The 72,089-nt window shown below is 35.3% G+C and overlaps 3 protein-coding genes across 10 annotated transcripts; 1 reads left to right on the top strand and 2 right to left on the bottom strand.

The window, feature by feature from the left end:
• Positions 1-4,573: 4,573 nt before the first annotated feature.
• LOC18423604 (uncharacterized) lies at positions 4,574-21,133 on the top strand. 8 transcript variants are annotated; one of them, XR_016061229.1, is made up of 18 exons: positions 4,574-4,942; positions 6,303-6,372; positions 6,472-7,080; positions 7,241-7,426; positions 7,615-7,728; positions 8,377-8,435; positions 8,536-8,602; positions 8,799-8,850; positions 8,966-9,063; positions 10,134-10,217; positions 10,395-10,816; positions 11,917-11,978; positions 14,125-14,194; positions 16,769-16,849; positions 16,949-17,050; positions 17,257-17,390; positions 17,705-17,825; positions 20,581-21,133. XR_016061229.1 is itself a non-coding variant. In XM_006828204.4 (18 exons), the coding sequence occupies exons 1-18, from the start codon at positions 4,899-4,901 to the stop codon at positions 20,677-20,679; spliced, it is 2,469 nt and encodes an 822-aa protein (XP_006828267.1). In that variant the 5' UTR covers positions 4,574-4,898; the 3' UTR covers positions 20,680-21,133. The 8 variants fall into 8 exon arrangements, 7 of the variants coding, with proteins under 7 accessions (XP_006828267.1, XP_088730598.1, XP_088730600.1 ...); XM_006828204.4 differs by having other exon boundaries at positions 8,966-9,058; XM_088874472.1 differs by lacking the exons at positions 4,574-4,942; positions 6,303-6,372 and having other exon boundaries at positions 6,504-7,080.
• Positions 21,134-24,139: 3,006 nt separating this feature from the next.
• On the bottom strand, positions 24,140-32,033 carry LOC18423603 (large ribosomal subunit protein uL4). The gene is made up of 2 exons (XM_006828203.4): positions 30,853-32,033; positions 24,140-24,540 (listed from the first exon to the last, which is right to left on the bottom strand). The coding sequence occupies exons 1-2, from the start codon at positions 31,960-31,962 to the stop codon at positions 24,427-24,429; spliced, it is 1,224 nt and encodes a 407-aa protein (XP_006828266.1). The 5' UTR covers positions 31,963-32,033; the 3' UTR covers positions 24,140-24,426.
• Positions 32,034-43,945: 11,912 nt separating this feature from the next.
• CDL1 (Protein kinase superfamily protein) lies at positions 43,946-51,460 on the bottom strand. Its single transcript, XM_006828202.4, has 5 exons — positions 51,344-51,460; positions 50,023-50,213; positions 48,982-49,171; positions 48,479-48,870; positions 43,946-44,700 (listed from the first exon to the last, which is right to left on the bottom strand). The coding sequence occupies exons 1-5, from the start codon at positions 51,429-51,431 to the stop codon at positions 44,353-44,355; spliced, it is 1,209 nt and encodes a 402-aa protein (XP_006828265.1). The 5' UTR covers positions 51,432-51,460; the 3' UTR covers positions 43,946-44,352.
• Between the last annotated feature and the right edge of the window lie 20,629 nt (positions 51,461-72,089).

Here is a 72,089-nt window from a genome sequence, read left to right on the forward strand (position 1 = left end):
GCTGTAATTGACCAGATTATGTAAAATTGAAAATTTTAAATCATACTAGACACAATAAAGATTAAAAACCCTAATTATTGAACTCATTATGTTCAAAATATGCCGTGAAATAAATCAAATGGCGGAAAAAAAAAAAACCCAAAGTTCTTACCTGTTTTTGTGAATCGAAGCCTTCAATCTCCAAAAAACTCTGTTTTTCTCAACGATTATCACAAATTAGTAACAAAAGGTTTTGATTCACAGCTTTAAGATCAAAATGCCCCACAAATTTTGAAAGATTCATGCCCTATTTGGCATGAAATTTCAGAAAAGGCGGAAACCCTAAACCCCGAAGTTTTCGTGATAAAAAAACAACCAATTTTTCCACCATTTAATCCTTGAAAAAGCTGAATAAAGCTGAGTACAGCCTGCAAATCAGATCACATGCCAAAAAAAACAAGAAAAATGATCAAAAAATGACAAATTTCAAAGAATCCCGTGAAGAACACTGTGCAACCCGTGTTCTTTACGGACTCGCCGATTCCGCACAGTGAATCGGCAAGTCACTGTGCGGAATCGTCCGGTTCTCTCTAGAACCGGACGATTTCCAATTTTTAAAACGATCCGGTCCCTTTTTGCGAATTTCGAGTCGAACCGGGAGAGTCCGGTTCGACTCGGCGATTTTTAAAACGCTAGTTTCAACATTGAAAATCTTTGTGATAGCCTTAAAATATATTTTTATCTTTATTTATAAATTTTAAAGTTTTAAAAATAGTGTAGATCGACATATCTATAAAAAGTTGAAAATCTTGAAAAGTGACTGTCCATGTATCTTGATGTTGAGATAATCAATTTGAGGATATTTGAACATCAAAACAATCTCTTCTAGTGAAATTTTTGAAGTAGGCTCTAATTTGATTATTTAGAGCCTCGGCTCTCTATAAACTTTTCCCATTTGTAATCCACAAATTTCATCAAATCAGGCCTTCTATTTGGAGTGCCCTTTTCTTGAAAAGCAATGTACAATTAAGACCGTCAAGAAGAGCCAACCAAGCTTCAATAAAAATGTTGGTGTTATTCCCAAATTAGTTCGGAAAATATTAGTGTTAGTCTTCAATAAATGCTCCCTCCAAACACGCCTTAGATAGCAATAAATGCTCTTTCAACTAGGGGTGTCGATTGGGTTGGGTAGAATGCTGGCTGTCGGATCTGACGTGGTTCAAAGTTTGGACCTTCATGCTGGACCAACCTGGATCGAACCTGGGTCGAGTCCAAATCTAGGCCTACTATGGACCTTATTTTACGTCAACATATAAATGCACACAAAGACATGCGACCTGGTGGCTGAGTCTAATTGACTTGACCTGATCCAAGTCTAGGTCCAATTCTAGCCTAGTAGCTAGGATCCAATCACGACCTTTTGGATAACGGGTCCGGCGACCCGTTTGCAACCCTTATTTTGGCTAGGGCTGACAATGGGCTGGGCGACACAACCCAGCTAGCCCAGCCCTAACAAAGATAGGATCTAGGCTATAAACTATCTCTAGAGGACCAGACTAGAGTCGGTGCGGCGCCCAAACCCGGCCTGTTGCCACCCTCAGTTTTGAGTCTTTTGACCATCCTCAATCAATAGTACTTTTATTATATTTCTTATTCAGATAAATTGGAGTTCTATTTTTCTATTATAGAAAAAGGGCAAGGCCGTAGGTTAAGGTCACTCTGCTCCCCGCTGTCGACCTTTTTACACTTTGATGATGCTTTAAAAAGCGAGCATTTACAATACTAGACGCCCTAAATGACCGTCTTACCCCTCAATCTTCCAAATTTTATTACCCAACTTTTCAGTCTAGGCCTTTCACCAAAACACCTTTCTCACCTCCTACCCAAGAAATGCCCGTTTTACCCTGCACTTAATCCAAAGCCATGGGCACGTTCTAGCTCATTTAGATACGATTCCGGTAATTTTTGGATCGGATTAGTGTATGAATCGTCACCAACATTATCATTTATCATTTATCATTTGAGTCTTATTTTAGTTATTTTGGATCAGATTAATGTATATATATAATGAAAATTTAAAGTTTTAAAAACCTAGGGAATAGAGCAATTTTGAGTTTCTCTACGACCTGATTGCCTGATCCCACTTTTATCGGGCTATTCTAATATCAAAACCAAGATGGGTGAAGTAGATCGTCCACTCAACATATTTATGTAGGATCGCCAATCTAGATCGATCCGGCTAGGCGATTAGGAAAATATAAAAAATGAAAAATAAAAGGGAAGAATTAAGGGGAAGACGGAAAAAAAAATTGATAAGGTTTAGAAATTCAAAAATATTAAAAAGAAAGGCCTAGGGGATCAAGGCCAGTACCGATACCTTCCAAAAAGCGTTTTTATTTGGGTCAATTCTCATTATGGATAAGTGACTTTGGATCCCGATTATAGGTTTTAAAACACTTGGTCTAAAACACAGACGCCACAATCACAATGAATTATCAATGCCTCTCCCTTTTCCTCAAAAGCCTCGAATTTTTTATCCAAAAACTATTCAAGTCTCGATCCAACCGGACCCCACCTGTACCCAACTCGTACCCGTAGTTATAGGGTATATGATGCCAATTATGTGTCTTTAGGCATGTGTTAAGTGTTTGTATTGTCACAATATTAGCAACAATACATAATTATTGAAGGAAAAAAAAAACTCATAGTCATAAAGTATATGATGGTAAAAAAAAAGGCAAAAAAAAGAAGAAAAAAGCTCATAATCATAGATTGGTATTGGATCCGACCAGACCCGAGACTCGACGAGCTTGATAGGTATCCAAATTTTAGATCTGAATACTATCCAGGTTCCGATCCAACTGGACCCGACCTGATGCCACCCCTAGGTAGGAGTACCTATTCACTCGTGTTCCAAAAGATTTAAACGACACGGGCTGCGGAAATTACGTGGTTCGAATACTAAATTAGTGGGCATATCACACTTTCTATTGGATTCGCTCTCATCGAGTGACAAAAGATCTATTATGTTACTTTTATCCCATTAAATGTTACAAGAGGTTCCAATTTTTTAAGTTATGACGAATGTTGATATCATTTGTTATCTTATACTAATAGTCATTTTTTTTATCTTTTTTGTTAACAAAAAAATCCCTCCAAGTATTTAGCGAACGGGGTTGATTTAGTCCCCTTAAATGATGTCCAGCTCTAAATACATATTCATCATATCTTTCCACTAATGTTTCAAAAATTGGATTGGGGTGAATCGTTTGCCTCATATATTATTGTCGGGTTGCTAGATTGATGATTTATATTAGCTTAGATCAGTTCGAATTGGCAATCACAAAAAAAAATTAAAAAAACATAAAACTTAACATTCATAAGAAAACACTAAACACGATTAAAAAATAAAAATAAAAGAAAAAAAGGGAGTGGATGGGGGCGTTTAGGGAGGAATTGAGCCCAGACGGATACCTTCATGTAACTAACTCAGTGTTGGCTGATTCTCACTCCAAATCTATGATTCTCGATCGAGATTGTTGGGTTTTAAAACACTGGTTTCAATAAGTTGTAAAGCACTAGTTTCAACTTTAAGATAATACGAGTTCGTAGCACTCTATTTAAAATGCACAAATAGTATCCATAGTTTTTCGTGTGTCGATTACTGATGCACAACATTTGTGTGATTGCCAACAATCTAAACCCTTATGCATTTGTGGATGAAATCTCATTACTGCTTAATGCCGCCTAATATTTCACATCTATAAATGCGTACACGCCCTATTTCAAAAATTAATTTTGATATTAATATTCATAAAACTTGGACTCACATTTCCATGTCTAGGTGATACAGTGTATCATGATATGACACGATATTTCATAGTTGATTACTAGTAGGCATAGTCGTAGGGCTGGTAGCAGGTTTATGATAGATAGTTGAGCTTAGTTTCAAGCTAGGTTTAGAGAGGCCTATGCCTAGTAGGCAAGAAAAATTTTCAGGCCAGACCCAAACTAACACTCGCCGAACCTGAAAATTTTAGAAATATTTATTACATATATGAAATATTTTGTTTCATACCTATATAAGTCCCAACCGAGGGGCACCTAATTTTTTTAGTTCAGGCTAAGTTTCGGCCTCGTTATTATAATAAATTCAGGCCAAGATTAGGTTAGACCCGACAACTCAATATTTAGTCCAAACTAAGTTGGGGCCTATTTTACACTACCTAGGCAGGAAGGCTCTGGCCAAGCCTGGCCGTGGCCGAGGCCAACCTGGCCCGATCCATCCCTAATCACTATTCCGTAATCACTACTCTCCCCAATTTTTAGTCCAAACTAAGTTGGGGCCAATTTTACACTACCTAGGCAGGAAGGCTCTGGCCCTGTGCCGAGGCCGACCTGGACCGACCCGATCCATCCCTAATCACTAATCGTAATCACTACTCTCCCTTGCATTAGCATAGCATGACGCCGGTCTACTAGTGCATGTCATAAATACAAGGGTAACATTTGGAAAATTTCAAATGAAGGAGGGCACTTCTTAAAGCGCATTGGCCCATGCTCCTTTTCTCTCTCTCCAAGTGCTATGATGCATACCCCCATGCCTCGATTCTCGTGAGGGTCCCCCAAAATCAGTATATTTCCTTCACTCTCACTCTCTCTCTCTCTCTAAAACCTTAGACTAGCATGTGATTTCACTCTCTCTCTCTCTCTCTCAAATTCCTTTTACTCGCAAGTAAACGTCGGATCTCTCTCTCTCTCCCTGCTAAAAGCTGCTTGCTCTCTCTAAACACTAGGATCTGGTGCCCTCAAATCCATCAAAGACTGGAGTTGCAGAGGAGAGCACGCCATGGATCGCCATGAAATGTGGTGATTATAACTGAAAATCTGGTGCTTCTTTGATGCCATAACCACTGGACATGAAGACCAAGGGTCTCCCTCTTGTCACACTCGAACACAAACGGTAAATCTAAAGCTAAAACTCTAAAGTTTATGTGCATTCATTTTAGATTACATCTGAGCCCAATTTTTGCTCTTGATCTGATATGCTAGAATCTTGTTTTTGAATGGTTCAAAATGGACCCCGATTTTCTCTCTCTACTGAAAAAGCCCGAAATTTGCCGTTGCTTCACAGTTTTATCGCGAAATGGCTTTCGATCCTGACGCGTGTTCCGTTGGAGACTTCATTTTTCGGAAGATCAGATTAATTTCCTCAAATTAGGGGTTTCCATGGATTTTTCTTGCCTGAATTCGCCTCTTTTTAGTACTTCTTTGATAAACATATAAATGATGGTGAAATGGAGAATTGTTCAGAGTAAATTTATTGTTTTTATTGGACTAGAAGCACAATGTGGTGTCTAGGGTTTACCTGCGTTCAATCCGGCACTAGTTGGGTTTCTAACATCTTTATTAGCCACCGGGGCTTCTTTTTTATCCATTTTCGAGATTTAGGGTTTTCACATGGTTTATTGATCGCGATTTTACTTGTTAATTTTGGATTGCTAAGGCTCATTCATGTCTTGGACCTCCGTTACGACAGAGGAATTCTCAAGTAGTTGATCCATCGACCTTGTTGCATGAAACAATCAATCTATTGATAATTGGGTTTTGTGATTGACTTTTTGTTTCAACATAGATGCTCTGCTGAGCATTTTAGTACCGAGAGTATGTTGAACAATTTAAGGCGTACTGGATTCCGGTTTTGCTTGGGTTTGTGGGTCCTTTGTGATACTTCGTAATGAGGGATTGTCTGGATTGTGTTTTACTCTGATCGAGTATGGAGGCAATCTATTGTCATGGAAGAATTGGTTTGCTTATTCTTGGATGGTGTCTCCTTTGTGATTCATTCTCATTGAAATAGATTTCTGATGGAAACCGGATGCAAGTATGAGTAATGATCGGTATGCTTTTTTTACTGTCTCATCTTATTTATGAAATTATGGTTTGCGAATTTTTTGTTAAACAATAAGGAAGAAATTGGGGTTTGAAGTTGCAGAATCTTGATATGATTCTGGATTTTGACGCTCTTGTTATAGTTATATGACTTTCATTGTGGATACTCATTTGTTGGTTCCATATGCCCAGTAATATTATATGATTGCAAAAAACTTCCAGATGAATGAGAGACAGTAATTTATACAATTTCTAAACATTTACAGATGAATAAAACACTTCTGGTCATTGTTCATTCCTTGCTTGTTTCATTTGCCAACCTGTTTGGAAATTAAATAACTTTCCATTGTAGAAGTGATTTAATGTGTGTGGGTTTACCAAAGAGCTATCTTTTTCTCACCTTTGAAAGATGTGGTCTGCAATGTTAACAGGGATGCATATGGGTTCACCGTGCGGCCACAACACTTGCAGAGATATCGTGAGTATGCAAACATTTACAAGGTATGCTTCTTGGTCCCCCATTTTTAGCCACCGAAACACCTCGTGAATTCTCTTTGTTTCTTTTGTGTGTTTTTGGCTAAACCTGATTTATGACTCTAGGAAGAAGAGGAAGAAAGGTCAGAAAGATGGAAGGACTTTCTAGAAACACATACACACTCTTCTCACAACCTAGTTAATGAATCTTCACCTAAGGACGATTCAAGGGTTCCCAATCAAGTAGTGGAGCAGGAGTCAGGAAGTGCTCAGGTTGAAGAAGATGAATCCAGTGTTAATTTTGCCAAAAATGTTGATGAAAGAGAGGCTGTAACAAAGGAAATAAGAACCCATAAGGCCCAAATATGGACTGATATAAGACCTTCACTTGGGGCCATCGAACATATGTTGAGTTTTCGTGTTAAGAAGCGAAAATCCCTGTCTAGGTCTGGAACTGATGTTGGCATTGGAAATCATCTTCCTACCATTGAAGAGACAAGGCCTTCTAAGCCATCAAAGGCTTATGCAGGGGTTTCTGAGGAGGACTCAGATGATGAATTCTATGATGTGGAGAGATCAGATCCAGTTCAAGATGCCCCTTCCAGTGATATTATAAACTCTGATTTGGCTGCTGAGTCAGGTGGTAATGGACCTCAGTTGGAGCCTATTTCTCATTGGAGAGAAGAGCTTGAATGTCTTGTTCGCGGAGGAGTACCCATGGCTCTTAGGGGTGAGGTAAATAGTTAGTTGTTTATAATATTGCCTTGGTTTAGTTATCTAATTATATGAAGAAGGCTGTTTGTTTTGTTGTTTTGGTTGACTAAATAGAGGCTTTGCAATCTGCATGGACTTGTGTTATATTTTTTGACTTCACTAATACAGTTTTTTATTGTAGTTATGGCAAGCTTTCGTGGGTGTGAGGGTACGCAGGATAGAGGGATACTATGGTCAACTGCTTGCTCCAGAGGGTATTGAGGGTGAGGAAACGGATAGTGGCAATTCCCAGTCGGATAATTCCACTAAAGCATCAACCCAACTGCATGCAAAACCCCCAGAAAAATGGAAGGGGCAGATCGAAAAGGTCCCTAAATGGGCCAACTGTGAATCCTAGATCCATTTTTACATTATTTAGCAACATGGTGTTTGTTTTCTTTTTCTTTTAATTCATAGTAACAGTATTAGTATTTTTTTGTGACAAAAAGTAACAAGAGAAAATATGTTATCTGAGGAGATGCTCGGACTTACTTTATTTTATTTGTTGGTCACTAGGATCTGCCTCGGACATTTCCAGGCCACCCTGCCTTGGATGAAGATGGTCGTAATGCCCTCAGGCGTCTGCTTACTGCATATGCACGGCATAATCCATCCGTTGGTTACTGTCAGGTATTTCAATTTCTTGACCCCTCCATGTCTGAACTGATTCCTTACTCAATGGGCTTGGGGTAGCTCACAATCTTCAATATTCCCTTTTTCATTATCAATTGCATTTTGAATGTTTATACATTCTAGGTAAAATATCAAAAAATATACCTTTTTTTAGATTATTAGAAATAAGCCCCAAAGTTTTCAAAACCTCATCCATACCCCTTTTCTCCACTGTTTACATTTTTTTGACAAAAATACCCTCTTCGCGGTAATCTTAGATCTGTGAAGGCATCACATTTGACCCAAAACCCAAAACCGTAGACCATCACGGTTCTTGGTAGACCGTGATGCCTTCACGGATCCTAAGACTACCGTGAAGGGTATTTTCATAAAAAAAAATGCAAACAGTGAAGAAAAGGGATATGGATGAGGGTTTGGAAAATTTGCAGTTTATTTCTAATAATCTGAAAAAAATGTATATTCTTTGCTAATTTCCGTACATTCTATGTGCTGGCCTATATTCATGTAGGGTTTGATAGATGAGATGTAACTAGGAAATATAAGTACAAAAAAAAAGTTGTCTATAACATAAAAAGAGAACATACTTGATGCATATTTTTTCCATTATTGGATAACAGAGCTCAAAAATGGTTTATGTTGATGCAGGCCATGAATTTTTTTGCTGGCTTACTCCTTCTGTTGATGCCCGAGGAAAATGCTTTTTGGTAGGTGTGCATCATTTGTTGCTAGAATGCATATGGTTTGCTGATACAATCTTATGCGGATTTTTGCTCATATTGGGTCCTAAACTTTCATAATCTTCAGGACTTTGGTGGGCATCATTGATGATTACTTTGATGGATATTATTCAGAAGAGATGATTGAGTCCCAGGTTGGTTCTTATTTGCTTTCATTTTATCACGAACAACTGCAAGTATCTTATCTCGACCTCTTAAGTCTCAATATATCAGATGCTATTATTATTTTTTCTTAATTTGTTTTTCTGAAGATTGGTACTTAGAGATGTGCTGAATATCTTAACCATTTGAAGATTTTTAATGTGCAGTTTTTCTTCCCTGTGGTTTCAGGTTGACCAGCTTGTTTATGAGGAGTTAGTTAGAGAGCGATTTCCCAAACTGGGTTAGCTTAATGTCGCTATATATACTCAATTTTGTGCCCTTCAATTTGTGCCTATCATTATCTCTTTACATGGCAATTTAACCAATTTTGTTACTTCTTTTCTGTTTCTCTGCAGTTAGTCATCTGGACTATTTGGGAGTGCAGGTTGCATGGGTCACTGGACCCTGGTTTCTCTCAATTTTTGTGAATATGCTGCCTTGGGAAAGTGGTCAGGTTTTATTTAATATCATGTGACGAGTTTCCTTTTTTGTTTATGGCGGCTGAGTTTCATCAATATTACAATCATTCGTATCAACTACCTGTGGTTTGACACCATAGATAATTGGAATGTCTTTGTAATATTTAGGTTGTTTGTAACTCAGCTGCCATTCGCAATAGAAATGGAGTCATGAAGACTTTCATGTTTTAGATAGTTAAGGTAATGAAAACTTTTGAAATATTTAAAGAACAATTGTTTCATGTGGGCTGGACCACATTTCTACAATATGCGGTCTAGAGATATAAAGCATCTATCTTAAAGATGGACGCAAACAAGTGGTCCATCTAAAAATAATTGTAGCTAACGATCCAAATGTTTTCTTAATATAATTATTATTTTTAGTTTTCAATTTTTTTTTTTCATATTAAAGATTATATATATTCTATGTTAAAGATTATATATATTCTACAAATTATGATCAAATTATATTTAAAAAATATATTTATTGCCAAGCCCACATTTCTATAATATGCGGGCTTGCCGCATGCTAACAGTGTCCATATTTAAACTTAAAAAAAAAAAACTTTTGAAATATTTACTGAAATATGACTTAGCACCCCAAGAAATTTAGAAATGCTCATGATAATAATTAAACAGGATTCGTGCTATGAGTTACTCCTCAATATGACCATGGCACTTGTAGTTAATTATTCATGTCACACAAACCTTGAATGAATTATTCTTATCCTTCAAGTCTTTCTTCAAATCATTGATTAACTTCCCAAAAGTTCTCAATATAGGATGCTAGTTAGTGAATGTTTATATGGAATTTCTGTGGTACGTATTTGTCTTAGGATATCTTTTGATGAAATTCGCCCATATTCAGGCACACATTGGTATTTTGGAAAAACATGAAATGTTGTGGGGAACTCAACAATTTTTTGCCATCTTGTTTCAGAAACCTCTCCTTAGCCTTGAGCTTGTTTTTATCACCCTAGTTGCATATGTAGAAAAGTTTCAAGTGGTTTAAAATTCATTTTTGTTGCATTTTCTTTAGTTTCCTGATGGCTTTCCTTAATTACAGTTCTGCGGGTTTGGGATGTGCTTCTGTTCGATGGAAATCGGGTTATGCTCTTTCGTACTGCCCTTGCCATAATGGAGTTATATGGTATTGGGATACTATTCTTACATTTGTTTATGGTAGTACTGATTACATAATGACTTCTATGTAACTTAGAATAACATATATAATGAAAGCATTATATTATTTGGACACTTTAGCTGAATTCTTCGGAGGCTCATAATTCTTTTGGTGGCAAATGATTAAAACACATATTACCTGTAGGTCCTGCGCTGGTCACTACAAAGGATGCTGGAGATGCTGTCACTTTGCTGCAGTCTCTTGCTGGTTCAACCTTCGATAGCAGCCAACTTGTGCTGACTGCTTGTATGGGTTACCAAGCAGTAACGGAGGAAAAATTACGAGATTTACTGATAAAACATCGGCCTGAGGTGATGGCAGCTATTGATGAACGTTCCAAGGAGCTTGGCAATTGGAGGGTTTCACAGGGCCTTGCAACTAAACTGTATAGTTTCAAACGTGACCCTGGGTCATTACGAGCTGAGTCTGCCCCTAAAGAAGGGTTGGGTGATATGCACATCAATGGGGATATGTGCCTGGTGGATTCTGCTACGAGAGATTTGGATGAGTTGATTAATGGTCTAAATGGTGATGATTCAAGTTCTGTTCCAGACCTTCAAGAGCAGGTACCATCTTCTCATGATATTGTTAAGCTTACATGTATTCCATTGCAAGTAAAAAATGTGCAGCATTATGTTGGATTTTTTCTTACTATGTTGTCCAAGTTCCTTCAAAATGCCTTTGTTTGGTGTCCATGTTTGTAAGCATTACCATGCCTTTTCGTTTATAGTTGGAATGTTGAATGGGTGAAAGAACCACATGCATCTAGCCATATGGTTTTATATCAAGGTTTCAGAAATGGCCGATTTCGGTCCGGAACGTATGTACTTAAGTTGATTCTCGTACAGGATCGGGAATAACTAACTCACCCTGTCATATCCGAGAACCAGGCGATTCTAATTGTGAATTGCCAACTTGGATTGGGCGAACTGCGTGGTTCCCTTAACATTTGATTTTTAATGTCAATTTTTTTATTTTTCAATACTTCAGTATTTTTCTGACCTTGGAGAAATGGTCAATCTGGATCAGTAAAGGCTGATTGAACACCCAATTCCAGGTCTTAAAACACTGGTATATTATATGAAATTCAAGTTTGAGAGGGTAGGCTTTCTGATGAATGGGTACAATAAATACAGATTCATAACTCCCTACATCTCTATGGTTTTCTATATCTAGAGACGACTCTTATCTTATCGGCCTATTAACATACAGGCTTGCAAAGGAACCCTCTGTTATTTCAGTTCTACAGGGTATGTCGTAAGGAGGTATTTTGTGTGGGATACCCAGGTGGGATGTCAATCTTTGATTCTTTGGAATAACCTGGAATGCCTCTATCCTCCACTTCCATCTCTGTCTTTTACACCCTATGTATATTATGTGGCATGCATACTTCTTTTAGTAGTGGACGATAAATTTTGGTTGTCGGTGTTTACGAAGTATAAATGTTTTTATTGGATTTCCTTAGTTCAATGCTCATTAACATATGCTGTGATGAAGTCCATTAACTTGTGGAACATGATAGTTATACAGAATGCCATTGGATTTCCTTGGTACTGTGTTCATTCATATATGCTGTGATGAGGTCCATTAACTTGTGGAACATGTCAGTGTCCTGATTTTAGTCCCGACTGTTTGAATTTCTGAGGGAAAGCATTTTGATGTGCAGGTAGTGTGGCTAAAGGTTGAACTATGCAAGTTGTTGGAGGAGAAACGGTCCGCCATCCTCAGGTGGGTGACTTTATCTTCACTTAATTAGATTAATATACTCTCAAGATTAGTTGTCCTGCATTTATAATCGAGCATCTAATGCAAATTTGTCTTCAAGTTTAATATGGAGTTTGTTGGATATGTTTAATTGAAAATATCTTGGTAGCTTAAGGAGTGTAATCCTTAGTTCAAACTAGTATTTCTAGAAAATAAATTTTACTGAAGTTCCTATTTAAGTAAATCCCTTCCACTATATATCTTCAGGATGGTTCTGGAATTAATGAAAGTGATGCCTTATTAGCTGGTAAAAAGATAGATGCTTAATAATTGGTTATGGTGATCTATACAAGACATTCACATATTCATAATGGCCATATGTCTTTTGCATCTCGCAATCTCTGTTATTTGACTTTTATGCTCGTCATTGGAATGTATTATCATTTATTACATCTATTATTGTTTTTTCTCTTACATATTTTTGTCTTCCCACAATCCTTGCAGTATTGACAAAAAGAAAGCTGGACCTTTTTTTCTAGAGTTTACTCTGATTGAGCTTCTGAAACTGTACTCTGTGCCGATATTGTTTTCTCCATAAAAATGCCAACCAATTTGATCGTGTTTGGAACTTAGATATCTTCATAGTTGCACTAAGATTTGGATTCACCCAAGTTGTCTTGGCTTGATGAGAAGCTGAGCAACAAGTTTATGCAAGTAGCTTCTTCGAGAGACTTGGTAACACATATAAGATTACAGAAAACTCTTGACCAACTCATTTGACTCAGGTGGCCCTTTTCTTCCTTAGGCAATACCCCAAATTTCCCAGGTGCTGCTTTGAGTTCTTTGTTTAATTGAAGGTTGGACCATGGATAATGTGTGGTGCTGCTCTAAAATAAAAAAGGTACTTTAATTCTAGGTCGAGCTAGCAATAAATCTCATGCTGTGGTGAAATTAAAAGATCATGCTGTGGTGAAATTAAAAGATCATTCTTTCAGAAAAATATCATTACTGCTTTAAAAGTTCTCTCTTCCTTTTGAGTTTCAATACATGTTACACTTTGTGGCATTTGCCTTGATCCCTTGTTTTAATTGTTTGGAAACTCTGGTTGAGTACTTGGGACTCAGGTTCAACCCCATGTTCAAAAAAACATCGACTCATTAGATTATTATACAACATGAAAAATTAAAATCACGAATATAAAAAACATATAAACCATATATAAAAGAATTTTTTACAGATAAAAATGAAATTTACCCAAAGTTTCGAGGCCAATTCCAATCTATGTGCTCGGCACGAATTGTTGCGTCCAATCCTTGTCAAAGCTTTCTCAGATACCTAAGATTGAAGGCCCAAATTAGGTTTGGGTTTTGACTTCGGATCTAGTTGATCCAAGATTTTGAAAATTTGGGGTGAATAATAAATCCAAAATAAATCTCGCAAATCAGAGATTTTTCTTGTTTCTTTGTGAGAAATAAGTCTATTATTTGACACGAAACCCCAAAACAGGCTTAGAGAAGGATTTTCATCGGGGATCAACCAACCGCTGCAAAAACATTGCAGCATTTCTTTGATATTTCAAATCCATAAAAACTGATGATTTTTCTCAAATCTTTTCTAGTTGATAGATCATGCAAATGACCAGTTTTGGGCGGGGGATGATTTCTGTCACCGTTTATATTCTGAGTTTTTGTTTCAAGTGACTTACTGAGTCACTCTAAAACTCAGCGAGTTTTGTTCAGGTGAATCGCAACATTAACTTGCGCACAAACTGTAAGCTTATGATATACCCTCCTGAGTTGGATGATTACAGGTTCAGCACCCTGCCAAGCCCTAGCATCTCGGGCTAGTTTGTGTGGACCTGCTTGAGTTTGCTAATGCAGTGATTTACAGTTTTGTTCCTTAGGCATGGGCTTAGTGGTAGATATATTGATTTGTTCCAGAAATGACTAATCATGCTGATCCGCCCTTTTTCTTTATCATGTTATAAATACTTTCTCTTTTGGGGAGGAAATAGTGAGCAACTTTTTCATATTATAAATCTTAAGCACCTCACTCAAGAGTCTTTTTGCTTGGTACTTTTTGTTCATTACAGTGCTTTTGTGTGGCATTGTTAGATGTTGCTCACATCATGGGCTTAAGTTTTCTATTTGGGGCTATTTGTACTTGACAGGGCTGAAGAGTTGGAGACCGCACTGATGGAAATGGTGAAGCAGGATAACAGGCGTCTTCTTAGTGCAAAGGTATGTCCATGAATTTAGACCTGCTACGGTGCCTTTTTCTCTTTTTTGTATTGGCTGTTAAAATTCCTTGCGTAGAAAGAAAACAAGTTGCTTTTGGCGCTCTTAATTACTGAATTCCTAACGAATTCATTTCTTTTTACTTTTCGCCCCTTTGTGGGCTTTCTCTGTGTGACCATTTCGCTCACCTCCTTTTGTAACCCTATGCTTATGAATATTAATATAGTGAATTTCTCTCAAAAAGAACGAATTCATTTCTTTTGTGGGTTAAATAGTCGTAATTATTTAAAGTATATATGCAGTTTTTTTAGTTTTCTTAGATATAAACTATAGAGATATGATTATCATCTCTTTTGTTCACTCAAAATACTTTTTACAAGGACTAGAACTCTTGATGACTATATAAATAGAAACTCTCCCCCCATTCTCTATCTTTGATGAGCGCCATTGGTTTTCCTTGTCATAGGTTTCCTTACCAATGGTGATGGTTTGTCATAGACCCTTGTTTATGTTGCAATCAGGCATTCTGCTAATTAAATTACTGTACTTTTGGTTTGCAGATATGATTACAAGTTAATGGTAAGGCTTGTCAGATGAAGATTATGATTATATCATCATTTTCCTAGAACATGAGATTCATTTTCTCCTATAGAGGCATCATTGTTACTGAACAACATTATGACACAGCTTATTTCTGGGGCTGTCCATCTTTTTGATAATAGGATAATTGTGCACCACCACGCCCAATGTTTAGTAGTCAGCATATGATAGTGATCTTCCAAATTTGTCTGCAAGTATATACTTCTTCGGTGGACTTCTATATCTAGCTATTACTTGTCCAAACATATCTTTTGCAGTCTAAATATTCATTTTCTCCTATAGATGCATCATTGTTACTGAACAATGTTGTGAAACAGCTTATTTCTGGGGCTGTCCATCTTTTAGATAATAGGATGATTGTGCACCACCACACTCAATGTTTAGTAGTCAGCATATGATAGTGATCTTCCAAATTTGTCTGCAAGTATGTGCTTCTTTGGCAGACTTCTATAACTAGCCATTACTTGTCCAAACATATCATTTGCAGTCTAAGGATTCAGTTTTACACTATCTTGGAACTTTACGTGGTTGTTCTTTTTAGTTGATACATTATACCACCAATTGGTGATGTATTTCATCATCCTTCTGTGACGTCTAACTGCTAGCTTTCTGTATTTGAAATTTCATCCTGTGAAGCCTGTACAGATAATGGCAGCCTATGACTAAATTCTATTTTTTTTGTCAATGTCTCTTATATGTTGGCATTTGGCAAAGTAGAAAGCAGTACACTGGGTCTAAGTCGAATGAAGAGGCAGAGTCTGTGGTGGTCCATTACCGACAATGAGATGTTGTTTTAGGTGCTACAATCATATAATACAGAGTTCATCTCTTGCCCATTTCCTACGAGATGACATGAGTGATATTTTGTATTGCTTCTAATCATTTGTTCCATGATGTGGAGAAGCTCATTGACATGGACTGCCACTTCTATTACTTGTTGAGGTTAAGTAGTAAATTTGTTTTGCCAAGATATTGACTGAGATGGATATAATTATTGAGTGAGAAAACCAAGGCCTTGTCTGGATGTGCATGTGAGCCGGCACATAAGGCAGGGTTGTCTGCAATGGATGCAAATGCTTTTTTGAGAGAAACGGCTGAATTACCAATACGTGTTATCTTTTGGACACAAAAATGGCCGAACATTCTTGATGTTGGTGACAAAAAGCACAGCATCAAACGGCTTTAGCTTATATGACCACCGAGTTAGGGATTAGGTCTCGGGTTAATTGGTTAGCTGTTGACCTATGCAATGCTATTTCCTGGGTAAAATTCCTGCTGCTGACTTATCCAATAAATATAGAGAAATTTTATGAAAATTCACCTAATTTATCAACTATTTAACATTTGAACCTTTTTCAAGTATTCCAACTCATGGTCATGTGTATTTTGATGGGAGTTTTGGCATTAAATCAAAAGATCTGGTTAATTTTATAATAGTACATCTCTAAGGTGCATTAGGATAAATTTCCCAAAAATATATGACCACCAAGTCAATTTACACGCATCTAGGCAAGACCTGAGACTTCCTTTCAGTCCTTTGAGTGTTGATGAGCACTTTTGTGCCTGTAGACATGTAATAGTACTGTTGTTCTTTATGATCACAAGGGTATTGAGCTCATTCCTGCTCTTGGTATATACACTTCTATTGAGGCTGTTTAGTGAATGAAGCACATAATTTGTTTTGACTTCACAATATTAAGTTATGGTCTTATTTTTTTATAGTTCTAGAAACAGTTTTGATTGTGTTTATGGAATCAAGAAACTGTAATGTAATCGTCCTTGGTTACAGAATAGAGTTTTGATTTCAAATTGTCTAATATATTAATCTTGAAAGGAACAGGTCAATTTATTTATTGCTTCGCTTGTTTTTTATGTTCTTGTGATATAGTGACCTATTTTCAATACTCATTTTTGATACACACATGGACGACCTAATTCCTCTTTTGAACCCCTTATTCAATATCAATCAATCTATAGGTCGAGCAGTTGGAGCAAGAGGTGGCGGAGTTGAGGCAAGCTCTTGCCGACAAGCAGGAACAAGAGCATGCTATGATTCAGGTTTAATGCTTATCTTCATATTCTGCATAGGTTTTCTAGCTTGCTTCTTTTCCTTCATGCTAATTGTCTACTGACTTATGTTCATGTACAACCAATTAGGTCTTGATGAGAGTAGAGCAAGAACAGAGGGTAACTGAAGATGCTCGAAGATTTGCAGAGCAAGATGCAGCTGCCCAAAGATACGCTGCTAATGTGCTTCAGGTACTTTCTTCTCCTCCTAACAATTGTGCTTAATGGTTTCCCACCAACCAAAGAAAATGAGCTCCATTTATTGTTTCTCAGTATGGTCTCACCTATGTTACTGAGATCAAATTAATTTCCCTAGAGTTTTATTCCTGATCAGCTTTGTGAAAACCTTCAAGGCCATGCGTGACTCCTTATTTGCTGCTTTTTGTTCTTTCATACAGGAAAAGTATGAAGAGGCCATGGCTTCCCTCGCACAAATGGAAAAGAGGGTGGTCATGGCAGAAAGCATGTTGGAGGCCACATTGCAATATCAATCCAGCCAAGTAAAAGCACAAATACCATCTCCATCTCCAAGGTACTTCTGTCTCTTTTCTTTTACCAGAACTTGAAACCAATGTAACTGTGCATCCTGTACTTATATTTTCATGCACACCTCTTTTTTAATTTTCCATGGATAGGCACTAGTTGGGTTTACACTGTTTACATGGTTTTACTAGCATGCCATAGTTTTCTCTGTAAATGGTTCCATTCCATTGTAAAAGTGGAGAGAAGATGATCAAACTTTAATCCATGAAATTGATTTACACATTAGATTCCATTGAAGATCGTTAGGATTTTCAAAATTATATAGTATATACCATGTCTAACATTAAATTTATGATCGTACAGATCTGCCTCTCAGGAAACCACACCGTTGAGGACTAGTCACGAAACCATGCAAGAAATCCCTGCTAGAAAACCGGGTTTGCTATCAAGACCCTTTGGACTCGGGTGGCGTGAGAGAAATAAGGTAAAACATTCTGCGATCTCTCAAATAATTTTTATGAGGAATTCAAAGAAATTGATTTTCATAGCATGAGGAGAGTGGCCGTTGGCTTAATTAAGTAATAGACATATTGGCCATTACCTTGACATTTTAGAAATGGTCGAAGTATTTGATTATGAGGGCATATCCTGTAGAGAAAACTAGATCCCTCGCTCATGAAAGCGTTGTTGGGAGTGACCACGAACAACTTGGCGCTATGTACAACTGCAAATTCCAACACTGTTTTCCTTGAATAAAAACCTTCTACTATTCTGGATAATGCAAATTCCAACCACTTGTCCAAGAATGGATACCCATACTTTACACCAATGGTTTAAAAAATGGATCGGTGCTCCGGATTGGGCACCTCAAAAACCCATCCGGATCAGTGAATCGGTGATCCGGATCGGGAATCGGCTGAATCGGTCGAATTAAGCTTTAAAAAAAATCCAAAAAAATTATTAAAATTCATTATAAATGTTGTTTTTTAGAAATGCAATAAGAAATGTACGTACTACATTATTAACTTTCATTTTTTTCATCAATTTACGAATATTGAGATGTTATTTCCCTGTATGAACTTATATTAACCATTAAATTTGCATCACACAAAAAAAAAATCATAGAATTATATGGATGAAGTATATAATCATACATGGACTACAAAAAAAAATGGATTAAATCGATGAAAAATGGCCACTAAAATCTTAAATTGGTAGAAAACCCTAATCCGTTAAAAAAACCCAAATTATTACAATTTAACTAACTATAATCCAAAATTATTACAACCTAACTATAATATTATATACTGAAATTAAAATTGTTGGTTTACATTTATAATTATTTTATTATACAACTAATAACAAATCCAAAATATCTTATAGTATCATAAAATATATTATTGATAATTGTAAGAAAAATAGTACATTACATGATTTATAATGTAAATAAATTAATAAATAAAATAAAAGATTTGGTTATTAATGTAGAAATTATTAGAATGCGTATCAATTTTTGAAATAACACTTTAATCTTTAAAAAATTTAATTTTTTAGGTTTTTAGAATAAATTTAGTGGAAGAGATTTTTAATAGAGAGAGATTTCAAATGGTCTTATTGTATGATTCCTATCTTTAAATTAATATTCCTAAATTTATGTTAAAGATCACCATGTTAATAAAAATAAAAAATATAATTACATCATTTATTCTTAGGTTGTATTAAGAAATATTTGTTGTATTAATAAATGCCTTTTATTTTTGTGGACAATAAATATTTGTTGTATTACCTTTTTTTTTTACACTAGGAAAATATGATACTTGTATTACTTTTTATTTATTTTTTGACAAAAAAAATAATATGTTGTACTAAATTTTTTTTTTGTTGTATTACCTTTTGTTTTATTTTTGGCAAAAAATATCTGTTATATTACTTTTTCTTTTCTTTTTTTGACAACAAAAATAAAAATATGTTGTATTATTTTTTTAATAAGAAATGCTTGTATTACCTTTTATTTTTTATTTTTTTCTTTTATTTTTTTTTGCAACACTATTTTTTCCTTCTATAATTTAAAAAAAATAAAAATAAAGCTCTAAATGGCGCACAGGGGGTTTCGAACTTGAGACACGTATGCTGAAATCAAGAGAGCTAACCAACTGCACCACATCGTTGCATGATGCTTTTCCTTCCATAATAAATGTATATATTAGATTACCGCCTCAACTCTTATATTAGTCCCACATCGAAGGACAAGTGTAAGATGTTGCTCTATAAATAGCTGTGGAATAGAATGCATTGTGTGCGCATGAAAGCACAGGGGCGAGGTACCATGCGAAGTTGCATTTCGGTAGGCGTGAGGTTCTGCCACGTGTAAGCTGTGCTACGTGTTGCTCCCCTGGGCTGCCATGTGTCCACTTGCCCGATTTACTTTTGCAAATCGCCGCCATGTGTCCACTCGCCCAATTTACTGTTGCAAATCGCCGCCACATGTCCACTCGCCCAATTTACTGTTGCAAATCACCGAAAACCGGCGAGTCTAGACCGATTTACTGTTGCAAATCGCCAAGAAGAACGGGCGAGTCTAGACCGATTTACTGTTTCAAATTGCCGAAAATAGACTGATTTACTGTTGCAAATCGCCGAGAACTGGCAATTCCTCTCTAGACTCACTCGATTTCCGATATTGCGCAGGAATCAGCACGGGGGTGCTGATTCCCGTGTCGACCCAGCCAATTCCAGGTTGACTCGCCGACTTTTAAATCCCTGCTTTACACCATTCTGCATAATGCAAATTTGTACACATACTGAAGAAATAAATTCCATGCTGTCTTCTATGCACCATAAGTTTGTAGTCTGACAACAATCCAGTGGATTACAGTACTCCTTCCGTGATATCCATTGATGGCAACAAGACTTAATATCCATTGTCAGCAACAAGACTTACATTTGCAACTGTTTGACAAAGGGTATTAATTTGCTGGGGACTTCAAATGCATCATCTAGTGAAAAAATCTTTTTGTGCATTCTCATCCGAAGAGGGGCCAACATGGCCATTTTCTCTGGAAGAAAACCAGCAGCATTTTATAATTTCCTCGGACTGCCAAACATATTACTTTTTAATTTGCTGCACATTAAATCAATTAAGAATCATTTGTGAATAATTGTGGGTGCTTAAGATGTTTCTCCTATGTTGCCAAGTAGATTTCGCAAAATTGTGTTCCCAAATATCTCCTTTTTTTCAGGGAAAGCCAAGCAATACCGAGGAGCCTGGTGATGCTAAGACTCATGATGAGGAGCATCTCAACCCAGCAGTTCTTGAGAAAGACATTAATGGCCATTAAAGCTCAAGAAATTCCATGGATCCACAGTCACAAATCCCTGCCTAGTGGAGGTCGCTGAAAGAAGACTCTAAGAAGGTTGTGTACCGGACTTTGGCCCCCCTTTCCTGGTCCTTTTGTATACACATGAAGGGAGTACGAGTTCTCATGATTCCAACCTCTGTATATTTGGCTGAGCTGCCTTCGTATAAGTGGCACATATAGAGCTGTCATGCTAGTGTTTCCCATCATCACTTGTATTTTACTTGGAATAATGCAGAGAAGCTTGTGTTTAGCCCCATAAACAGGTGGTTTAAGCAGTCATTTTATGTCCCAAAAGAAGAGGGCTATTCAATGTTACAGGACAGGGACTTAACTATTCATTGCATAAACATGTCATTTGATTGTGTGATAGAGTTGTTACTACAGTCGGATTTTCTCTCTTTTGTTATACGAAATCACCTTTTCTCTTTCCTCATTTCGTTGTACGAAATTGCTTGGTTCTATCTGATTTCTCTTTTTAGGTGTGGTTGATGAATCTAGGAATGGAACTGGTTAAATTCTATTCCAGTAATTTCAGAGTGTAAAATGATATATTGAAGGCTTTTTAATGATTAAAGTTTAGGATACAGTCAAAACGCCATATGGTTCACCAACAGAATGTCATTATTGTCTCTTTACCTCCTTTACGAAATTTGGATTTATCCCATAAATTTCAACTTGCGATACTTTGCCTTTTGTGCCTAGGAGAGATTGTCAAATCTTGGTTGAAGTTGTCTAATAAGATTATGAGAACAAAGAAAATGGCTTAAGAATGGAAAAAAGGTATTCTGGTATTTATTTACAAGAACAAACAAGATGCGAATTGTAAGAAGTATTGAGGGATCAAACTTATGAGCTACATTTTGAAACCGTAAAAGTATTTGAACGACTACAACATAAAATGAGTGTTTCACAAAATTAGTTCGGTTTTATATAGGAAGGTCATTATTTTCCTACTTGAACAATTGATTGAGAAGTTAAAGGGAGAAGAGAAAAGACTTCCACATGGTTTTTATTGATTTAGGGAAGGCATATTATAAGGTAACTAGGAGTTAATATGGTGAATGTTGGAAAAGAAAGTAGCCTCTAGAAGACATATTGACATGGTGAAAGACATGCGCGACAGATCTCTAACTAGTGTGAGGGCAAATAGTGGAAAGAAGTGAGTTTTCAGTGACAACAGACCTACTTTAGGGGTTATTATTGATCTCTTATCTTTACATTTAGAATGATAAGTTAACTAGGCATTTACAAGATGAGGTATAATAGTGTATGTTGTTTGTATATGACAATTTTGATTGGTGAGACTAGAGAAGGCATCAACATGAAGTTAGAACTTTGAAGGATGGTCTAGAATCTTGTTTTAAAATTAACAAGATAAAACAAAATATATAAAATGCAAGTTTAATAATAATGAGTAGAAACGAGAAATTAGTTAAGATTGATGACCAAGTACTTAAAAGATATTATTTTCGATGCCTTGCATCAATAATCTATGATAATGGAAAGATTGAGAAAGATATTGCCTATAGATTTAGAGCTGAAAAGACGAAGTGGATATATGCTTTCAGAGTTTTATGTGATCATCACACACCAATACAACTGAAAGGAAAGTTTTATAGGACGGCTATTAGACCAACAATGTTTTATGGAACAAAATCTTGGGCAGTAAAAAAATAACATATTTACATAAAAGTGCGGTTGAGATGAGGATGTTGAGATGGATGAGTGACAAGACAAGAAAAAATAAAGTTCATAATAAAAAACTCGAATAGAAGTACTGAGAAGAAATATGGTAACCTATGATCTGATTAAGGATATAACCCTTGTTTACTAAATTTCTTTTGAATCTTCATGAAGGTAGAAGGATTTTGTTAAAATATCCCTGTGCATTGAGTACTTCTTTAATGTACCCAACATTTTGTATACTTAATACCCTTTTCCTGTAATATAACAACATTCTTGTCTCGGGGTAGTTTATGAGGAATCTATCATTTTCAACTTCCTCTTAACTTAAACAATTGTATTTTGAGGGATTATTAAAGTGAGATAATCCCAAGACCCATAACACATCGTTTTTATATCAAAATACGTAGTGAGAGAGTCCTTCATCCGCACATTTTCCAACTTTCTTCAATCATTCTTAGTATCGTTTTAAAACTAAAATTAATTTAGACTTGAAAAAGATCCTCCCAACCAAAGCCCCCTCAAAAATTGACTTTGGACCGTCAGTCCATTCGAGGGATGATTAGGCCTAGAGTTTCAATGTCTCTTTTTATCTCTCACTAAAATAAAGATCAGTCCAATCGGGTGAAACAACGGTCCAGCAAACTCCAAGAAAAAAAATGACCGCAAACAGTGATGGATACAAAAAAAACATTTTTTTTTGTTTGTGGCAGCTCTTCTTGTATAAATTTCAAGTATAATTATTATTTACCCTTCTATTTGCAAGGGAATCGACGATTCTACCTAAAAATCAACATAGCTAAAAAAATCAACATAGTATGGATGATTCTCATAACATATCGACATCTATCCAATCACTGAGCAAATATATCAATCATACCTAGCAACAAATTACTTAAAAGGTATTATTTGGTATAATAACAAATTACTTAAAACTATTATTTGAACACTTGAGACGTAACATCGAGTGAAGCTCAAAATTCTGGATCTATTCAATACTTCCAAATAAAAGAGGAATTGATCCATGACGGATCAATCAATAAAAAATTCTAGTTAAACCTCATAAAACAGCATATCGTGGAACTAGAACCAAACACGGGTTTAGCTTTGCTAAACTTCAACTTTGTGGCACACCCCCAGTTGTCAAATTTAACACGTACTTCTTTATACCAAAAGTGATGCCTATATAATGCGCCCTGCTTAGTTAGGCAAGAAAGATTAAGCACCCACGTATTGGACAAACCACCAAAGAAGACGCAACAGAACCAAACCAGCACGGTCTTGATTCCTTCGAAAAAATACTTATGATACATCCACCGCAAAGTATTTGTAAGAAAACTTTCATCTTGTTCTCTGAATGGGAGACAAGCAGATAAATGAAGGAAAAATATAAAATGAGACTTTTTATCTTTGATATAAAGTGGTCAAAATTATTCTGAACCTTTAAATTTGAAATTGGGTGGTTGTATTTATTTCATTGGCCAACTCAAAGTTGAAAAAAAAATTCTCGAACTTTTTGATTCACTCAAGCTAACAGATTTCACATCGAATGGTTATATATGTAATTGTGAATTCTTTGTACTAATAGTAAATGCTCTCATTGTATACCATCCCATAAATAATCTCAAAACCCTTCACAAGAGGACGTTTTTAGGGAAAGAATTGAAAGCAGCACAAAGACTAAATAAATCATGAGAAATGTACAGCTACCAGCATGCAAGCATCCATGACCTCCAGCGAATAATTCCACATCTCGTTTCAATGGAAACTATACATACCAAGCAAAATTTATATTTATCAGAACCCGGATAACGAATCCCTAATGTTAGTTTCTCAGCCATAATTCTCAGATTCGAAAGCAATTAATGGTCTAAGTGCAAAACCAAGGTCTCGGTAGACCTTAAACTATAAATCGTCCTACTCCTTGGAAAGAGCACAAATAACTGTCTGAAACCCACAACAAAATATGAGGAAACCACACATTAATTAACTCTTAAGAACTTCAAAGAAAAATCAAGAGTCTCCAAAAGAGTTTTTCTTCCCTCACTGACTAACTCCAAGCCACTTGGAAAAGTTCTCAAACTCAGTGTAATCACTGTCAGAAACCATCATCTGGTACCATGCTTTCCCTGCTGCTTTGATCGCAGCCGCATTCTCCTGATTTCCAACAATGTTTTATTATCAAACCATATCAGACAAGAAAAGAACGTGGCATTAACTACAAAGAAAGAAAGATAATCTTAACATATAGCATGTGTCTCATTCAATTATGTTGATAACATACAATCTTAACATATAGCATGTGTCTCATTCAATTATGTTGATAACATACATTTCTACGCACAAACTGCTAAAGTGTGACATGGTCATTACTCAGAGCAAATTTGACTAAATACTCAAGTAGGTGAAAATCCAAGATTTGATGGAATGTCCTTTAAAAAACAAAAAAATTTTAAAAGAAAAAATAACTTGTCTAAACCACATTTGTCAGGCATCTTGAGTTTGAAACTACAATCATTCAATAATATCACATAGTTAACATGGGGATATCCACCAGCAATATTACATAGTTAATGGTACATTAAAGGGACGTCCACCATTGCTTACAAATGGTGGACAGTGGAGAACAACCATAACCAGGTAAATTGTCTACAACCCACATACAAAAATAAAAAACCAGTGACTTCACCAAGATTAACAGGAAGGTCAAGATTAACAGGAAGGTCATTGTGGTTGACAAAGCAAATGATAGTGCCGTACCAACAATAAAATCAGCCAGGAATGCGGGTCTAGCATCCATTCGCCAGGGATAAGTATGCGGTCAATCAAATGTGATTTCTCCATGGCACATGAAGTTCCACTAGTTCTAAGAAGCCAACTTGACAAGTGGCCTATGCAGTGGAAGAGAAGAAGCAGTCATATGGTCAATGTCCTGATAGCCATGTAGCTTTTTATTTGATGAGTACAAAGAATGTAATTGCACACCCAACAGGTCCTTTTAATATGGATACAGCTACCGTAATAGCAGGAGCAACTGAATCACTTTCTGATGCACCTATTTGACGGATACTTCTGGATGTCAAAACATCTGCAGTAGGGAATATGACTCTATGGTTGCTAAATCCTTTACTTCAAATTGTTTTTTTCTCTTTTGAGGATTACTTTAAATCCAATTTCATAAAACATATTTTATCATCATCATTATTATTGTTTTAGCCTTTTTTCAATTAATTGGAGTCGGCTACATGAATCATGGTTCTCCATTCTGCTCTATTAAAGGCCATATCCTTAGTAAGTCCATAAAACATATTAAATCAATTCTATTAATATAACCTGGAACCCTATCCTGCTGTCCCATTTCATCCATCCTCAGGGAACTCAATTTCCTACACCGATTAAGTCCTTAATTATCCATGAGTATAACGGATCCATTTAGTTGTCCACTTTGTCAAATCTCACTTAAGTATACAAGTTCTTAACTTATCCATAGATCAGCCAACTGCGATACACCTTATCTGCTCTAAACCTTAGTTCTCACATGTACCCAACTCCCCCTGCTCCTGCTCCCGCCCCCACCCACCCACACACACGCACACACACACTTTGGAGGTGACAAGACATCAAGAAAACAAGATGATCACCCAGTGCCTCATTACACAATCCATCAACAAACAAGATCCAGAAGAAAAATGTGACCACTAAAAACATGACAATATAACTGGAATTTCTGCATCCAATCATCCAATACTTCTCCTATCATATGTTTATGGGTGCGAAACCAAAGTATACACATCTTGGAGTTCTCAAGTTCAAATTGCATTCGCATAAGATGGCCATAAAATAATCTTCCAAGTACAAATCACTTTTATGGATGTATCTTTCACTAGTTTTGCATCTTCAAGTGTCGAGTAAGTATCTTTACAACCCATTCTTTTCTTGATACGTGTCCAGATCAAGAGACCCAACTAAGGAAATAGGGCAGGCATAAATTTGCATCAAGATTTACAATATAAGCTTCCAAGGAGCATAAATTTGTATTGTCTTTTGCTTTCTACACATGTTTCACATAAATACATTTATTTAAGACGTGATTCGGACCATACAAAGACAAACAATCCAAAAATAATGTTCTAACCTCTCAGGCCAAAAGAAACATTCCAAAAGGCACAGAGTCATTTATATCCCAAACCACTATCATTAATTCACTTCCATAACAAAGATTTGCACTAAAGAGAAATTTAATACTAGCTCCAAGCCTCCAATCATTTAGCATTTTACATTCGCAACCCAGATCCCAGTAAAGAGATAAACAGTGCAATTCAACCTTGAAAGTGCTTGAAAGTTCAGCACAAATAACATTTCAATTACCTCCTCCAAACCGTGGCAAAGACCATGACTTATGTCACAAAAAGAAAGCCAAAGAAAAATTCGAGGACCAAAAGTAACAAAGAATGCTGGGCACTCTGGTTTACAACTTGGAAAGCAGACTGTTGGAGTACCAGTCGCTAAATCAACTACCATGTGTGGCCAACATGGATATGTGTATTCACATTATTACCGTCATAACTGGCTTGAACTTGAGCATTTAGCAGTTAACATTAGCAAAGCCGCATCTCAAGTTAAATGTCTACCGCTGCAATAAGACCATGACTTCTTTCATAAAAAGAAAACCACATAAGGACCAAAAGTAACAAAGATTGCTGGGCACTTTGTTTTACTACTTGGAAAGCAGACTGTTGGAGCACCAGTCGCTAAGTCAACTGCCATATGCGCCAACATGGATTTGTGCATTCACATTATTGCCGTCATAATTGGCTTGAAGTTGAGCATTTAGCAGTTAACATTAGCAAAGCCGCATCTCAAGTTAAATTTCAACCGTTGCACTAACTCCCTCCCCTCCCCCCCAAAAAAAAGGATCCTGGAGGGAAATTTTGCTATTCTGGATACTTCCCACTATGAGAACTAGGAACACTATAAAGGCAAGGCGGGGTTCTTAATCTAATTTGTTCAACTATTGACTTTATATGAGATGAACTGGAATGTCATTTGCTATTTTGCTAAGAGATCAAGTAACATAACATAGAGTAGTTTTCCTCTTCCAAGCAAGCCAAGCCATGTGAATCTCAAAATAAGAAATTCACCAGCTTGGGATCCCATCGTCCTTACCAAAGCATCTTCATAGTTTTCATAATGGAACAGGTTTACACCAGTGTTGTCAGATTTGCTTCAGAGCCCTCTTCGGTTTGGTTGGAAAAACAAAGCAATTCAGTGCTTTGGCCGATTCGGAGGAAGACTTCAGAATTTTTAAATCATTTTAATATAAATAAAGTATAAATTTATATATATTTAAAATAATAAAAATTTGAAAATAAAAATTCAAAAAATAAAAAATAATTTTAAAAAAAAGGGACAATTCTATGCTTTAGTCGTAGCGGCCGAAGCTTCAGCCAAATCAGGTCGAAGAGGGCCAATGCATAGAACTGCCTTCAAAAGACAATTATGTGCTTCAGCCAAAGAGGCTGAATCAGACCAAAGCGAGCCGAAATGGCCTGAAGTAAGTCGAAGCGGAAATGCCGGAGCTTTGCTTCACTTTGGTCAAGGCCAAAATCCGAAGACTTCCACCTCTTCAGCTGAAGCAAAGAGAATCTGATAATATTTGTTTACACAGAATACCTCCGTAAAAATCAATCTCATCAATCCTAAACAGACAGCATCATAATAAACCACATACTTCCACTACCAACGCTACGTTTTAGGCTCAATTCCTATCAAGGATAGGGACCCTCTCCCCATTGACTCACCAAAAAAAAAAATCTGTACAGGAACGCATATAATGCAAGCGAATAACAACTGAGCATGCCAAAAGATCCATTTCTATATATATAAAGAGAAGCATCCATACCACACCCTGTGAATTGAGTAATTTACTCTTTAGGCAAATTAGAATAAGAAAGCATGAGATGTGATCAACTAAAGCACATTAGATTACAGCTAAGCTCACTCTTCTTGCAAAAATTACCATGGCAACTCCACATACAAGAAAACAACGTTTTTGTGATTCTTATAAGGATTTGAATGGACCATGCAGATGTACTAACAACAAGATATCTCAAGCGTTAGCCTCCCATGCAAAAGCAAAAATATAATATTCATAAAATGGCATTGTTGGAGCCAAGCATATAAAAATATGTAGATAGATCCCATAACCCACACACGCAACAGCGACAAGGACAGGCATTCAAAATTCTGATTCATATTTTCTCTTCCCAACTAGTTCATACAGATGCAGGTCTATGACCAAATTCCAAGCAATAATGTTGAACAAAGCTCACTAAAGAATTCTAAAGTGAACACTGAAACTATGCAACAGGCACCAGCTAATTCAAACAAATTGTATCGCATATGCTCATTTCCCACCAAAGAGACCAATCTAATTAAGAAAATAAATACTATATAACAGCACATAATTGACCAGTTAAAATGCTAAAAAGTAAAAAAAAAATGAGCATGAAACAATACAGGGGGGATAGTAATAGACATCACAGATAAATGATTTCGACATGAAGAGACCTTGAAAACCAATTTCATCTGATATCAGTGAAACAGCTTTAAATACTGGTAAAATGTGCAAAATAAATAAAAAACAAATGAACACAAAACAAACTGTAGCATTATCAATACAAACATTATTTATTGGAAAATAATCTAAGCACATGAAACAAAAGCACTAGCAAAACCAGGCTACATAATAGCAAAATATAACATGGGAAACTGAAACTATAATTTAAAACAAAGAATCCACATAAACCCAATCTATAATAAAGAATATGGAAAATAATCCTTTAGGTTGAACGAGTTTGCGACCCAACCCAAAGGACTGTGAAAATACGGCCCTAACAAATCATACCATTATTCAAACCTAAGGACCATGGAAAACAGTCCCCTTAGGATAGTGTCCAATGAAATGGGGGACAGTGATTGAGGGTTAGCATGACACACTGCCAGTGGACAGGATTTGTTCTTGTCAATCCTAAACTCCCTCCATCACTATCCATCATTTCAATGGATAAGTGATGGCTCTCAGGACTACATTTTTTCTACAGGCCTGTGGATTTTATGACATCATCTCTGAAAATAAAATTAGTGCTTTAGTAAATAGAAACTCATAATAGCAACAAGCAATTCCACCACAAATGTGAAAAGCAAGCCTTAATCAACAAAAAAGATGTAAAAAACACCAGATGCAATCTTAACTATCAGATACTAACCCTTACAGAAGAACAAAAAAACTTACAATCATGAATTCACAAGGGAAACCTAGCAAATAAAACCAGAAACAGCATATAAATGCACAACCTAATACAGATACATTCTCAAGGAAAATATATATTATCAGGATAAATAGTAGTAAAATAAATTAATAAACAAGTTTAAACCATAATTATTAGATATACATTAAAAGAAGAAAGAAAAGCATGGATAACCTCTAAAGAATGAAGAATCTAAACAACCTAAGTATAATAAACCTAGTTAACAAAAAAAATGAAGAAAACAATGGAGAACCGTGAACATCAACTATCAACTTCATATGGAATAAAAACATAGATACCTACTCAGCAAGAAGAAACACCAACTGAATCTTTTTTTTGAGGGAGTGTTAACTAACAACAACTGAATCTTACAAAAGTAAATTTAAGGAAAAATTATTAGAACCCCCCACTCATGTTTCTTAACATCCTCCCCCAAAGCCTTTTTTAAATCACTAATAAAACCCCAACACTGTTTTCCATTGCAACTACCTCCAATTAAAAATGGTGATTTTTATAGACCTAAAATCCCCAATTTGACCCATGTTTACAACACCAATTGTTTGTTTTTTTTTTGGTGCCGGACCGGTCCTGCTCATTGATTTCTTAGTGCCAGTCCGGCTGCCGGACTGACACCAAAATGTGTCGGACCAACAATAATGTATCGGACCAACAAAAATGTATTGGACCAACAAAAAATGTATCAGACCAACAAACGATATGCCAGACTGATACCAAAATGCACCTGACCAAACAGTGCTGGAAAAAGCCAGTCTGGCAGTGTTTTGTGCTCGACAGGCACTACCAAAGCTTGGGTATAAGGCAAAGAGAGGGGTATTTTGGCCTAAATAGTGGATAACAACTCTAAAGAAAGAAAATGTAAATCTAGAACTATGAAACAAGGAAAATTAAAAAAATCAAACGTAATAAAAAGAGAACACATTAAAGCTAAGCATTCCACAGAGAAATAAAGCTAGATATCACACAACCAATCCAAAACAAGTAGAAATAAAAAATCCAGATCGAACCAGCATAAGTACACAAAAAACAAAAAAACAAAACAAAACTGATAAAGCAAACAGAAACTAAAAAGACTACAAAAAAATATTATACATACAGCCACTCCATCTAAAAGAAGTTAAGAATTCGATCTAGATCTAACCTTTGGTGGCTCCTTCCTCTTCGTATCGAGCTTCTCCTGCTTCGCCTTAACACGTTGAGCCTCTGCAAGCAATGCCATCCTCCTTGCAGTCTTAGCATAGGGATTGAGCTTTAGCATTGCTCCCAAATTCTTGAGCGGATTCTTCTTAAGAGGCTTCCTCTTAACCTCCTTATTGATGGGCCTCACAACTGACTGAACCTCATCAGAGTTAATGATCCTCGATAAATCAGCATTCACCATCTTTGATCTGGGCAAAATGTAGCCCCTCTTCTTCTCCGAAGGCTTCTCAAAAGTCCCATAAACTGAGTCAAGTTTCTCGAAAGCTGATTTGGTCCAAATAATGAACCTCCCAAGATGACCACCAGGTGCAAGTTTCAAGAGATTGAGTCTCTCCACGTTTGAGATCTCAACACCCGGAATATTCCGAAAGGCCTTGGCGATCTTCGAGCCCTCAGTCCCATACACAATGAGAGGGCCCTTTCGAGAAACATATCGCCGGTTCCTCATCTTACCCTTGCCCGGTCTAATGGCATGTGACTTCTTCGCCTTCTCGACATCAGGGGCAGCACCAATATTCTTCAAGAGCTTCAGGGCCGAGGAGGTCTTTTCAAGGGACTCAGCAGAGTCGGAGACGACAAGCGGCAGTTCAGGGATTTTCTCAATCCTGTGCCCTCGAGCCAACACCAATGACGGCACAGCGCTCGCCGCCAAAGCCGACACAACAGCAAAACGCTTCTGATTGATATTAATCTTCCGGTGCCATCTTCGCCAGATCTTCGTAGGAGCAAACATTCGACCGCCCCGACACATGTTTCCAAACGCACCCTGCCCGGCACGGTGGGTGCCACCACCAGGGACGCGAGGGATTCGTGAGACGGCCCGTCCAGTCCCCCACGACTCAGCGGACGTCTGGTGCCCAGCCTTGGTGCTCACAGCATAGGGCTGGCGCTTGTTTTTAGACATTTGAGCATGAACGAAGTTGACTATATCGGGGCGAATCACCGCTTTCATCACATCCGGGAGAGGCAGAGTGGCTTGGCCATCGGTGGCCATGTCTCCCTCGAGGGTTTGCACAGTCACAAGGGGACGAGCAGCAGCTGCCGCCGCCATTGTTATCAATCTCTCCCTCTCAGTCCCAGACTCTGAAACCCTAATTTCCTGCTTCCTTTTCTCTCTAACCTAAACCCGATTTCCGCCTGCTTCGTTTTTATTGGGTCAAATACGGGACGGTTGAAACCCTAATCCCCCACTTCCTTTTCTCTCGAGCCTAAACCGTTTTTTACTCAACTTATTGAGTTATTTTTACTCAACGTATTGAGTTATTTCAATGGGAAACAAAGAGACATTTTTTAGTTTTTATTGCTTTCCTCTTCTTTTCTTTCCTTTTTTTTTTTGAACTTTATATAGAATCGATTAGAGCCCACCTAAAAAATTTCACCATAAAAAGTTGTTTTTAAGTTCTCAAATTGATCATCTAGACATCAAGATGCATGGACACGAAAAAAAATGGATTTCAAGTTTTGGAAATAATGCACCTTGTCACGTATTTTTTGGACTGTCAATTTTTAAGATTTTCAAATTTCTATAGATCTGTCCAATCCACACTATTTTTAAGCTTTAAATTTTATAATTAAAGATAAAAATAGGATTTCTAATATTGAAACTACATTTCTCTACATTATTTGAAAGTACGCTTTACTTTGATTGTTTAGAACCTCGGCTCTATACAAACCACAACTTTTTTATTTTTTTGGTAATTTTTGTTTTTTTGTTTTTTCTCAATGCTTACAATTTGATTTTTGGATGCTTGTAATGTGATTATTATTGATATTATTATTATAATGTAATTTTTCCGTATGTTGGCTATAGATCCTTTGTTATTATGAATTTATTAGTGTTGATGTGAGAACTTTATAAATTTTCTTTGTAGAATCTAAAAGTTTATGATTTTAACCATAAATCAACTTTTTGTAATTTTATATGCTCTAATCTTTAAATAAGCTTGATTTTTTTCAAACAACCTGATCGAGAGCTAAAACCATTTAAAGTATCATTAAATGTAACAAAATAGAAAAATGTATATTACATGTAACAAGATAGAAAAATGTATATTACACAATTGTATTACTATTATATATACAATGAAAGAACCACCACAAAATAGTGTGGGTTACAATTATTTTTTTTAAAGAGTTCCTCTTTTTCTAAAATTCTATACTTAGTATTTAATTTAATTTTGTGTATTCATTTGTTTGTTTTCTATAATTTAAAGGGTGTGGTTTTTATAAGGTTGCAACCTTAAACAATCCAATTAAGGCGCATCTCTAAATTTTATCATAATATGTAACATTGGTGTAAAAAGTATTAGGATTATCTTAAAATCTATTTTCATATCTAATTATAAAATTTTAGACTCCAAAAATCGTTAATTAGAGGGTTTTTAAACATTAAAACAACATTTTTCGATAGATTTTTTAGGCGCATATGTAATTCTACATTTTAAGGTTGCAACCTTATCTAAATTTTTTCCACATTTAAGGGTAGACAAATTGAGATTCGTCATTCCGCTCTATTAAAGGACATACCTTTAGTGAGATTATAAGTCCTCATTTCTTTTTTCACTACTCCTAATCATGTCTTTTTGGGCCTACTGTTACTCTTTTGAGCCTTCCACTTGAACTAGCTTAGACCTCCTAAAGGGTGTTGTATTGGGTCTGCGTCACATATGGCTAGCTCACCTAAGTCTACTCTCTCTCATCTCATCGCATATTGATGCCTCACTTAAAATTTCCCAAATGTATTCATTTCGACTTCTAACCCTTATTGTCTTGCCACTCATTCATCTCAACATCCTCATCTCCGTTACATTCAACTTATGAGTATATTGTATTTTGACCGCCCAACATTTTCGTCCCATAGAGCAATGTTGGTATCATAGTTGCCTTATAGAAATAATGGCTACTGTTTCAAAAATTAGCTATTATTTCCATTATTTTATGATCCCAAGTACTATTTTATTAAGAATGTCACTGATGATTCCATTTTGCTACTGATATTTTATGCAAAATAAATTTCATTTTTACCAACAAATTGTATCACCCTTTTCGATCACTTAATAAAATATATAGAAAAAATTATCAAAATACACCTCTCATTTCAAGTACTTGACATTCTTCTTTCTCTTTTTTTTCAAGTCAAAATTATGTATATTTTGATGGGTATTTTAAAATTAATTAAAAATATAAATCGATTATTAATTAATTAATCTCTTAAAAACATTTTGATAAATTTCTCGATGAAATATATACTAAAGGGAGGCTAGGCCTTTTATGCCTCATTTTCATTACAAGACTATTTTTAAACCTTGATAAGGATTGAGGTTTTGGTTCATTTTGGGAAAAATTTAAATATCAAATGATGTTTCTATTCAGGCCTCCTAAATGGCATGTCATTTGAAATTTGTTAAACCATAACTAGCATGGTTCAAATAGCATAATAAAAATAGTAAGGGATTGTATATAAAGAGACCATTTATCTTTGTCACAGGGACGTCACAATTATTTATAGCCATCCGATGTCAAATCTAATAGCTTGGGTGTGTCACAAAGTTCAAGAAGATTTCTTTTGAACTTTGAGCTTAATCAATGAAATAAATGCAACCACCAAATTTCATATTCAATGGTCACGATTAATTGTGATCATCTATCAAAGGTAAATGGTCTCAATATATGCTTTTCCCTTGGGATTGTAATAAGCATTTTTGACAATAAAATGGAAATACTTAACAATAAATATTGGGTTTCTGTAACATGTTTCATATTTATAGCCCTCAAACACCCAACCCAAGAAAAGGAAGTAGGGGACTTTAGTTTTCCCAACGGTAGATGACCTTACTACTTGGCCAACAAACGATTGATTGATGATGAACTCTCAAACATCCAGGTACCTTTTATTGAAATGCATAGGGTTTGGTGACAGGTGGAGAAGCTGGATGTTTGGTTTTCTTTCTTCTACCCATTTCTCGGTGCTATTCAATGGTAATTCGATTGGTTTTTTTCAAGCCTCTAGAGGTCTTTGCCAAGGGGATGCTCTCTCTCCCTTCCTATTTACTATTTATGCTGAGTGCTTCAGTTTTAATGCTGAGCAATGTGGAGAGGGTGGGGCATTTTTCGGGGTTTTCTATTGCTAATTCAGGTATGGTAGTCTCCCATCTGTAATATGTTGACGATACTCTTATTTTCTGTGATACGAATCCCCTACATATTAAGAACATCACATTATTCCTAGAAATTTGTGAAGCTATTATTGGCTTTACAATGAACTTTCATAAATCCTCCATGGTGGGCATCAACTGTACTGAGCCTTTGATTGAATCCTTGGCCACAGTGATGGGTTGTAACGTTGGTTCCTTTCCCCTTGTAGATCTTGGCTTACCAATTTCTGACTATAGGTTTTCGTTAGCAGTTTGAGATAAAGAGCTTGAGATGGTTCAATGTAAGTTGGATTTATGGAAACCCAAATACTTATCTCTTGGAGGAAGAGTGACGCTCTTAAGATCTTGTTTGGCAAACCTTCTGGTTTATCAGATGTCCTTGATTAATATGCCTGCCTCGGTCGCTAAAAAGATTGAGAACATAATGAGGGAGTGACCAGCGGAAATTCTATCTTCTTAGATGGGAGAGAGTATGTACACCCAAGAAGGAAGGGGTTTGGGTATTAGAAGCATTAGATTGGTTAATAAAGCTCTTTTGTATAAATGGTGGTGGATGAGTCTCTATTTAAAAGAGCAGTTGTGGTTCTAAGTCATTTTCGTTAAGTAAGGGTTGGGCATGTCGGGAGTTTGGCTTAAGGCAGTAGAAGGGGGATACCTCCTAAATGTAGAGAAATATAGTTTTGTGCAGATCTATGATTGCCGGTTACTTTAGATGGTCTGTAGGGTATGGCAACTAAATCTCCTTTTAGGATCATAAGTGAGTAGGGGAGTATCCTCTTAAGTCTCTCTTCTGTTATAGTTATTTTAACACCCAACGTTAAGGTTTTTGAGGTGATTGAGAGAAGATGAGACTTTTTATCTTGGAATATCTCATTGCCCTATGCGAGGCTAAACAACACACTCTTTGCACCCCTATGACCCTATCCTCTTTAGCTTGGAATATTTCATTGCCTTATGCGAGGCTAAACAACACACTCTTTGCCCAAGGTGGGCCCTATGCGAAGCTAAACGACACACTCTTTGCCCAAGGTGGGGCCTATGCGAGGCTAAACAACACATTCTTTGCCCAAGGTAGGCCCTATGCCCTATCCTCTTTATCTTAGAATATCTCATTGCCCTATGCGAGGCTAAACAACACACTCCTGGAATATCTCATTGCCCTATGCGAGGCTAAACAACACACTCCTGGAATATCTCATTGCCCTATGCGAGGCTAAACAACACACTCCTGGAATATCTCATTGCCCTATGCGAGGCTAAACAACACACTCTTTGCAACCTATGCGAGGCTAAACAACACACTCTTTGCCCAAGGTGCGTCAATGATTTAAAAGTCTGCGAGTCGAATCGGACTCGCCCGGTTCGACTCGGGAGTGAAATACAGGAAATCCCCCGGTTTTTTTCGATTCTGTACCGTAAACCGATTTCGTGCCGTAAACCGTCATGTGACGTCCCGATTCTTCAATGCCATGAATCTCCCAATTTTCGATTCATGTTCCCATTCTTCGATTCATGACGTCATGGCCCGCCTCTTGTTCGACTCGGGAGTGAAAAACCGGAAATCGCCTGGTTCTTCTCGATTTCGTGCCGTAAACCGTCATGTGTCATCATGAATCTCCCAGTTCTTCGATTCATGTCTCGATTCTCCGACGTCATGAATCTCCCAATTCTTCGATTCATGTCCCGATTCTTCGACGTCATGAATCTCCCAATTCTTTGATTCATGTCCCGATTCTTCGATTCATGACGTCATGGCCCGCCCGATTCTTCAACAATGGGCATTTTTGTAAATTTCAGGATAAGATAGGTTTTAAAAATTACAAAAACCTAAGGTCCGCACACCTCTCCACGTGGCTCTTCTTACTTCGCACGCGTTATCCTCGTTGGGTACAAAAAGGTATTTATTCACTACAACTTCCTTTTACCTCTTCGATGTGGGATAATGTGAAAATGTATTAACTTGAAACATTAATATATTATATATTTTGTTTGTACTTTTAATATCATTAAGTTGTATACCGGTTATCAAATGCCTTTTGCGTGTGGAGGACGTTGGTTAGAATCCCCTCTCGAGCGGAAACATTGTTTTTTTTTTTTTTTTTGTCAAATTTTTTTCTTATCAAAAAAATGAAAGGTTTTTTTTATCAATTTCGCTTTTTGTCAGGAAAATTTCTTATCAAAAAAATGAAAGGTTCTTATCAATTATTTTTCTTATCAAATTTCTTTTTTTGTCAAACAAATAAAAGGTTTTTGTCAAAAAAATAAAGAGTAATGAAAAGTTATTGTCAAAAAAAAAAGTTCTTATAAAAAAATAATAATACAACAAGTTTTTTTTTTGTCAAAAAAAAAAGGTTCTTGCTAAAAACAAATAAAAAAAATGTAATACGACAAACATTTCTTGTAAAAAAATAAAAGGTTTTTGTCAAAAAAACTAAAAGATTCTTGTCAAAAAATCATTCTTTATTGGAGTCCATGTATGATTGTATACTTCATCCATGATAGTTCCATGATTTTTATTTTGTCTGATGTAATTTAATGGTTAAAATAAGTTCATACAAAGAAAAATTATCTCAATATTCACATATTAATGAAAAAAATAAAAATTAATAATGTAGTACCCCGATTTCTAATTGGATTTCTAAAAAACAACATTTATAATGAATTTTAATAATTTTTTTAGATTTTTTTTAAAGCTTAATCTGATCGATTCGGTCTATTCCCGATTTGGATCGTCAATCCATCGATCTGTATGGGTTTTTGGGATGCCCGATCCGGGCCACCGATCCGTTTTTTAAACCACTGGTGTGTGTTAATTGAATTACTTGAAACAATCTATATTGCAGCAGATGTTGGAGGATCAAATGGTATGGACGATTGAGAGTGATGGTTTATTCACAGTCAAATCTTGCTACAATCTTCTTTTTTATGATCGGTGGAGATGGTCTTGCCCTCAGATTGCTCAAATCTTGAAATGGCTCATACCTCACAAAGTACAAGTCTTTATTTGGCTGACTGCTATGAACAAGGTCTTAACTATCGACAATCTGATTAAAAGTGGTAAGATTCTACCAACTGTTTGTTTGTTATGTAAAGCTGATGTTGAATCTGGTGCGCATCTATTCATACACTGTCCTTTTACAGTCCAAATTTGGTATTGGTTGTTTGGAGTAGTTAATATCAATTTGGCTCTACCTTTGACGATGGAGGGTATTATTACTCAACTCTCCTTATCCCATCTACCGGAGGTTGGTAAGTCTTTGTGGAAGATTGCCAAAGGAGCTATTCATTTAGAGGTTTGGAAAGAGAGGAACATGAGAACTTTCGAATGAGTTTCTCTACCTTTGGATTGTCTGATTCATTCTATTAAGTGTTCGATGGGGTCGTCGCTTTCTGTCTCTAAAGTGTGATGAGGTGCGACTAAGATTGATGTTTTTGCTAGCTACAACAATCTTTTTCAGCTGGGTGCCATTAGGACTAGACCTAAAAGCATGTGGATAGCGTCTCATGTGGGTACATTGAAGCTCAATTTTGATGGAAGTTCTCTTGGTAATCCAGGGATAGCTGGTATAGGTGGCATTCTGAGAGACTGATGGTAATACCCTCTTTTCATACGCTAGGCTGATAGGACATGCAACGGCAAACTTAGCTTAATTGCATGCGCTCTATGAACGTTTGAAGTTTTTTAAAGAGAGAAATTTGCGGTCATTCATGCTGGATAGAGGGGGACACTTTTAATGTGGTTAAGTGGTGTAATAAGGAACAACTTAATCCTTGGAAACTTAAATCTTTCTGGCTACGTATCATGGATTTGTTTTCTACCATTACAAACTTAGATCTCTCTGGCTACGAATCATGGATTTGTCTTCTACCATTACGGTCTCTTTCACGCATGTTTACCGAGAAGCAAACTCGGTGGCGGACTGTTTGGCCAAGGGAGGTACCTCTTTATCTTCTCTTGTTATCTCTGATAATGTAATAACGTTCTAAAAACATTAATAATATTATTAACATTTGTCAAAAAAAACTTAACAATAGTGTTCTAGTAAGAAAAAAGGGAACTTATATACAAACTAGATAAAATTTATGGAATTACCTTGTCATTCAAGAATTTTAAATGGAGTTTTTATTTATTTATTTATTTATTTATTTAAGTTTTGCCATAGGCTTCAAATTTTTTGTTTGAGGCAACATTGTCCGCCCTACAATCTAATATGTTCTTTTGTACAGGGCATTCTGATGTTTCAATCACCTGACCTGTACACTTGAAAAAATAAAAATACAAAAAATCTAAAAGTATGGGCTAATTCGATGTGTGGAACATCCTACCACCCCCACATAAAAGGTGGGCTAATATCTTATCCATCGAATGGGCCTATAAATGCCAAAAAAGTTTAAAAAAGGAAATAAATAAAGCAATTTGAAACATTGAAAAGAATGCAAAGCTCAAAAAAAAAAAAAAAAAAAAAAAAAAAAAAAAAAAGAAGAAGAAGGAAGGAAGGTCCTTTACCATAAATTTCCTAAAAATATGGACTAAATAGTAGTTCTGGAAATTTTACTCGGTATGTATGTAAATTTCTCTTTAAAAAAAGCCAAGATTTTGACCTAAAAAATAAAAAATTAATCAAATAATAATAGCCAATAAGGGAACGAGATTTGGGTGAAGCATAAGCGTGGCAATGGGCAGGGTCCAGGTTTTGGACCTGGACTCGATGTGAGTTCAATATTTGGACCCATATCTGGATCTAAGGTCGGGTCTACCCGTCGGGTCCCAAATCGGGTCCATTGTCACCCTAATGTTTATGTGAGACACGTGGGCTATAACTATGAGTTTCTTTTTTTTCTTTCTTTTTTTCTTTTTTGTCATTTTTCTTTTACCATCATATACTTTCAATATTTACAATATTACACAATATTTATGAATACCCACATTCCTTACTATTTTACGTAATAACTAGAAATTCCTAAGAAACAAACGTATTGACAACATTTACGAATACCCACATAGACCCATATTATTCGGGTCCGGTCAGGTCAAAGAGTAAGCTTCTCTCTTTCTCTCTATATATATATATATGAAAAACTCTTCCCAATGCCTATAGGCGAAAATGAACAGTGATTTTGCCTACTCTCATCACCATCCAAACTTCATCGCACGGTCACAGTTGTGCGGTAGTGTTTCAATTTTTTTTATTTTTTTTTACAAATTTAAATTACTTGAAATTTGAAACATGTGTATATCTTAGTGAGGCACACCTAATAAAAATATGAAAAAAATAATTCATTAAATATAAATTGACCAAAATACCCCTATAAATTTTTTAGGGTATTTTGGTTTATATTTTACAATGTATTTTTTTCATATTTTTATTTGGTGTGCTTCACTAATATGTATACACGCTCCAACTTTCAGATCATTCCAATTAGTAAAAAAATGAAAAATGAACACTACCGGACAACTGTGACTATGCGATTAAGTTTGGATAGTGATGAGGGTAGGCGAAATCACTGTTCATTTTCGCCTATAGATGTTTTGTAGTATCTTCCTATATATATATATATATATATATATATATATATATATATATATATATATATATATATATATATATATATATATATATATATATGGGAAAAAATTTATATAAGATTGCAACCTTAAAATGTAGAATCATAGATGCACCTCAAAAATATATCGAAAATATTGTTTTAATATTGAAAGTGCTCTCTAATCAATCATCTCAACATCCAGATCTATAAATATGAAGAAAAAAAAGTTTTTGAATCCTGAAAATAGTGCATCTTGCAACACATTATCGAGACCATCTGTTTTCAAGATTTTCATATATTTATAGATCTACTTGATTTTAAGCATTTTTGGAATTTAAAATTTTCTAATTAGGTATGAAAATAAATTTTAAGATAATACTAAGAATTTTTTACAACAAAATTACATGTTATGATAAAATTTTACGGTGCGCCTTAATCGGATTGTTTACGGTGACAACCTTATAAAAAAGTTCATATGAGGTCACTGATAGGAATAGGAGGAGAGAAGAAGCTGTCTAAGCATTGGATTTGGGACAGTGATGGTTTCATGGGGCATCAAGCATGTGGTGCGTTGTTGCCTATGCAACTACCCCTCTCGGATGAGAGACCTTGTCGTCCACGATCGGGACGGGCGAAAGAGACCGCATTCTGTGGGCATGGCATCTCTTGAGAGTATTTATCGATTAATCAACCCCAACCCCTCTGGTTTTTTTCTTTTTCTTTTCCTTCTGCTTGTATCTATCACGTTGTGATTCAAATTTTTAAACTAAGTGATAGAAAGTAGGAGTTGTCTGTTTATTTTTGGTACAAAAAAGTCCCAATAACTCCAAACCTTCAAATATGAAACCAAGTAGTAATAAAGCTTGAAAAATAAAATATTTTTTAGACTTTAAAAACGGTCAATAGCACAATCTTAATCCCCAATTTTACGTCTAAGGGCTCAGGATAAATATGAGTTCCTCGTACTTAACTGAATAGTATTGTTGTAGGAAAACTGCCCCTATTTACAGAGGAATTTTTGCTTATTTCTTTTAGAAAGGTACATAAGATATTTGTTAAGCGCTAACCTATCAATGTTGGCTAGCAAAAATTCATGCGACCCAAATGATATCTTTAATTTTGCTATCACCTTACAATTGAGTTATAAAATCAAGGAAAAAAACTACGGCTTGGCCATGGGGCTCCACCAAGGCCCGAGCTGAGAAACTCAGACTCAGTCCGAGTTGGGCCAAATCCGGCCAACCGAAAGGCCGTTAAAAAAAAAAGAAATACAAAAAAAATAAAAATATGCCCAAAGTAACATTAAACAAAAGGAAAAATCTATATAAGGTTGCAACCTTAAAATGTAGAATTATGGATGCACCTAAAAATTCTATCGGAAAGGTTGTTTTAATGTTGAAAAACCCTCTATTTGATCATCTCGACATCGAGATGTACAAATATATATAAAAAAATTGAGTCTCAGAAATAGTGCATCTTGCAACATATTATCTAAGTTGTTTTTCAAGATTTTCATGTGTTTATGGATCTCCTTGATTTTAACTATTTTTGAAGTTTAAAATTTTCCAATTAGATATGAAAATGGATTTTAAGATAATCTTAAGAATTTTTTACAACAAAATTACATGTTATGATAAAATTTGGAGGTGCGCCTTAATTGGATTGTTTAAGACTGCAACCAAATAGAAACCACACCCTTAAACAAAACATATTTAAATGAGTTTAAAAAAGTAGTGAAATGGATGTCTAGATGATTTGTTGCAATATACACTATTTTACAATTTGGAATCCAATATTTTTTATACAACCATAATGTTCAAGTTGAGATGATCGATTTAAGGTTTTTCAACACTTGAATTGCAATTTTTAATGAGTTATGAGGTGAAGCTTCACTTATTTTGATAAGCCATTTTCTATATATATATATATATATATATATATATATATATATATATATATATATATATATGAGCAATGATCCAATGCAACAGTTGTATCAGAGTACAATGCAACGACACTTCTATAAAACCATGTTTGTGGTATTTATATGACTCCAAATTTTGCACACACACTCTATTTATCTCAATAATCAATCTAAAAAAAAAAAAACAGGTTCAATTTGAACCTTAGATATGGTCAAATGAGTCCCTTCCAAAAACGAATCTAGACCATTCATTTTATAAACTCAAGCCTTCATAAACTCAAAATCATTTTTTTCTTTTTGAACATTGTTCATCTAATGATAATAAAACGATCCAAAAAAATTGGCAATGAAAAAATCCTTCTAAAGCCTAGATCTAGGCATCTCACTAAAATGAACGGCCTATGTTAATTGGACTAAAAAATTACTTTCCAAATTGTGTTTTCAATTTTTTTCTTTTTTTATGATTGTTCTTTAAAATGAAAAGAGTGTATATTTCAATTTTGATAAGATGCTTAGATCTAAGTTTTAAAATGATATATTTTCTTTTCAAAATTTTTAGATAATTTAAAAAAAAAAAAATTTGAATTCATAAAAACAATTTTGAAATGCATCAAACAGACGGTCTAGATTTATTGTTGGAGAAGACTCATGTTGACCATATATAGAATAAATTTTTTTAAAAAATTAATTATTGACATAGAGAGAACGTGTATACAAAATTTTGAATCACACAAATACCACAAACATAGTATTCTAAAAGTGTGGTTGCAACACACCATAATACAACCGTTGCATGAAATTATATATATGAGCTCATATGGGTGCGCAATATGGACTTACCAGATAGATTAGAAAGCTTAAAAAAGTTGATCCGTCGTCATCGTATTTTAGAATATTTTTATAAAAGATTTAAGTCCAATAGGCACAAAATTTTGCACTCTGATTTGGCACTCCAAACAAAACAAAATAAAATAAAGATAAAAGTAGATAAGCACCAAAAATGACGACCAAATATGTATCCACCATTTCAGTGTATACAGGCCATCTAGTTTTTTTTTGTCCTGCAATCTGGGGTATCCCGCCTATACTGATATATAGACTAAGCTCATTTGTTTGTGTGTATGTGTGCGCGCTACACATGACTCGGGGTCCAGACCTGAGTAAGGCCCCAAGCCTTCAGGTTTGGGGCTGGATTAAATCCATTTGCACACCCACTGAAAGTCCCATCAGTGAGGCATTGCCAAACAAGAGTACTGCAAAAGAGGAACATAGAACTAATACGCCACACTGAAAGACCATGATCCTTGGCACATGCAACGGATAACCAATATCACTCTCGCCAATATTATTTCAAACAATAAATGAGGGAATATCAAGCCTGCTATGCATAAGCAAAGGAAAAAAGTAGCTGCATCTAAAACAGATTGGCATTAACATGGGAACCTGATGTCTGTGTAACTGGACAACAAAGAGAAAAATAGACTCATAATACAAGGGCCAAAGAACACTCACATATACATGCCAAAAGAAAGAGCTAAATGACCCACGAAAGCATGAAATGCCAAAGATGGGGCGAACCTGTCATCATCTGTTTGTGCTGCAAAACTTGACCACTAGGAACCAATGCACAACCAAAAACTGGGGGCGTCATAGCCAAAAAGTATCCAAGTCTTCAATATCAATCTTCCTCCTGAAAGGTTCACTTAATCCGAGAAGCACATGTCTTGGAAGTTCGCCCAAATTTCTTCCAAGCCATGAAAGGTTGAGGGAAGCGTGTAAAGACAGCAAGGAACTAACCCAACCCTGATTTTCTCTCTCAAGGATCAGATGCTTGACCTGGGTTTCTGGTTCCTCCTTTGGCTTTCTCTCTCTCTACCCCGTTTGGTTTCTTTTCCATTGTGTCCCTCCTTGCTCTAGGTGGGGTTGCAGGGGCAAGGCGACTCGAGCTTTGAACAGGGTGGGCTTCAGGGTCGTAAGTTTGGGATGCCAAATAGGTAAGGGCGGTAACCACATCGGCTATGAGGGGACGCATGGTAGGCTGCTCTTGCACACACATTGCAGCAACAGCTAGTGCTTGATACAAGCCTCTCATGGGGAACTGACCTTGAAGCGTGGGGTCTGCCATTTGTGAGAATTTCCTCCTATCCTTGAACAGTGGTCGTGCCTGCAATTATCACACAAGACCCAAATCACCACCAAAAAAAAAAAAGGAAAAAAAAAACTGAGTCCCATGATAAAAAGCACTTGTTTGTATATGCAAATTTCGAAGATTTGCCTGATTGTTCCTTTTAGCATCATAAAGAGTACTTGTTGGTAAATGCCAATTTCGAAGATTTGCCTGATTATTCGTTTTAAAATTCTAGAGCAATCTTTGCTTGTTCCATTAAAAAAGAAACGAAAAGAAATATCGTTTGTCCTTTCAAAATGGCTCATGAAGTGAACAGATGCACTAGGGTGAGAATCAATAGTTACTTCGCATCTAGTTTGAGAGAAGCTGGAACTTTTCTTCTTTTTTTTCTGATTAACATAGAAGCTGGAAATTTGCAATTGACGACAGGAGGGGATGTCCAGAGGATATTGTTTGGCTGCTTTATAGTACTTTGGTTGTTTGTTCAAGATGACAGTTCAGCTTTGTACTGTGCATCTATTGAGGTAAGTAATATTAAATCATTCTCTTGACTAAAAAACACAGTTATCATAAACAAAAGACTTTTGGGCGTATCTCTGTCAATGACCTGCATCAACAAGGTAATTTCATTGGAGAAGTGCTTTCAAGTACCTCAATAACAGCTCAAATGTTAAGGACCCACCATAACAGAAGCAAACAGAATCAAGAACTTGGAAAAACTGAACATTGTATGAGTGCTACCTTGACTTTTTGATTTAACTTTCTTTATTAGTTTCTCTTTGATGAAATTTTGTTCATTTTCTTTTCATATTCAATTGATTTCCCTGCTAACTTTATGTTTCTATTCCACATAAATTTTATTCATTCACCTTCTTTGCTTTTCTGCACTTTTTTTTTTTTATTTCTTCATTAATAGTTTTGCTTTGACTGGATAAGCATTAATTGTCCCCTCTAAATTTTCCTTTATTTTATTCTCCTCTTTTTTATTATATTTTGATTGCTTCACATCTCTTTCAATCATTAGTTGATTAAACTATATCTTAGATTTAGTTGTGACACTATATTTCCTCAATCTTTTTGTAATTTCAGAGTTTCTAAACTTATCTCTAATGCATAAACAACCGTATATTAAACATTTAGAATACAATTTCCAAAATGATATCACAACAGTAACTCTAAATCAACAGTGCCACAGAGAAGATATGGACTGCACAAGCCAGCCAAGGGATTGTCACGAATGACAAGTGTGGTCTAACACTGACCAAGAAAACAAAGCGTTACTACGATCATAGTGGTTTGGATAACCGGAACTATAGGCTCAATTATTATTACACAAGTATCAATAGAACAAGCCAAAGTGACAACAAACATGATTATAAGTAACAAGCCGAAACAGAAAAATCAAGATAATCAAATGGACCAAAACTGTATAAGAGATACCATTTGTTCAAGCTATGTTACACAGAAACATGAACTCGCAAAAGTTAGTGTTACATGTCGAAACATTTTGACGCCCAAAATTGAGACAACATGTCCCAACATGTGTAGCGTATGCACTGTATCAGGGCATATGGTACCAACGAGCCCTATGATGAAGTCTCTGACTCCATTCTCACCGAAGGGTAGGGGCCCAAATCGTCACTGACTTACCCTTCTTTTTTAGAAACTTGGACATAGAAGTTGCACATTTTATTACTCTAATATCAATGATTGAAAAATCAACAAGTTAGATTGGAATCCGAGCTACCTCAGAACCAGGCAGCCACCGGTTCCAGGTACCCCTGATCCACTCACCCCAGTTTTTCGAAATCCCTGGTTCACTGATTTTCTAAAAATTGCCCTATTTTTCCGCATTCTAGTATTGGGTCCCCTCAACTGAATGCCCATATTCCACGCTTTTATCTATGCCTCTCGTTTTAACCCATTCTTCTCCACAAGATCTTTATCTCTGTTTTGTTAATGAAAGTCCCATTATTGAAAAATCAAAAATTCCAAAAATTGGGGTCTTTCTTGATTTTGAACCTTGATCACTCTGATTGTGAATATGATCATTCCAAACTGATACAAACTGTGAGTATGATTCAATATTCAATATTGATTCAAAAATCTTAAAAAAATGTTATTCAGTGTTTTTATTTCAAAAAGCAAAAGAATTGGCAATATTTTGTGACCGAAATGGCTCAAAAAGTGCCATCCTAAACTGTGATTAAGTTTTGTAGGTAGACTTTGAATTGCAGTTTTTTGGGGAGTGAAATGCGAGTCGCTGTTTGAATTGAACAAAACATATTCAAATAAATCATGAAAATAATTATTTTGGACAATTTTGAGAGTTTTTTTTATTTTATTTTATTTTTTATTTTTATTTTGATGAGGTTAACATAGGAATAGAACTTGAGACGTTGCGCTATGAAAACCCAGCCTCTACCGTCTTGACCCAAGTTTTTGAAAATGGAATCAGAGATCAGTTTTTTTTATGATTTTAGATGACTCATTTTTCCTTCTTTTTTTTTGACAACTTTCCAAATTAGTTTTCTTGAAAGTTCCAAGTTTTTGACATTTTTTTCTTTTTTAAATCAAGCACAAAACCACTGTCCGACTTGGATTTTTAGGTGATCTATTACACCCGGTTCCTGTTATCTAGACTCTGATTAATATAAGTTAAATGCAAAATATTCTTTTGCAAATAAAATTATAAAAAGAACATCAAAAACCAACTATGTATTCCAATCTTTGCCCAGATTATATATACTGAAGAATATATATACACATTATGTTTCTACCACTTGGCTCTGTTCTTTCTATCTTTAACAGATTATTAATTAAGTTTACTATTCATGTATATATGCTCAAAATAAAAGAAAATTTCAGTTTACTATGGCATGTATGGCCCTTTTCCTTTACCTATTCCTGCAGTTGATCCTGCAGTTGATTAAGTTGCACATTGTGGGCAGTTGGCTATATGGGCATACAAAAAAATCAACTAAGTAATGGAACTGTACGTATTCCAAGTAGAAAGAGTACCCCATAAAAGCATCTTTTTGGACATAATGATGGAAAGAATTAAAATAAATACATAAAAATACAAATAATAATACTTTTGACTGAAATTATTTGTTAGTTAATTAATTGAATTAACAAATACTAAAATTCTTGAACTTTATCAACAAAGTAGCTTTTTTTGAAACCGGTTAACTTTGTTAAATAAATAATCAATCGAGTGTTAAAATAATATTTTTTATATATTTTTAATAGCATCTTTTATGAGTTTTTTTTTTTTGGGACATGTTTACAGGGTAGTAACAGAACCACTGACACCACATTGTGACCCTGCAACCCTACGCACTCAGGCCAAGGGCTTCCTATGTATTTAATAATTTTATAATTTCTATACTTTTTCAGTTTTTCTATATCTTGTAAAAGAATATCTTTTATATTAATTACTTGTGCAGATGTTTCAGGGCTGTAATTTGGTTTTGGGTCCCTGTGTTTGCCACCTTGAAACACGTTTCAGAAACTGACACCTGTGTTAGATGGCTGGGTAACATAGGCTCAAGCAACTTGAACGAGCAATATGGGTATTTGTACTCATTAGATGAACATTGTTCAAACTATATAAGGTGAGAGAGTAAGACAAAATAGAAATAATCATTATAAAGTTAGAGCTGTGTACTCTTGCTTCTATTGAATGAAATCTGTCTAGCTATCAAAAACAAGAAATTCAGGAGGAAACATACCATCTGAAAAAAAAAAAAAAAAATAGAAGCTAAACTAAACCAAAGAAAGAAGCCGTAACTATAGTAGATAGAAAAATTACCCAGGCAACAAGATTGTGCTCCCCAGCAGCTCTAGAGTTATCGATGGCCTTCCTACCAGTGATAAGTTCCAAAAGTACCACGCCAAAGCTATATACATCAGATTTCAGGGTAAGCTGGCCCGTCATCGCATACTCTGGTGCACAATACCCATATGTGCCCATCACCCTAGTGGAAACATGGGTCTTATCCCCAACAGGCCCGAGTTTCGCCAAACCAAAATCTGATAGTTTCGGATGATATCCTTCTCCAAGTAAAATGTTTGAGCATTTCAAATCCCGGTATATAACAGGAGGGTTTGCTTTATCGTGCAGATACTCTAACCCTTTAGCAGCCCCAGCTGCTATTTTCATCCTTGTATTCCAGTCCAACTGTTTCTTATCTGATGGGAGATCTGTGTGTAGAAAGTTGTCAACAGAAAAACAATTAATTCTATTTTAAGTTCAATAGAATCCACTAAAAAGAAAAGTTCAATACAGCATTTCAAAGGAATAAGCCAGCAAACCATGTAGATGATCTTCCAGCGATCCTAATGGCATGTACTCGTAAACTAGAAGCCTCTGATCTCCATCCGCACAATACCCAATGAGATTAACAAGGTTCTCGTGATGAAGAAGGCTTAACATCAATACTTCAACGAGAAATTCTCGGTTTCCTTGCAGCCCATTACGGTCAAGTTGCTTGATAGCCACAACCTATGCCAAGATAATTAACCCGCAATACTTTGAGAAACATAAGTAACAAATCTAAATTGGGAGAAGAACATGGAAAGAAACAATAGAAAGATTATCTAATTCTAAATTCCATAAGCTCAGGCAGTCCAACACCTTGACATCTATACATGCATCAATTAGGCGAAAACATGCAGTTTCATTTCAACAGCCCATTCAAATGAGCAACTATAATTCACACCAGATATGTTAATCGATCCAATATTTTAATTTCTCTTGCTAAAATCACATCTTCAGTTCTTCTGAAATGCCAATGAAACCAAAATTATTATTAAGACCACCCATTATATCCAAATATATTGAACTTAATCCTCTACGTTTAGGAAAAAATGACTATCCATGTCTGACCAATACAAAAAACAGCAAGCTGAATGTGTGCACTTGTGTGAATCCACGTGTGTTTGTGTGTAGCAGCAAGGGCTAGCATTGAGCATTGTCTATATTATCTAAGAATCAGTTCTGATAGACAAGGAACTGAGCACTGATTGAAGCACAATACATAAATAAACGAAAGAAATTCATTTCAGCACACCAAAGAAGCATATGAAGTTTTCGCAAATTATGGCACGTAAGCAATCAGAATAAAAGTAAGAATAAACGTAAGCAAACAAAGATAATATAATCCGGATTAAGAAAGTGCCAACAAGCAACCTCACTTTACAAGCCAAATATTCAGTCCAAGCTATAGATAAGGAACAAAAGTCACTGATCAGCATCTTGAAGTTCAGAAGGAAGAGTTGGGATATTAAATGCCAGTGAAAACCAATAAGAAAACTAAATCAATCTTAAAAAAGGGACGCAAAGGTGAATCTGACCTGGTTGGTACTCTCCAGCCTGCCCTTATAAACCCTGCCAAAGCCTCCTTCACCCAAGAGACACTCAACTCTGAAGTTCTTGGTAGCATTTGCCAATTCGCGGAAAGTGAATGTCTGTGCAGCAATATGTGTTGATCCATCTTTGGATACCTCCTTCTTCTTATCAAAAGAATTGTTCAATTTATGCTTTTCTACAACAGCAAGAAAGGCGAGTACAACCAAAATCAACAACAATAAGAGGAGCTAACCCAATAAAAAAGACAGGCTATATAAGCTAAAAAGACCCTAATGACCTAAAAAAGACGAGTACAACCAAAATCAACAACAATAAGAGGAGCTAACCCAATAAAAAAGACAGCCTATATAAGCTGAAAAGACCCGAACGACCTAAAAAAGTAATAGTCCACTAAATTAGGGCTCCATGTAGCCTAAAAAACAGATAATTGGACATGTCCAGTCTTCTTCAATGAAGGTGCACCATGCTTGAAAAAAAATCACTTCAAAATCAGGGCAAACCCCATAAAACTCCCAAGAAAAGTGCCATCTTCAAAACCCCTAAGAGCTCCCTAAATATTCATCAAGTTCCTACCAGTTCTAAAATGCATATACAATATTTCCAATCATTTGATACATAATTAGAGGCTGACCTATAAACTATAACATGGGCTTTGTTCCTGCATCAACACACAAAAACTACTACTTCATCATCATCACCACCACCACCACCATCAAAACCCCAATCTCTAATTCCAAAAGAATATAAAAACCAGAAACTATAAGAAAACAAAACCCACTTACATGAAAACTAACACGATGGTGGCAAAGAAGACCTAATACCAAAGATTTCTTTGAAAAACCAAACGTTTGAGCTACTCTAGAAGGCAGCACACGGCTGACCTCCAAACCATAATTACCAGTATCAAAACCAAAATTCTGAGACAATTCGAAAAGGGCACTCAAATTCTCAGACAATCTGAAAAGGGCACTCAAAATCACCCAGAAGGAACAAAAAGGCGCAGTAAAGGAACAATACAAACAAGAAAATCAGCATTTTAAAGTCATCAAGAACCTAACGTACACTTAAACCCATAATCAAACATGGAAGAAACCCTAATCCAAAGCTAATCCTAAGCAGATCCAAATGGGAATGCGAATGGGAGACCAGAGAGAAACAAAACCCTAATTCGATCCAAACCCACATGGATTCTCCCCCCAAAACCCCATAATACAGGTGATCCAGAGATCAGAAAACAAGATGGAGAAAAGAAGAAAGAAAAGGGAAAAAAAGAACGTAAAAGGTATGGAAAGAAAGGGTGCATGCCTGTTGCGGCTGATGGGTTCTGATCAGTGAGCTGCTTCTTAAGAGGATTCTTCTTGGATCTTCCTCCTGAGCAGGGGAACCAGCCCATGTCTCTATGATGATGGAGGACACATAACCCAAATAACGCACAAAAGGAAAGCCTATTTCTTATACAGGCTTCACTCTTACTTTCTCACTCTATGCTCTCTCTTTCTCTCTCTTCTTTTTTTTACACTCGATTCTCCGCACTTTCTCACTCTACTTTATCACTCTAAAAACTCTCTCTACTTTCTCTCTCTATAAATCCCCCCCTTTCCTCTCAAACACTCTCTCTACTTTCTCTCTCTATAAATCCCCCTCTTCCTCTCAAACACTCTCTCTACTTTCTCTGTCTAAAAATTCCCTCTTCCTCTTTGTCCAAACCAAACTCCTCGTGGTTTTTTATTAGGACAACTAATTTTTACTTATTTGGACATCCAATTTTACTCAAATGCCCTCCTCTTTGTCCAAACCAAACTCCTCATGGTTTTTTATTAGGACCTCTAATTTTTACTTATTTGGACATCCAATTTTACTCAAATGCCCTCCTCATTGTCCAAACCAAACTCCTCATGGTTTTTTATTAGGACTTCTAATTTTTACTTATTTGGACATCCAATTTTACTCAAATGCCCTCCTCTTTGTTCAAACCAAAGTCCTCATGGTTTTTTATTAGGACCTCTAATTTTTACTTATTTAGACAAAAATGCCCTTTCTTTTTTTTTGTAAGGGTGTAGTTTCCATGAGATTGCAACTTTAAACAATCCAATTAAGGTGCACCTTCTAATTTTATCATATATATGATTTTGATATTAAATATTATTAGAATTATCTCAAAATCTATTTTCATATCTAATAATCTTAAAAATAGATGGTCTAGATAATGTGTTGTAAGACACTATTTTTGGGACTCAAAATCATTTTTTCTTTCATAATTATACATCTCGATGTCGATATGCTCAATTAGAGGGTGTTTCAACATTAAAATAATATTTTTCGATGAATTTTTGAGGTGCATATGTAGTTCTACAGTTTAAGGTTGCAACCTTAGGTAACCTTTTTCCTATTACCATTGTTTCTAAACATGGTTTTATTAGGGCATCTAATTTTACTTGGATTTTATTTGGACATCCAATTTTACTCAAATGCCCTTTTTTTTTTGTTACCATTGTTTCCAAACATGGTTTTATTAGGACTCTAATTTTACTTGAATTTTATTTGGACATCCAATTTTACTGAAGTGCCTTTTTTTTTTTTTTGTTACCGTTGTTTCCAAAGTACTTTTGTGATAAATTTGTGCCCTTCTATTTTTGTGTTTAACGATTGGGGTTGCCTTTTTGTGGGGTGTGCATGATCCACCGTTCACTCTTAAAAGTAACTGCTTACATGTGTGACCTAGGAGAATCTGGTGGGCCCCAACTTTTGGGGATTGATCGTGACGAATGGCTGTGATCAAAAGTAATGGCTAGAAGTGCATCTTTGCCGTCCGTATGCATCAAAAATTAGAAATGGCAATATTAGCCAAAGGTAAGTGAAAGGCGCATGCCTCGTGAAAATTTCTCAAATTGATCATCCTGGTCTCCATTATTATGATCTAAAAAAAATAAGTCCAAAAAGAATATATTATAATATATTATTTGATCTATTTACTTTTTAGCATTTACAATTTCATCATATTTATATGATTTTTGAAGTTTCAAATTTCAAAATCAAATACACAAATTTTCATGTTAGGAAATTCTATTGCAAATACATTTTTTGATAAGATTTTGATACGCGAATTTCCTTCTCTTGAGCGAGGCATGGGTCTCCCATAAAGTACATCCACCAAAAAAAGGGGAACATGGTCCAAATTTTTAGGATTCAATAATAAAACTCAGGAAATAAAGGGCAAGTGCCCCTTTCTTATTATTTGGATCAAGGCATTTCAATCCGGATTTAATGGAGGAGTTGGGTAGAATAGAAGAAGTCAAGGTATGATGGGCTTCTTTCTTACTTCAATGTATGCCATTTTGTTAAGAATTAGTATCTTTCTTATTATAATTTCTAATCTTTTAGCAAGTAATCATTGTTAACATTTTAAAACAATCTTTTAGCAAGTAAATATGGGGAATGTTTTTATGTGACCCAACAACCTAAAATAATATGCGACCCCACTTTTTAGCCATTCGATTACATCTACAATCGTTTATACCCCAATATCATGCGAAATACTGTTTTATTTTTTATTTTTTTCTATAAAATATTTTTGGATAAAATTTTGGGCATCCCATCATAAGATTAAGATGAACTTAAAATAAAATTAGATAAAAAAGTAAAATAAAAATAATATATATATATATATATATATGACCAAAATTCCCCCAATAATTTTCATGGCTATTGTGCACCGCTGTCACATCTATGCATGCCCAAAATTTTGTTTCAAAATTATTTGTAGAATATAAATAAAATAAAAAATTATGAGCCGTCTAATCAAAATTTGACGGTTAGAATCAAACCATCTCGGCCATTTATTCAAATCTAATTGCTGAGACCAAGGTCACTTTTATCATATGTGGGTGGGGTCACATAAAAAGTCCTGGCCGGTAAATATTGTGGGAAAGTATCGCATGACTCACATGCGCAAGTGAAGTGTGTGCTGGTAACAGTTGCCACCGTCCAACCAAGGGTTGGACGCTGATGGTTGGTGAGTGGGACACGGAGTTGAGTTCCGGACATGTAACCGGGGGTTTTAGATCCCACCTTCCGCCTATTGATTGGATCGTTGACGACGGTATACTTTCTTGTGAGTTATTCAATTTGGGAATTGTGTGAGAAGAAAGGAAAATTGGTAGCATGCCGTATCTGACATCATTGATAATATTAAAAATGCAAGTATGGTAAGAGTAATGATACCCTTCCATACCTTTATGTATATGATTTCAAAAGATCAGCATTAAATTTATTACAGATTTTAGAAAAGTCAAGTCTCAAATTTATATGATATTTTTTTAGAGATTTGTATCAAATTTGATGGTGATCTTTTGAGTCCTACACATATGAGTATGGGAGGAGGGTCTCGTCGGATCATTACCCGTATAATAAGAGTAATGATCATCATTAAGCAAGCTACCGAATTGGTGAAGGATTTTGTCCAATCAAATCAATTGGACGGTTGGTTGAATTGGTTTTACCAAATTTTAAAAAATAAAATAAAAATCAATATATAAATAAATATATATATATATATATATATATATATATATAAGAATAATATTTTAGAAAAATGAAATATATTTTAAAAAAATTGTTACCTTTATTTAGCTAGTCAAGATGGTTAAAATCAGAAGGTTCGATTGGCAAAAACTAATCAAATTTTGATTTTAATCAGTTTTTTACAAACCATATTTTGCTTTAGACCGGACAGACCAAGGCATTGTAGGATTAGTTACGGTTTTGATAACTATACATGAGACTTGTCGAAAGATTGCATGTTTAAACCATGAGTTCTTTGTATATATTTTTTTAGGTAATTGTGAGTTCTTCATATTTGCAAATCAACATATGTTTACTCTTGTGATTCTTATATGGGTGTGGTTAGTATAGACCAGAGGCTCTAAACAATTAAATTAGAGCCCACCTTCAAATAATTTCAAAAAATGTAGTTTTAATATTAGAAATCTTTGTGATAGCTTTAAAAATAATGTAGATCGAGTAGATCTATGAAAACTTGAAAATTGATGGTCCAAAAATATGTTACAATATGCACTATTTCCAAAAATTGAAATCCATTTTTTTTTCTGATGTCCTTGCATCTTGATGTCGAGATGATCAATTTGAGGACATTTGGGCATCAAAACAACTTCTTCTGGTGAAATTTTTTTGGTGGGCTCTAATTTAATTGTTTAGAGCCTAGGCTCTACATAAATTTTTTCTTCCATATATTTTGGTAATATCTATTCTATAAGTTGCAAGTAAGAGCAGAACAAAGAGGAAAAATAATGAAGTACTTTGAAGCATAGTAGAAAGGTATGGAGTATTTAAATTTGATGGAAATTAGAATATGCACGCATACTAGGATTCTAGAGAGAATGTTGCGATTGGAATTCTAATTTAAATTTGGATAAAAATTAGAACATTTTTGCAGAAATTAGAATTCTAGATAGTCCATTAGACTTCTATTTAAGTTTTCATAATTTTGTTTAACATATACAGACTTTTCTTGTGGAGTCTCTGTAAGGGCAAGGTTTTGATGAGTCCGCTAACTCATTTATTTATGTGAGACTCTTCTCCAAAATTCATCTCGAAATTTAGGTGGTGAGAATCGGTGAATATAAATAAAAAAATAAAAATTTAAAAAAAATTACCATTTATTTATGTATTCTTTTACACTTTTGATTTTTACTTTGGGTGGGACCCCACTTCTTTTTATCATATGATATGTAAGGAGAAACATATGTAGAATTGTGTCACCCAATAACAAACGATATCCCATTTTGTAATAGTATTTAAAGGAAAAAATTTATATAAGGTGGTAACTTTAAAATGTAGAAATAAAGATGCACCTCAAAAATCCATCGAAAAAAGTTGTTTTAATGTTGAAAAACCTTCTAATTGATCATCTCGAAATCGAGATGCATGAATATGAAAAAAAAGAAAAAAAAAGATTTCGAGTCCTGGGAATAATCTATCTTGCAATACATTATCTAGGCTATCCATTTTCAAGATTTTCATATGCTTATAGATCTACTTGATTTTATTCATTTTTTGAGTTTAAAATTTTATAATTAGATATGAAAATAGATTTTTAGATAATCCTAATAAATTTTTACACCAAAAATGATAAAACTTGGAGGTGCACCTTAATTGGATTGTTTAGGGTTGCCACTACCCCACCCATGTTTAAAATATACAAACTTTACATTCGGAAGATTAAGTATATATGTAATGCTCAAAATGTACCCATTTGAAATATTAGGTCTATATAATGTTATTAAGCATGAGAGAATATAGATATTATCATGCAAGTTTTATGTTTTCTATTTCTTTCTCCCTAAATTTAATATGAACCCGTTGTTTATATTCCTATCTCATTTGTCAATATGAAAATTGTTAAATGGGGTAGAGAATGAGAACGTGATAGATAGGGGTAGCAATCGGTCGGACCAAGACCAAAAAAATATTTATGGTACTTGGACCCTACTCAAATATTATGTTAAACATGTACATATATTATTTAGGTGCACCTTACTTATTACACCTTATATAAACGTTTTCTAACTAAAACATATATAGTTATATTTATTTGACTATTTCTTAAAATATTATAATATTAAATATTACTTGAATAGTAATACTATTCAGGTAGGGTCTGGGTTGGGTCTATGTGGACACGGCCCATTTCCGAATAGTGTTTGGGTCCAAGTTTTGGACCTAGACCCGAATCACCAGGTCCAATTTTGGAAACCATTCCTAGATCCAGGTTGGGTCTAATTGTCAGGTTCGAGTCCATTGCCACCCTTAGTGATAGAAATGAAAAAATAAGGACACAAGTTACTTGTTTATAGTTTGGTACTATAAACTATAAGACCATCTATCGAGGTTAAAACTAATCCTAACGATCAAATATTAGATTGGTTAGCTTTGATTATGTCAGAAAGCTGGACAAATTTTTTTTTGAATGTTGAGTGGCACGCTCTCAGCCTTCCAAATTCAAATCTTACAGTCACAAATAATTGTGATCTCTTTGTCCAAAAGGTAAATGGTCTTATTATATACATAAATATGAATTGAGCATAGAAGATTGATGTAGATTTCTTACCCAGATCAGTGTTGGTTGTGGTTGTGGTTGTGGTTCGGGGGGGGGGGGGGGGGGGGGGGGGGAGGGGCGGCGGCGGTTAACCCACATATCTGTGTTGGATCGCTAGATTGGAGATCTTAATCAGATTTGGATAAATTCAAATAGGTGATCTAAAAAACATTAAAATAAATACAATTAAAATTGGGGTTTATGAGTCGGGATTTATAAGGGTTTGTTTGACAATACCCTTATATCCTAATATTTCAGGATAATATAAATCTAGTGTAATTTGAAATTTACAAGTTAATATTCCCTGTTTGATAAGACAAAATTAGGTTTTTTTATATTAAGATAGCCTCCAAATATTTGAATTTTGTGGGATTCACTTTGAGCGTCAAAATCGTTTGTATCCCTATGCTTCTCTCATCCACTAATACCATCTTTTTTCTCTCTCCCTCTCCCGTCCAAGAACCCTTCTATGATTCGATTGGAACTCTCTCTGTCCCCCCTCAATAGAGATCCTCTAAATCCCAATCTCTCTCTCACCACTTTAGTTCAGTCCCCCAAATCTCTCTCTCTATCATCAAAGAGTTGTGCAAAAAGATTATGTTAGAGAGGGAGAGTCTCGTGAGAGAGATCAATATCTTAGAGAGGGAGAACACCATCCACCATTGAAGCTAGTTTTGAACCTCAAGGTCCGCCATTGAAGCTATCCCCTCCTCAGAACCCCAACATCGGCCATTAAAGCTAATTTGAAGTTTTGAAAAACAAAACCAAAGCACAGGCCTCCTTGATGATATCCCCAAATCCTATCCCCTTCGCCTTACATTCTTGTACCAATTGATTGCCAGGGCGGTCTCATCTTCATGAAACAAAGCCATCATCAAATATATGAATTAGTGTACTTTTGTCGGTCAAAAAGTTAAAAAATTACAAATCTAAGAAAATTTTGAAATACAATCAAACAATCAATCGTGCACATAAAAAAGACATCATGATAATATAAAATCTAAATATATATAAATAAGGTAATTCTTTTATTCAGATTTTTAAAAATTTGAATATCTAAATCATCTTCTATCAAACATACCCTAAAGTTTATAAGAATATTAGAAGAGGGGTTTTAAGGGGAATCGATCTAGGTTATAGAACCCGTTCGAAATCGCGATTGGAGGAAAATATGGATGCATTTACCATTAGTCCAAGAAGAAAAAATCACTTGGATATAGTTACCATCTTTCCTTGGGTATTGTCTTTGTCAATTTGTTTTTCTTAAACTACACTTCAGTTTAGTATTTTAAGTATTGCACTATGTTTTTTTTTTTTTTTTTGAAAAGTTGGTCCAATACTTGAAGTACCAGATCGGCTTCTCCATTAATATTGTCGGTCCGACAATTCAAGTGATGTAGCAAGTTTTTTTGTCAAAAGTCGATCCAAAACTTGGAGTATCGAACTATCTTCTCAAAGAACTTGTTAGTCCACCACATCAAGTGTCAGATCAACTCCAAAAAAAAAAAAGGACAAAAAAAGTAGAACCAAAATTAGGAGGAGGGGGCAGGGGTTTATATCCCCTGATTATTGATTTCTACGCTCTCTGATTTTTTTTTTATTTTTCTTCTTCTATCTCATTCTATTCCTACGTGCAACGCGCGTAAATCTACTAGTAAGAGATGAGTTTAAATTGGATTAGGGCTTAAAGGATATCCCTAATATGCCATGCCCTACACTGCACTCTCTCTCATAATATGTATCTACAGTATGCTCTCTTTATCAAGAAGGTCATACATATGGAGATGTTTGTTTTTACTTTAATTTTTACCCGACTCGTTACATGCTAATTCACAATGTAATATGTTATTTTTTAGGTATTGATTTGCAATTTCGGATAATTTGATAGTTCCCAAAGGTTATAAGATTTGTTTAGGTTGTTCGCTTACATCATTGAATTTATGTTCAATCCCCATTACACCATAATAAAAGTAGTTGTCTTTTACACAACAAGATATTTTGAAATTTTTAAATAACAAGCATTGTTTGCTTTCGTTTCTAATTGTAATTTTAAAATAGTAAACAAATATGGAACTGTTTGCTTATACTAGAAGTAAGGTGGACATAAAAAATTCCTCTAGAAGAAAGTTTTCCGACATTGGAAAACCCCGACAATCAATCATCTCATCCATGGGATATGTGGATATAAAAGACAAAATCAAATATTAAAAATAGTGAATCTTGTAAAAAGTTATATAGATTGTCTATTTTTCAACCTTTTAAAGTGTTTATAGACTGCTATATTTGTACCATTTGTTAAAATTTAAATTTTATAACTTGGGATAAAAATATATTTTCAACCCATCTTAAGGTTTTTGATGCTGAAATACCTCTTGAGGTATATTTTATAGAGGTGTGCCGTACTTCTACATAATAAGGAGGGTGCCTTATGCAATCGCAACCAACAAATTCTAAAATATCCTATGCTTTTAATTTATGAAATTTTACTTTTTTAAAAAATATTAAAATACAAGTAGTAAGAATTTTACTTTAACAAAACTTCCATGAAATTTTAAAAATAAAATTTGACTAAATTTAAATTTCTCATAAGAAATTTTAGAATGCTTCATAAAGTTATGCAAAATTTTCGGGAAAAGCATGTCATAAGGAAACCAACTTTTCTTCCATTTCCAATTACTTAAATAATTTTATACTTCCCATTAGTATATGTTCTTTAAAAAACTACTTACAACTAAATTCTAGAAAATTTATAGGCTGGAAATTTTATTCTAATTGCAAATATTTAAATGTAAATATATTGACTTTTCTACAAAAATAGCATAGTTTTTTTCGGGCAATTAAAAATAGCAAAGTTGTATTCCCCAAAAATTCATGTTTTTCAATATTTAAAAATACTAGGGTTGTTCAAATTTCCTTTGTAATTAAAAATTTCAATTCTCTTAGAAATTTATTTATGTGTTTCATGCTTCTTAAAGTTCTATATTAGAATTTTTTATTGGAAATTATATACATTTCAAAAAAGCACTTCTATTTTCCTTTATCTTCTCAAGTTTTAATTCAAGGATTATTGCGATATCAAAAACATTCATGACTGGTTTTTTTTATTTTTATTTAAATTTTTGAAAAATTGAGAATAATGCCTCGACTATGAAAAGGAAATCAACATTATTTTTTAAGCTAATAAATTGATAATTTTGGGTATAACAAATTTATGTTTTAATATTAGTTATGACTAATTTTTATATTTAAAATTACAATCCCATTTCTTTTTTCTTTTACCAATATTTTTATACTTTCTTTTTTGTTTACAGTATTTTAATATAAAATTAATTTGAGCGCCTCTTCATTTAGAAATTATCTTTTACCAATATACTTTCTTTTTGGTTTACAGTATTAAAATATAAAATTAATTTGAACACCTATTGCATTTAGAAATTATGTTTAGGTGGTTTTTAAGTCTCTTGGAACTCATAGATTATTATTTACTGATATACCCGACCAAAAACACTCTCATATTGAGGCACAAATCCTTAGGACTAGCATAAGGATAACTCTTAACACCTAATGAGCAGCATCGATTGATTTTAAATCATTGGTCGATCTTGCTTCCTTCGTTCTACATAAGGCTATGATATCTATTTCGAAACCCTACGAAAGCAGTGAAACTTGGTGGAGCTAAGAATAGTTTCAGAAACAACTATCAAAATTCATAGGATTTTGATGCCATTTAATCTTATGAATGATTTGAGGGAGAAACTGTTGGGTTTATGTGGCCTTTAAAGGTTTTAAGAGAGATTGTGTAAAACATATTTAATAAATGAAACATAAACTCAGTGGGATTGTGGTCATTTTGTGGACCATACTAGGCAAATGTTATTTGTTGATACTCAAACTAGGCTCGACGAGCTAGGCCAACTGAGGTTTGAAAAAGCCCAAGATACCTAGGGAGAGGGATTGTGTGGCCCTTACGTGTGATGAATAGCCTTTAGAGACAGGGTTAAACCCTCATCATTATATCATCACACGACATGTACATAAATAGCCGTTTTGAGATTCGCCAATGAGGATGAAGCGTGCACATGTGCGAGAGATTACCCCTGTTCACTATAGAGTCATGGTTGCATCATGGTCTAGAAGACCATGATTTTTGTCTCTAGGGGAGAACTTGAAATCCATAAACTGAGATTGCATCTCATAGTCTATTGATTGACTTTGGTGGTCCAATCATGAACCCCTACAGTGGACTGTGGGTCATGGGAACTGCTGGGTCAGTTTGAGAAAGCTAGGCAGATTGTGATTCACAGTTGAAGATGCAGTGCTCCAATGTATTGATAATTTCCTAGATCTAACAGATCCGATTTCCATCAAATTAATTAATTTTATGCTATCTAATTTTTATAATGTTTATTTGAATTTTGGGAATCTTATGATATTTTGTTTTTGTCATTTTGATTTATAAATTAAGAGAAATTAAATTTTCAATGTTTTAAATAAAATATAATATTTAAAAAATTCTAAATATGAAATAAAATATTTTCTAAAAATATACGGGACCTCCATAAAATATGGGGCCCAAAAAACTTAAATACATGTGGATTAGGTTGGGCCCACACGGGTCGCACGCCCTAGCCATTCACGTATTCTTCTTGGAAAGAATGTTTATCTCTTGTTGTTGGCTTATCATTTAGGTATAACTAAGGTTGAATATTTGAGATATTTATTAAATCTTTGAATCAAGATTGGTTGATCCATTTAAGGATTTGATATATTAAAATATAAGCTTTCCTTATTTGATGGGAATAAATTAGAAAAGGGAGGATAAGACTCTAGCTCATCTATTTGAATCTTGATGGTGGATCAAAGATATGGATGACTCAAATCTCTCACCTCACAAGTCTCCTTAGATCGACGGTTGAGACCCTACGGATTGAGGCAAAATCTATGGTATAGAAAATCTATAAAAGGATGTCTCCCCTTTTAACAAATTACGTATGTATTTTCTCTCACCCTACCCCAAAATTTAGCTCTCTCTGAAAAGATTATCAAAGGGAGGCACACCCCAATTTTATCTCTCTCTCTCCAAGTTGTATTGGGTGTCTTTTTCTCTTTGGGTGGCACGCCTAAGCTTAGGTGGTGTTTTTGTGGGTGGCAAAGGGTGAACCCCTTGCTAGTAGATCTCTCCTTCTCTCTTGATATACATCTCTCATCCCTCTAAAATCAACCCAAGAGGCTTGATCAAGATTAAGCCATTGAGTGGATTTTTACCATAGTAGGGAAATCAACATACCGATCATAGATCCCGAGCACCATTAGAAGGGGGAGACTCGGCGTAGGGTGTATTAAGCCCGGTTGAGGTAATCTCCGGTAATTTTACCTTTTTAAATATTTATTTACGTTTTGATCTTCTTTTCCCATAAAGCAATAAAAGTCTAGTTTTGTTTGTTAAATAAAAGAATTGTATTTGAAGAGGTAGCAATTGAGAACCGAATTTATTTTTGTTTTTTTTAAGAGTGGTTTAATTGTAATTGGATATTATAAATGATCTTGTCGGTGTAGGAATAAAGAATTTTTTAAAAATATACACACCGTGTTGTAGCATAAAGTCCTTTCGTTGGTATCAGAGCTAAGTTTCTTGCTACCTCTAGGATTTATTTATTATCCCTTTTATTGAGTGCTATATTGCTTTTGGGAAAAAGAGACAGATGGCCGCACGAACTTTTATCTCCGAGAAACCGAGAGGTTTGATGGGTCCAACTACTCATCTGGACGTGCAAAATCGGATATGTGCTTTCTGAGGAGGAATTGAATGAGGTCTTGATTGAAAGTCGTCATCATAGTCCAAGTAACAATTCATCTCAAGATGCTAAAGATAAATATGTTACTTGAAAGTGTAAAAATACGTGAACAAGGAATATCTTGCTTTGCGCAATGGTCGACTCATATGCATTGGAATATGAGTCAATGATTGACAAAAGAGATACACGAGAGACTTGAAAGGGGGCATGCAGATCCGTCACTTTAAAACAATCCTTAGCCATGAAAAAATATAATGAACTCAAGATACGTGAGAGCACGAAAATGATAGATCACGTGCACACTTTTATTGCACTCATTAGAGAAGTACAAGCCACTAGAATACAACCCGAAGAGCCCATGCAAGTGGTTCATCTCATGAACTCACTTCCCAATTCATAAGATACTTTCATTACTTTTGTTGCGGCGCGATCAAAAGCTCCCAAGCTGGAGGAGCTAATCACTGCGCTCAAAGGAGAAGAAGAGAGAAAGAATGTGTGCCACACCCTGGCACCAAAGGAGACAGTACATCTGGTAAAATCTAAACCCTTCTTTAAGCCTCATAAGGGAAAGGGTAAAAGCGTTTTCAAGAAAAAGCAAGGATCTAAGGAGAACAAATATAAAGAGGAGAGAGAGACTAGGACTTGTTTTGTTTGCAAGAAGGTGGGCCACATAGTAAGGAATTGTAGGTTGAACAAGAATCCAGAAACCAACAAGGAACCTGCTTGTGTGGTCTTCAAAACCTTATTAGCTGACCTTAAGGGTGCATATTCGTGTCTTGATTGAGGAGCAATGGCTTACGTGACAAACACCAAGGAAGGGTTTCGCACTTTCACTCTCGTGGGGCTGGGCGAACAATATATCTTCATGGGAGGAAATCAAAAGACCGAATTGTTGGGTGTTGGGGACCATTCTTTTGAATTGAAGAATGGAAAGATATTGTCTTTAAAACAAGTACTTTATGCTCCCGAAATGAGGAATTGCTTAATTTCGGTTCCCAAGATGTCTAAGTCTGGATTTATCACTATCTTTGTTGGAGAAAAGGTTATAGTGCAAAATCATAATGAAGTTGTAATGACCGGATGACTTGTGGGTGGTCTTTACTCAATTTAAATGAAAAAAGTGGTTGCTTACGTCTCGTCTTCGAATGGTTTGGATGCGTATTTATGACATGAGCGTCTAGGGCACATAGGATTTAATAGAATGGAAAGACTAAGAAAAGATGGAATCCTTCAAAACTATAAAAGAGATTTATGATTTATCAAAAGTATGTGAATCGTGTGTGCAAGAAAAATTAATAAGAAAAAGCTCCACTGGGGCATAAAGAGCTACTAATGTATTGGCAATCATTCATAGCGACATATGTGGTCATATGAATGTGGCTACCAAAAGCCGCAAAAGATACTTCATCACTTTTATTGATGACCACTTGTGATATGACTACATATACCTTATGCATACTAAATTCGAGGCTTTAGAAAAATTCAAGATCTACAAAGCCGACGTAGAAAACGAAACAAACTTGAAAATCAAAGTCCTAAGAACCGATAGAGGTGGGGAGTATTCTTCCGAACTCTTAAAAGACTTGTGTGTAGAGCAGGAGATTATTCATCAATTTACTATGCCCGACACACCGGAACAAAATGGAGTTGCCGAGAGACCGAATATGACCTTGATAGAAATGGTGAAAAATATGATGGGGCATGCAAAGCTTTTCCTAGATTTTTTGGGGGAAGCAATATTAACAGCTGGTTACATTCTGAATCGGACACCCACCAAAGCTACCTCTCTTACTCCTCACGAAATATTCACTGGTCGTATTCCGTCCCTCGATCACCTAAAAGTTTGGGGTTGCTCAGCTCATGTCCTTATCCCATACTAAAATCGAACAAAACTAGATCCCAAAACTGTCAAGACCATCTTCATTGGCTACCCTGACCATGGTAAAAGGTATCGATTCTACAACCTGGAAAATGGGGCGGTCATTGAAAGTCGAGATGCCCATTTCTTTGAGGATGAATTCCTTGAAGTAAGAATTAGTCACAAGCAAGTCAATTTCTATGAGATGGCTAGTGACAAGGTTGAGAATCGAGAACCCGAACCTGAACCTCAACTCCAACTTAAAATAGAATCTGAACCTCATGAACCAAGAGAAAGTAACGAGTTACAAGACCACCTCAATACCTTGAACATTTTACCTACCTAGGAGAGCATTATGATGAGATTGAGGATGAACCAGATAATGAGCCTAAGACTTACCAAGAAGCCATAACCTCTTTTGAAAAGAACTATTGGGTAGAAGCTATGAAAGATAAATTTTCCTCCATTAACCAAAATTATGTTTGGGAATTAGTACCTCTACCTCGAGACCGAAAAGCCATAGGATGCAAGTGAATTTTCAAGAAGAAACTACACTCAGAAGGGAAGCTATAAGAATATAAGGCTAGACTAGTAGCCAAGGGATTTAACTAAAAGGAAGGCATAGACTATGAGGAAACCTTTTTACCAGTTGTCAAGTTTCAATCCATTAGAATCCTTGTAGCGATAACATCCCATTTTGACTTTGAAGTCTGTCAAATGGATGTAACGACATCCATCCTAAATGGGGATTTAAAAAAAGAAATTTATATGAAACAACCCAAAGGATTTAAAGAAAAGGGAAAAGGGAACCTAGTGTGTACACTTAATAAATCCCTCTATGGCTTAAAATAAGCATCGCGCCAGTAGCACCTTAAATTCCAAGAAACTCTATATTTGGCAGGATTTATCCCTAACCAAGAAGACTTTTGTATCTATAAAAAAGTCAGTGGGAGTGATGGCGTATTCATCTCTCTATATGTGGATGATATGCTGATAATCAGTAGCTCAATAAACCTCGTATTGGAAACTAAGAAATTCCTTGCACACACTTTGATATGAAGGATATTGGGGAAGCTTCATATGTATTGGGCATAAAGATTGTGAGAAACAAAGAGAAGAGAACCATTCAACTTTCCCAAACGACCTATTGCAAGAAGGTGTTGGAAAGGTTTGACATGGACAAATGTAAGCCCATGACAACCCTGATTGACAAGAAAACAAAGCTTAGTAATAAAATGTGCCCTAGTGACGATGACGTAGAGGAAATGAAAATCATGGAGAGAGTACCATATAGAAGTGCGGTGGGATCCCTTATGTATGCAATGACATGGACAATGCCTGACTTGTCTTTCGTCATGAGCATGGTTAGCCGGTTTCAATGCAATCCAAGAGCGGAGCATTAGAAAGCAATTAAGAATTTTTTGAGATACTTGAAAGGGACTGTGAACTATGCACTTATATATGGGGGAGGATAAAAAATCGCTCTTGAAGGATATTCCGACACAAGCTATCAAGGGGATCCATATGATGTGAAGTTAACATCTAGATATATGTTCATGCTTGGAGGAGGGATTGTTTCGTAGAAGTCAAAGAAACAAGATGTCGTATTATTGTCTACTATGGAATCAGAATACGTGGCATGTTGCTTGGCAGCCAAAGAGGCTGTATGGATTAGGAAATATCTTAATCAACTTGATTTCAAGCCAATACAGTGTGGGACTATGAGACTCTACTGTGATAATACGACTGCTATATGCCTATCTAAGGAGCCCAGATTCCATAAAAATTTCAAGCATATAAAGCGCTTCTTCTATCATCTACGCAATGAGGTGCATTGTGAAGAAATTGACATCAGCTATATACCTAATGAGGTGATGATGACTGATCCACTCATAAAAGGACTAGCTCCAAATGTTTTTACAAAGCATGTAAGGGAGATGAGAATGAGAGAAAGTGAGGAAGAGAGCTTGTAAGGCCTCCAAAGGCCAAGTGGGAGATATTTGGTTTTTGTGGTCTTTAAAGGCCTTATGAGAGACTGTGTAAAATATATTTAATAAATGAAACATAAACTCAGTGGGAGTGTGGTCCTTTTGTGGACTATACTAGGCAAAAGTTATTTGTTGATACTCGGACTAGGCACGACAAGCTAGGCCAGCTGAGGTTTGGAAAAACCCAAGATACCTGGGTATAAGGATCTACTGAGAAGAGTTTAGTGGGTTATTCCTTGATGAGGTCGGAGTATGCCCAGATGAGAGCCAATGGACTGTGTGCCTTTGCGTGTGATAAATAGCCTTTAGAGACAGGGCTAAAACCTTATCGTTATATCATCACACGACATGTACATAGATAGCTGTTTTAAGATTCGTCAATGATGGTGAAGCGTGTACATGTACGAGAGATTACCCTTATGCACCATAGAGTCATGGTTGCATCATGGTCTAGAGGACCATGATTTTTGTCTCTAGGGGAGAACTTGAATCCATAAACTGGGATTGCGTCTCATAGTCTATTGATTGACTTTGGTGGTCCAATCATGAACCCCTGCAGTGGACTGTGGGTCATGGGAATTGTTGGGTCAGTTTGAGAAAGCTAGGCGGATTATGATTCGCAGTTGAAGATGGAGTGCTCCCATGTATTGATAATTTACTAAATCTAACGAATCCGATTCCCATCAAAATTAATTAATTTTATGCTATCTGATTTTTATAATATTTATTTGAATTTTATGGATGTTATGATATTTTATTTTTGTCATTGTGATTTATAAATTAAGAGAAATTAAATTTTCAACGTTTTAAATAAAATATAAGATTTTAAAAAATTCTAAATATGAAATAAAATATTTTTTAAAAATATATAGGACCTCCATAAAATATGGGGCCTAAAAAATTTAAATACATGTGGATTAGGTGGGGCCCACACGGGTCGCACGCCCTACCCATTTACGTAATCTTCTTAGAAAGAATGTTTATCTCTTGTTGTTGGCTTATCTTTTGGATATAGCCATGATAATGTTGAATATTTGAGACATTTATTAAATCTTTGAATCAAGATTGGTTGATCCAATAATTAAGGATTTGATATATTAAAATATAAGCTTTCTTTATTTGATGGGAATAGATTTAGGAAAGGGAGGATAAGGCTCTAGCTCGTCTATTTGAATCTTGATGGTGGATCAAAGAGATGGATGACTCAAATCTGTCACCCTTCAAGTCTCCTTAGATCGACGGCTGAGATTTGACCTTACTGATTGAGGCAAAATCTATGACATAAAAAATCTATAAAATGAGGTCTCCCCTTTTAACAAATTACGAATGTATTTTCTCTCTCCCTACCCCAAAATTTAGTTCTCTCTGGAAAGATTAGCGAAAGGAGGCACGCTCCAATTTTATCTCTCTCTCCAAGTTGTATTGGATGTCTTTTTCTCTTTGGGGAATTCTCTTTGGGTGGCACGCCTAATCCTAGGTGGTGTTTTTGTGGGTGGCAAAGGGGTGAACCCCTTGCTACTAGATCTCTACCTCTCTCTTTATATACATCTCTCATCCCTCTAAAATCAAGCTAAGAAGCTTGATCAAGATTAAGCCATTGTGTAGATTTTTGCCATAATAGGGAAATCAACATACCGATCACAGATCCTGAGCACCATTGGAAGGATGAAACTTGGCATGGGGTGTACTAAGTCCAGTTGAGATAATCTCCAGCAATTTTACTTTTTTAAATATTTATTTACATGTTGATCTTCCTTTCCCATAAAGCAATAAAAGTCTAGTTTTGTTTGTTGAATAAAAAAATTGTATTTGAAGAGGTAGCAATAGAGAACCGATTTTATTTTTGTTTTTTTAAGAGTGGTTTGATTGTAATTGGACATTGTAATGATCTTGTCGGCATAGGAATAATGAATTTTTTAAAAATATACATACCGTGCTTTATCATAAAGTCCTTTTAGAAACCTCAGGTTTTCACATTTTTCCACCAGACCGTGGTGAAGTCCGCAACAAGTGAGTTTTTCGAAATCTCAACAATTTTGAGGTTGGATAACCTTCAAATTGGTTACTCTTATCATGTGACTAGCACAATTGGATTGGAATTTGAATGGTGAGATATGCCTTGTTTTTTAAATCACCGTCGTCACTTGCCTCCATCCTTTGTTGTCTCTATATATAACTGGGGGTATTTGATCTCGAGTTTGGGAGGGTAGAGGCATTTCTTTAGACATGAACATTATCAAAGAGCTGATAATATGGCAAAACATCTAGTTATATGTGTTGGACATTAGTAGTGAGATTCTTTAAGAAAGAGAATCAAATTTCATATGCATCAAGTATCTCAAAAACACAATGAGCAACTGTAATCTAGTATCTAGGCAGGATAATTACAAAGGTATACATAGATTCTTGTAAATTTCAGTTTTTTTGTATATCTATAACCTCCTGATCAAAGGTATTCTACTAGTGCAATAAACAATAGTAGATAACTCATTTGACCCAAGTGCAATAACAAAAAGCTATCAATCTTGACATGCAGGAGTGTGAATTTTAGGTCCTCTCTGTGTGCCTCTCTAGTTTTCCTTCTTTGGGTCATTTCTATTTTGTTTTCTGTCAAGTAAAGATTTGAGTGATCAAACTTGAATTAATGCTTTTGAATTTAATTCAAAACTCATTTCCCTTTTTCTTCAAATATCTAATTAAAAAAATTAAATTAAAATTTCCATAAAGTTTTCCGCTAATTAAAGTAAGTTTTGACCAAATTTCAAATTTCTCAGGGAATCTTCAACTACTATATAATTTGCTGAGTTAAAAAATATCTCCAATATTCCATGTTTTTTAATTATTTTTTAGAGTACCACTAGTTTGGAACTTCAAGTTTTGAACTAGGAATTTTTTTTCGGTTTGAAACTTGGAGTTTTGAAGCGCTTTTTTTTTTCTTACTAGAATTCCGAGCCACGTATACTTGTGATTTTTTAAGAACAAAAGAAAAATGGTATAGTGCACTCTTTTTGGGATTTTTTTGTAAATATCTCTTTTTTCTTTTTTTTCAATATGTTCCATTATTTTTATATTTTATACACATATACCTCTTTTCCATTTCTTTTCTTTTTTTCCAAAATAACCCCAAGTCGGCATGAATACCCACACTTTGGAATTGCCACATGGCTCGAGAGAGCTGGTTGGAATTCAAGTGTTGAATCGCCAATTCCTACCTATCTAGTTCCAAAAGATTGGATTTGGTACTTTAATTTTCAAACCAATCTCTTCGTTTAAAAAAGAAAAGGGAAAAAAAAAGAAATTTAGACCCTAGTTTGGAACTTGAAGTTTCGAATCAGGGCTATTTTGGGAAGAATAATAAAAGGGACAAGAGCATAAAATATGAAATACTACTGTGTTTTTTTTAATTTAGCAATTTGTAGGAGATACAGTGTAAATTTCATAATGAATTCTTAAATATTTCACAAGTTTTTTTTTTTGGATAAGTCAGTGGAGAAAAGGCCTCCTACTCGATTTTCATTAATAAAAAAGGGATAACACGCTCTTATACAACCCTATAATAGGGCAGAAGAGAGAGAAAGTCAGGTAGACGGCTACGCCAAATTGTAGCTCATGTATAAACCGATCCTCTTTTAGAGGGGGCATCAGCTACCATATTCGTCTAGCGGAAAATATGAGCAATATACCACATGTGATGCTGTTGTGCTCTGATACCTCTTTTAGCGAGGGCATCATCTAATATATTCGCCTCGCGAAAAATATGAGCAACATACCACCTGTGGTTGTGCTCTGATACTACTTGTTGTGCGTGAAAGCTCTAAACCCGAAGAGTTGATTTTTGGTAAATAAAGTATGAGAAATAAATTACGAAAGATATAACATCATAAATACAAAGATTTACGTGGTTCACCCAAAAGGGCTACATCCACGGGCACGACAAACAGAAATCTATTATACCAATGAAAGTTACATCAAAGGTTTTGGAACAAACCTCGACAAAAACCCCAAGTCGAGCAAACCCTTTGAAACAACTCTTCATAATTTCTCTTTACTTCTGGTAATATCTACAACACCAGATAGAGACGCGAGAGCAACGAGAAACTGACTTTCTCTCTTACTAAAAAAAGAACAACCCAAAATCTCTATGGGAATGGCTTCTCTACAAAAACATACATATCATTCTTCGGGAGTCTAAAAGAGGTACCATTACAACGTTTCTGTCCAAAAGAAGCTCTCTTCTATCTAAGAGAAATTGTACCTTATGTACATAAGTCTCTAGCTCCCTCTCTCTCAAGACAAACCACCATTCTTATATGGTGATCCAAATAGGGCACACAAATTCTTTGTACTTTCATCCCATATATATATATATATATATATATATATATATATATATATAATACACTTTCATCCCATCTATATAAGATTAGGAGTCGATAGTAAATATGAAACTTCCTATTGATGCTACATATATCTCAAAACCACGAGATAAATTCGAGAGTCCTATTTTTTTTGAATTTCTATTTCATTTTAGGGAATATATCAATATAAATCTCAATCCCACAAAATATGAGAATATCTCAATCCCTAAAATGAGAGAATATCTCAATCCCAAGTAATATGGATCAATCTCAATCAATCTCACATAATATGGACATATCTCAATCCCACAAAATATGAGATTTCCTTGTGTTGATGATCCTTATGTTAATGGTTTTGGATAGTACCAAATCCAACAATCTCCACCTTGATATCAAAATCGTCTGCTCACCCTGCCAACATCTATTGGATAGCTTTATGAATTCTTCATCTTTTGCCAAATAAATATCTTCATCCTTCTTACTGACAAAAGAAATATTTTTCATCAAATTTCTCTTCCTCAAACTTCGCATTCAAAACCTTTATTGCCTTACTGAAAACCTTAAACCATGACTCTGATACCACTTGTGCTCTGATACCAATTCTGTGTGGAAGCTCTAAACATGATGGGTTGATTTTTGGCAAATAAAGTATAAAAAATAAATCATGAAATAACACCAAGAACAAAAAGATTTACGTAGTTCACCCAAAACGGCTACATTCACGGGCACGGCAAACAAAAATGCACTATACTAGTGAAAGTTACATCAAATATTTTGGAACAAACCTCTATAAAAACCCCAAGTCAAGCAAACCTTTTTAAACAACCCTTCATTATTTCTGACAATATCAACAACACCAGATAGAGACGAGAGAGCAACGGGAAACTGACTTTCTCTCATGTTAAAAAGGGAACAACCCAAAATCTCTATGGGAACCG

Source organism: Amborella trichopoda, chromosome 8 (assembly GCF_054954075.1).
Source record: "Amborella trichopoda isolate Santa Cruz 75 chromosome 8, AtrichopodaSantaCruz75HAP2 v2.0, whole genome shotgun sequence".
NCBI classification, from domain to species: Eukaryota; Viridiplantae; Streptophyta; class Magnoliopsida; order Amborellales; family Amborellaceae; genus Amborella; species Amborella trichopoda.

Coding starts and splice junctions, on each gene's coding strand:
- LOC18423603 (XM_006828203.4), bottom strand. CDS start 31,962: ATGGCGGCGGCAGCTGCTGCTCGTCCCCTTGTGACTGTGCAAACCCTC. Junction 24,541..30,852: donor AGAGGAAGGAGCCACCAAAG/GTTAGATCTAGA, acceptor GTTGGAAATCAG/GAGAATGCGGCTGCGATCAA.
- CDL1 (XM_006828202.4), bottom strand. CDS start 51,431: ATGGGCTGGTTCCCCTGCTCAGGAGGAAGATCCAAGAAGAATCCTCTT. Junction 49,172..50,022: donor GGCTGGAGAGTACCAACCAG/GTCAGATTCACC, acceptor ATCTTGGCATAG/GTTGTGGCTATCAAGCAACT. Junction 48,871..48,981: donor GCTGGAAGATCATCTACATG/GTTTGCTGGCTT, acceptor TTCTACACACAG/ATCTCCCATCAGATAAGAAA.
- LOC18423604 (XM_006828204.4), top strand. CDS start 4,899: ATGAAGACCAAGGGTCTCCCTCTTGTCACACTCGAACACAAACG. Junction 4,943..6,302: donor GTCACACTCGAACACAAACG/GTAAATCTAAAG, acceptor CAATGTTAACAG/GGATGCATATGGGTTCACCG. Junction 14,195..16,768: donor GGCGTCTTCTTAGTGCAAAG/GTATGTCCATGA, acceptor ATCAATCTATAG/GTCGAGCAGTTGGAGCAAGA.